General features: G+C 38.3%; 4 protein-coding genes across 7 annotated transcripts; 3 read left to right on the forward strand and 1 right to left on the reverse strand.

Moving 5' to 3' along the window:
- Positions 1-778: 778 nt before the first annotated feature.
- Positions 779-1345, forward strand: LOC147473853 (uncharacterized). The gene has a single exon (XM_086587026.1). The coding sequence runs from the start codon at positions 779-781 to the stop codon at positions 1343-1345; it is 567 nt and encodes a 188-aa protein (XP_086443152.1).
- Positions 1346-1458: 113 nt separating this feature from the next.
- Positions 1459-1950, forward strand: LOC147473854 (uncharacterized). The gene has a single exon (XM_086587027.1). It carries the CDS (start codon positions 1459-1461, stop codon positions 1948-1950), a length of 492 nt encoding a protein of 163 aa, XP_086443153.1.
- A 14879-nt stretch (positions 1951-16829) lies between these two features.
- On the forward strand, positions 16830-34453 carry EMB2730 (Ribonuclease II/R family protein). 4 transcript variants are annotated; one of them, XR_015210272.1, is made up of 13 exons: positions 16830-17090; positions 17177-17438; positions 17510-17587; positions 17675-17806; positions 18923-19144; positions 20021-20203; positions 22745-22807; positions 22924-23030; positions 23153-23302; positions 25971-26130; positions 27326-27721; positions 30101-30801; positions 33722-34453. XR_015210272.1 is itself a non-coding variant. In XM_086586978.1 (13 exons), exons 1-13 carry the CDS (start codon positions 16885-16887, stop codon positions 33839-33841), a joined length of 2304 nt encoding a protein of 767 aa, XP_086443104.1. In that variant the 5' UTR covers positions 16835-16884; the 3' UTR covers positions 33842-34453. The 4 variants fall into 4 exon arrangements, 2 of the variants coding, with proteins under 2 accessions (XP_086443104.1, XP_086443105.1); XR_015210273.1 differs by having other exon boundaries at positions 30594-30801; XM_086586978.1 differs by having other exon boundaries at positions 16835-17090; positions 30577-30801.
- A 952-nt stretch (positions 34454-35405) lies between these two features.
- On the reverse strand, positions 35406-35906 carry LOC147473856 (uncharacterized). The gene has a single exon (XM_086587028.1). It carries the CDS (start codon positions 35904-35906, stop codon positions 35406-35408), a length of 501 nt encoding a protein of 166 aa, XP_086443154.1.
- Positions 35907-72089: the final 36183 nt, after the last annotated feature.

A 72089-nucleotide genomic window follows, 5' to 3' on the forward strand; every position in this document is an offset into this window, starting at 1 on the left:
GTGGAATCAATCCCCCCTAATTCCTTATCATAGAATCAACGCAGCATTCAATAGTTAATTAGTCGTATCTTGTGGGTAGTTGCATCGTAGTTTATAATTCGTAAATCTCTTATTAGACTTTAGTTAAGATTGATTAGACTTAGAAAATATTACATGTGAAAGAACTAGGAGTGGAACGAACTTCCTACTCCACTGTATCTGTTTAATAGATAGAGAGTAGAACAATCTTTGATAAACTAGGCACGTAATCTCGTTTAGTTTTACTTACGTTTTGAGTTTTATCGTTCATTTCGTAGGTAAACTATCATTTTTACGTTTATCAAATGACATGGTGGAAAAGAGTATGTCGGAGGAAGAGCACCTGGAAGGCCTGAGGGAGACGTTTAGCATACTGCGAGCACATAATTTAAAGCTCAATCCAGAGAAGTGCGCATTCGGAGTAACCACAGGGAAGTTTCTGGGATACATAGTGAATCATCGAGGAATAGAAGCTAATCCTGAGCAAATACGAGCGCTGATAGAGATGCCATCGCCACAGAATGTTAAAGAAGTACAACAGCTAGCTGGACGAATCGCTGCACTAAACTGGTTCATTTTTAAGTCGTCAGATAAGTGTAGACCGCTTTATCGACTATTAAGGAGTACGCCGGACTTCGTCTGGACCACAGAATGCGAGGAAACGTTTCAAGAGTTGAAGGATTATTTGGGCAAGGCGCCTTTACTGTCGCGGCCAGAATAGGGAGAGAGGTTGTACCTATACTTAGGGGTTACAGAGTACATGGTAAGTTCAGTCCTGGTCCGAGTGGTGGATAAAGTTAAAAAACCGGTATATTTCCAGAGTAAAACCTTGTTGGATGCGGATACCCGATATAGTAGAGTGGAAAAGTACGTGTTGGCATTGGTATTCTCAGCATTGAAGCTGAAACCTTACTTTGAAGCGCATTTGGTAGTGGTGGTGACAAATCTGCCCCTTAAACAGGCACTGAAAACAGAGAAGTCCGGAAGAATGCTAAAATGGGTAGTGATGCTGAGTTCATATGAAGTTCAATATCAAATAAGGACTGCGGAGAAAGCACAGGCAGTGGCTGAGTTTTTGGCAGAGCTCCCAGCGGAGGATCCTATATGGGGAGAGGAGATGTTCATGGAGCTTGAGTGTGAGGGGGAGCCAGACTTGCTAGATCCCTGGGATAAGTGGAATGGATGGAAAGTATTCCCGGACGGTTCGGCCACGAACGCATGCAGTGAAATAGGCGTAGTAGTGGTCACTCCTGATAACGACAGGGTTGATTTGTCAATGAAGTTGGGGTTTGCAGCATCCAACAATGAGCAGAATACGAGGAGGTGATAGCGGGGTTAGGAATAGCAGCGGATTTGGGGGTGCACAAATTGACGGTATACTCAGATTCAAATTTGGTGGTGTGCCAGGTAAGCGGAGGTTTTGTTGCTAAATGTGTGCGAATGTTGAGATATTTGGAAATTGTACACAACAGAACAGCGAAGTTCGAAAAGATCAGGTTCATTCATTTGGATCGCGGTGAGAACAGACACACCGACGCCCTGAAGAAATCGAGTATCGAGAAGGGGGAAGATATATGCCAGACCACGGAAGGGACGGGGGGATGGATGAATCCAATCAAGCATTTTCTATCCGGAGGAGAAGTGGTTGATAAGAAAGAAAGGAGAAGATTGGAGCAGACTTCATGGAGGTACACGATGATAGAAGGGGAGATGTACCGAAAGAATTTTGATGGACCGCTATTAAGATGCTTGGGACTGGACCTGGCACAGGAGGTACTGGCGGAATTGCATGTGGGAGACTGTGGGAGTCACTCTGTAGGAAGAACTACAACACATCGGCTGCTGGCGCAAGGATATTTCTGGCCTCATATGAAAAAGGACGCAGTGGAATTTGCTAAGAAGTGTGAAAATGTCAGAGGTTTTCTCAGTTAATATTTGCACCAGCGGAGCTACTACATAATGTGTCAAGTCTGTGGCCGTTCGCTATGTGGGCCATGGACATTGTGGGACCATTGCCTATGGCCAGCGGAAAGAGAAGATTCATGCTAGCCGTTACAGACTATTTTACCAAATGGATAGAGGCAGTGGCCTTGCTGTAGGTCAAAGGAGGAGCAAGTGATCAAGTTTATATGGGAAAACATCATATGCAGGTTTGGATTACCGCACTCCATCATAATGGACAATGGAATACAGTTCACGGGGTCAAAAGTACAAGGGTTCCTGCAGGCTTATAATGTGAAACAAGAATTCTCGACTCCCTACAACTCTGAGGGAATGGACAGGCCGAGTCATCTAACAAGACCATAATGAACAATCTCAAACGAAAGTTAGAAGATAGAAAAGGGGACTGGGCCGATGAACTAAGTTATGTGCTCTAGTCTTATCGGACCACACTGCGAACCTCAACTAGAGAGACTCCATTCTCGTTAGCATACGGCATGGAGGCAGTGATCCCATCAGAGATGGTGGCATCCACGACCCGCACTAAGGCTATGGAAAAGGGATTGAACTGGGGCATACTGTCTAGAGATTTGAACTTGGTTGAGGAGAGGAGGGACACGACACATGTCAGATTAGAGGAGTATCACCGGCGCTTACAAAGGCAGTACAACAAAAAGGTTGAAGCCGCGACAATTTCAAGTGGGAGACCTGGTACTCTACAGAGTGAATCCAAGCACCAAGAAAGTAAGCGATGGAAAGATGGGACCAAATTGGGAGGGACCCTATACGGTGGTGGATGTCAGAGGGGCGGGCACCTACAAGCTGCGAACCAGGGAAGGGAAGCTGATATAGAGGCCTTGGAATATAAGAATGTTGAAAAAGTTTTATATTTAAATGTAACACCGGTCCAAGGCAAAGGACTGGGGCTATTTGCACATATATAATACAATGACACTTTTGAGAAATTAACAAGGCGAATCAAACTTAGGGGCAAAGTGTTATCCCAGCAGTCTCAAAGAGATAGCGGGGGGGGGGAGGAGCCCTTCGCAGACGGAGAGTCTGAATCAAACTTAGGGGTACAGATAATTGCCCCACAAAGAGGCTCATCGCCCTCGAGAGAGCAAATAAAGAGATTTTCACGCATTTAAGGTCCAAATCAAACATAGGGGCGAACAGAGTGTCCCCCAGCAGGCTCGTTAGCCTCCGAGGAATGGCAAGGGAGGAGAGTGCTTCGCGAACCACGAGTCTGAAACAAGCTTAGGGGCCAGATGTTGCTCCCAACCGGGTCACCAGTTTCAGAGGGACTACAGTGAAAGTTGCCACCAAACTAAGTCATGAGCCAAACGAATTGCCCTAGGAGGCTGCCTTAGGAGGAAGAGACAACGGGGAAGAAAAACAAAATACAAAGGAAATTATCTCAAACTAGAGTGTGTAGAGAAAGAGCATACAGATTCTAAAAGAGATTAATATTTGATTACATGAGAACAGGAGCAACTAAAGATGCAACAGAAGCATGTGAAAGGAAAGAAAATATCCATAGTGTAAAATACATGTGTTTGGACTAGAAATTCCCAAACACAGTTAGGGTTGTGAAGAGTGGATTGATTGACCAAAAGAAATGAGATCTTGACCTTAGAAGGTCGCCCTCGCACGCATCCAACCGGAAATAGGGATCAGCAAGTCTCAGCAGTTTTTGCTTGCGTAGTTCTGAAAGTGAAAGCATACTCTTATAAGAAAGATCCGGATTCCAAGATCCGGATCCCACTCTAACCCCCAAATCTCTGAAGATTTTGGTTTATCTTCTTTTTTCTTTCTCTGTCCCTGTTGACCAAACTGTGCCTGTTTTCTCTTTAAACCTGTGCCAGATGCACCTGTCAATATTTGGATCTGGACCTAGTCCGGAATCATGTTGGGTTGAATCAAGAATGTTGGGCCAAAGTCCGGAAAGGTGATGAGCCGGATCCGAGTCTGGAAACACACCGAAGGTGGGGCCCAAACATCACCTATGCCAGATGCACCTGTAAATATTTGGATCTGGACCAAGTCCAGAATCATGTTGGGTTGAATCCAGAATGTTGGGCCAGAGTCCGGAAAGGTGATGGGCCGGATTCGAGTCTGGGAACACACCGAAGGTGGGGCCCAAACAACATGGCATACAAAACATAGAGAATGTCATAAACTTAACAAGAGACAAAATTTCTTTCAAATCCAAAAACCATAATCACTATTTCAGAATGTGTCGGAGAGGGGCTCCGTAGAGGTCGGGTCTGCGGCAGTAATTGTTATGTCAGGGATGATGACTTCTGCAGCAGCTTCAGGGTGCTCCTCAGCTCTAGTTGATACCTTAGTACTTGCTGCATCTTCAGGATTCTCTTCCCCAGCCACCTCAACAGGGGTGGACGGCTTCTTTGATAAGCCGATCTTGTTCTTCCTAAAGTTTCCTGGCCACACGCTTGTCGGCCAGAGCTTTGAAGCGGCTTTGGAAAGTGACCATATACACTGTGTGTTGCTCTAAAAGGGCCGCCGTATTGGCCTGATGTTGTAGATCGAGTAAGAGCGTCCAGGGGCAAACTGTTGTTGCTGGAGTAGAGTGGTACGTTGGTGACTTAAGTGTTCATTGACCGTATCCATGTATGACTGGTGGTTAACTTCCGTAGTCCTCACTTCGTCCTGGGCCTGGGTTTTGGCTAGATCCAAAGCTTCTAACTCTTGCTAAAGTCGGGCATAAGTGGCTCTCAAACCATTAGGGCCACCAGATTCTTTCTCTAGAGAATCCACCTTGGCCCGAGCACTGAAGAGATCACGGATCACGTGGGAGATGTCGAGGCTCACCTGAAAGTAAGAAGGACAACAATTCATGAATGAAAGAGGAAGGAACAAGGGCGGGGGTAAGGGAGAGTACCTTCTCCCAATTAGTGTACAACAAAGTACGGTGGAGATCAAAGGTGCCGCCTTCCGCATAGGATATATCTTTCGACAAATGGGAACCATAGAAGAGAGAGGAGGCCACAGCAGGGTTGTCGAGAGCCGAGTCTGCGACATTTACTTGACGATTGCGCACCTTAAAAGTTGGGGCAAACACAGCGGGGGCAATATCTTGGTCAGTGGGGAGGGCTGTTTCCTTGCCTGGTTAACGAGCAAACTCAGTGGGGACCTCAGGTGCAGCGGTCCAGACGATGGGAGCGGGTTCCTCAAACACGTACATTGGTTCTCGGTCGCTTACTGAGTGGCCCATCGATCGGATTGCGCACCGCAGTGGGAGAAATCTCCATTACTTCATCATCGGTATCATCGCTGTCAAACAGCTTCATCTTGGTGACATCCATATTTGCAGAGGGAGAGATGGAAGGGGTATACTGGTCTTCCCAAGTGGAAATGGACTTGTAGGAGGGAGGATTTTTTGGACCACTGGGAAAAGGGGCTTCACTGGATGCGAGGGTAGTGTGGGAATGAGAGGGGCCGCAGCGTGAACGGCGATGGGAGATATGGTGTCTGGAACATTTCTGGAAAGGAGGCGAAGCTCGGGGTTTTCTTTCCTTGGGGGGAGGAGGACGGTAAAAGGGAGCGAAAAAGCCCGCAAAGTTGTGGAGGGACGGGGCCTCTAACAGAGGTGTGCCTGTGGTGGGACGGAGGTTCAAATGGTTAGCTTGAGAGCGCGGAGTCTGTCAAAAACAGGACAGATGGTCTTTGAGTATAGGTGAGATTTTGAATCGGGCCGCCAACCTGCAAGGAAAGACAACCAAGAAAATGTTAGTACTGCTCATTAAATGCAAGAGGGAAAGAGGCTGTAGTGAGACATACCGCTGGATTGAAAGACAAGGTGGTTAAGTGTCAACCCGGATGGGAGGTTCGCGGGCACGAAATCCCCAGATACATACAGCGGATAGTGATGCCATTGTTTATCAGAGGTGGTGATGTGGAGTACAAAGGATTTCTTTTTAGAGCGGACACAAAATGATTGATACCCCACACTGACGTCCTTGGTGCTTGTCTTTATGAAGTAGTGGGAGACAATATCGCGGTATGTCAATTTGGGACTACCGGATCTATTATAGTAGTTCGCGGCATATATCAACCTCCAGAAATTTCCAATACTTTGGCATGGAGGGATATTGAAGTGGTTACACACTTCAACATCTAATACGGTGAGTGGAAGCCATAGTCCGGCAACAATCTGACTTACAGAAACTACCAAATACCCCGGCCGCAGGGGAACTAGGTGCGGGTAGTAGGTGACCGATGACACGTGCTCTAAAATAATATTAGAGGGGATACCATATGTAGACCTAATCGCATCCAAATTAGGTCTACGATAGTGGGATGGGGGCGGCAAGGGAGGAATGAATCGTCCAGATGTGGACAGGGTCGCATCAGCAGCCACAAGAGGTAGAGAGGCCACCTCAGTAGATCGGGAAGATGAGGAGTTCTCGGAAGCCGTTGTCGACATCGAGAGGGGAAAATGAACAGATTTGAGGAAAGAAGAAGACACCAACAGTTACTATGCAAAGGGAAAGAAAGAGGCAAACAAAATCACTAAGATAAAGGGAAGAAATACCAAGAAAACACACCCGAATCGGAATCCAGTGTATAAAAGCCGGACCGGAGCAAATACCGACGGAACAAGCAGTTCGGAGTGAGTGGGAAAAGGAGGAGTTGCTGGTGAAAGAGGTGTGGTGTTTGAAGAAAAACGAAGTGAAGTGAGGGAAGGAAAAGGAACGAGCGGGATTTTAAAAGGGGGAAGGGTAAGAAGGTAAAATCCTTGGGGTGAGGAAACCGAAGAGTCGGCAGACAATCCAGTGGATGGGTGGCACGTGGAGGCGCAGAGTACAAAGGGTTAGTGAAAAGACGTGCATGATGATTACTCACTGTAACGCACACATATCGATGAAGGGTCAGAAAAAGGGCGGTTGGGTGCCGCGGCAAGGAAGGAACTGCTATTCTTGACCTCGGGCCCATATAGGTCCGTGGAATCGAGAAAGGGCATCTGTAGTGGTAGGATTTGCGGTATAAGAGATGAAGGGTGATGTGACATGATGCAAGCTATGGGAGTGCGAGCCGAGGAGTAGGGGATCGACATTGGGATGGCCCCGAGGTAAGATATGCAGAGAACTTAGGTGCACAGTATCAATCCGCGGTCACGCAGGTACCTGGCAGTAACCTTACACGTGGAAGAAAGGGGAGCGAGGGATGGGAGGACAGGTGGACGTCTGGGATGGGAGACTAGGGTGTATAAAAAGAACAATAGGAGAGAGAGAAAGGGAGGGCTTTTTGGCAAAACTAGGGAGGCTAGACATAAGGAGAGAAGAGAGATAGTGAGTGTGTCTTGAGAGCTCCAACAGGCATCATAAGCAAATAAGCAAAGCTCTTTTATATAAAGAAATACACAATTAACTCAATGCACTTGGCATTTGGAAACTTGATCTTGCGAATAATTAAATTTTTAGGGCTGTATAAATTTTTGTGGAAGCTTGGATCGAATAAAAATGATGGAAATAAAATACATAATTAGAAAAGTCCATGTCTTTTCTTCCTAATTAAAATGTTAAACAGCCTTGGGTACCACTTGATGACCCACTAAATTAAGAGTCCTGTTACTGACAGACCCTGATCTGTGTTGGGCAAACCCCGAGTTGGGTCGGGGTATGCCCATTGTGTTGGGCACAACTTGACTCCATACACCCCCAACCAAAATACTCCTAAACTGTGTAACCGGCAAATACCAGTTACATAAAAAACCAGCTTCGTCTCTAGCCCTTCGTCTCCATCACTATCACCCATAACAGCCCTTTGTGTCCATCACTATCGCCCATATTCATGTCCATCAAAAACAGCCCTTCATGTCCATCAATATCGCTTGATCGATTTATGCTCTCGATCAGATTTGTGCTCTAGATCAAATTTGTAAGTTTTCATTCTATTATTCTTGATTTTTAATGTTGTTTACATTTGTTAAAGGTTTGTTTTTCTTTAGTGACACCATTGTACTCGCTCCCCACTAACCTCTGTATAGCTCTTTGTTTAGTAATAGTATGAAGTTAGGCTGGGATTGTATTTAACAATGTGATGTGTTCATCTTGCAGTTAAACTGCAAAGTGTCACTAATTCGCAAATGATACTTGATTAAAATTCAATTTTTATTCAAAGTTTGTGTTATTAATTATGTTTGGTGTAGGGATTTTTTTAAACAACTAATATGTTGTAATGACAAGGTTGGAGATTCTTGGAGCAGTAATTGGGGCTTCTTTCATTTCATCACCTTTATCATATACAAACAGCAGAGAGAGATTTCCATAATTTCTTTGTGGTGGTCTGCTTAGTTTGGTCGATCTCGAACTAGTGCTTAGCTTAACATCACTTGATCAATTATATTATATATAAGGTCAGTTTATTACAAATTTCCTTCTTCCTTGTTAGTTGCTATTATACACTTGATTATTACTCTTGTTTTTTAATTGGGTCATTCGTTGTTAAAGGTTAACAACATAACCATGTTTTGCAAACTTTAACCATGCTTAGAATGTGCCTAGGATCAATGTTATAAATAAGTTTTATTGTTTGTTGTTTGCTGTGAATTTTTAATTTTATTGCAACCTTTAACCACCATAAGAGCTGAACTGTGAAAACACCATGCGTAGAGAAACTGTGTTTGCTATCACGTTCTTTTTAGATTTGTAGAGGTGGATAACATACATATATGGGGCCATGAGGCTTTTGTTTCTTGGTTTTTGGGTGTGCTTTCTTGGTACGTGTTTGTGACGCGTAAACTTGGTAAGTGTTTTTAGTCCTTTGTTTTGGGGGGGGGGTATGGTTTTCCCCTTTCCCTATTTAATTAGTTCTTCTAATTGAATACACAACAGACTCTGGGATTTATGCACTATTCTTTTTTACTTGAAATTTTACTACTTCGTCTTTTCCTTTTTAAAACCTTTGTTTTCTTTTCGAGGTGGTTCAGAAGTTGGTACCAAAATTCATTAAATGTTTTGTCATATCATGTACCTCCCCATTTTCCAGTCTTAGCTTTTTCCTTGCCCCAAATGGTTAAGTGCTATAATTTGTTGTTGTGGAATATAGGCATGTTGGCTTTTCCATATTTGCTTTGTGCAATTATGATTTTGTTGCAACTTAGAAATGGAGTGCAATTATTAATGTTTTGAGCTATAATCTTGGTGGGATGGGCTGTAGTGCTGCTCTTATATATGTAGTAGACCTTGCCAAGAATCTCCTAAAAGTAGGTTCCCTTTGAATTTTTCTTTTTGTTTAAGAATTCCTCTTAATCGTGAAGCCATCATCATGCATGCATGCATGAGAGGGATATTGTTATCACAATTGTGCTTCCATGCTTGGTGCCAGCTTACCGGCTATATGAAATTATGGAACAAATAAGTATAGTGAACGAATACTTATATTGGTTGAATTAGATTGGGTTTTTTTTCTTAGTGTGTGGAGGGGGGATTTAATAAAGGAGTATAGTTTGCCTAGATAGCATGCACACCTTAGATATAGATTGGCATGCACACTACCTTATTTCGTTCTTTGTTTTTTCACGTTGGTATTGCAACAATTTGAATTAGTTGAATGTCTTATTTTTAACTCCTATTTATTTTGTAGCAATGCCTCGAACAAAGAATGTGAATGTGAATAATGTAGCAAAAAGTGTTTTCACGGGTGCTAAGAAGTTGTTAGGTGGGGGGAGTAGTAGTTCGGGTCGCGAGGAGCCTGAGAAAAAGAGAGAAAGGGCAACAACCACCTCGGCATCAGTCTGTAGAGGGGATCGGAAAGCGGATGATCCCAGTAATGTAGTAAGTGATGTAGAGTTAGGAAATCAAAAGAGAAGAAAGCAGACAGTTCTGAGTGATGTAGATGTAGATGTAGATGTAGATGTAGATTTAGATTTAGATTTAGATTTAGATGAAGATGTAGATGTAGATGTAGATGATGTAAATATGGATCGTGGGAAGAGTGTAGCTGTAGGTGATGGTGAAGAAGATGATAGTGAAGAAGATGACGAAGAGGGTGTTGATGATGCAGAAGAGGAGGACGCGGAAGATGAGGAGGACGCGGAGGATGAGGAGGAGGAGGAGGAGGATGATGATGACGAGGAAGTCCCTGAAGTCCCTATACCTGTACCTCCAATGAATATTGTGAGAAAGTCCAACAATGACTTGGAGTTCCAGAGAGGTGTTTATGGAGGTGGCCCTCGTGTGTCACATCTGTTATATGATTATGCGGTGCACGTGGCTCACGATATTTGGGAGGGGCAGGTAATATTATTATATATTGTCTATTAGTATTTAAATTTTGTATTACGAAACTTTGTGCATACATTAATACTAAGTTTTTGTTGTTTTAGGCGGAGCGAGGGGTGTTGAAGTGTCATGGGCACCTGAACAAGTTGGTACAATGGGATATCGTCGGAGAGTGTTCAGACTGTTCTAATTTTCATGTGGAGCTTCAAAGGACCGGCTTATGTGCTCTGGTCTTAGGTGTATATAGGCATCAGGATCCTGTGTTGATCTCTGCGTTTGTGGAAAGGTGGCATCTAGAGACCAACAGGTTTCATATGCCGTGGGGTGAGATGACAATCACGTTGGACGATGTTTCCCAATTCTTAGGAGTTCCGATCAGAGGCAAAGCAATGACTGGGGACACTGATTTGACCTTGGAACAGACAAAAAGACTCCTCCACCAAGGTCTTGGCATACCCATGGACAAGATAGATGCGGAGATGAAATCCAATAAGTTCACTTCCAAAGTTATGATGGATTTCTTGATGAAGCAGTTTGCTGAGAAGGTGACGGATGAAGATTTACGGGATGAAAATGGGGTTGTTGTGAAGAAGGCGTCAACCCAAAAAGAGTCAGGTTTCTTTGTGAGAGAGCTTATTTGTTGTTTTTCTTTGGATGTACCGCCTTCACCGACATGTCTAGAACTGCAGTTCCTGTTTGTTATCTGAGGCTGCTTATGAAATTTGCCGAGATCAGAGACTACGCGTGGGGTACAACCTTACTGCTTACTTGTACAGGGGTCTTGGGACTGCCACAAGTGCCAAGGTGAAGGGTGTTTCAGGCTATTTCACTCTCCTACAAGTATTAGTTTTTTTTGTTTTTTTCTTTTCAATGTCAATTTTATCTATCTATTACAATATTAACTGGGTGTCTATATTAATCTAGGCATGGATTTATGAGTACTTCCCAAAGATTCGTGCCATTCCCAAACGATGACTATCATTGAGCATGTCGCGTACTCATAAGTACTCGCCATTCGCCTTTTATGCTAGCAATAACAATTGATTGAAGCATACCCAAGCGATGATTGATAATATGACTTGTACCGATGTAAGCATTTTTGTATATAAATAGTTTTATTTATTAATTGATATTATTAGTATGTGGTTAATGATTAATTTCCTCGATCATATGCTATTTGATAGGTTGAATGGTATCCCTATGTTTGAAGTCCGAGCTATACGGGATTGGATGAAATAACATTTTTCGAGGGATTTATATGCTTTCTTGATAATGTTGAAAGCATACAATGTTTGAAGGTTGTCGTCCGGTTGGGTCATATGCAATTTGTACCTTCAGATCCCCCAAGACCAAAGACCTCAACGCGAACTACTTCCGGACGCGGGTACGATGTGAAATTTAATGTTGTGTCTTCCTATTAGAGTAAATGGCAGAATCACTTGATACAACTTGAACATCGAGGACCCATTCCGTCTTATCCATGGGAGTGTGTTAGTAGATACATGAGTTGGTACGAAAACAATAGTCATATTCGAATGATAAACCCTGATCATCTTAATCTCTACTCCCTACAGAGTCTTCCATATCATAATCTGGTGAGTTAATACTTTACAACGTTAGTTTTTTTTGTTTTTTTTTTGTTTTGTTTTGTTTTGGTATTTTATAAATGTAAATGTATATACTAATGTAGTTTTTCGTTTTAATTTTGACAGCACCCCGTCGTTGATGAAATTTCTCGCTTGCTCAATCAAGGCCCGCAATTGGGTGGGATCATGCGATTCCAAATCGATGCAACGAACGAGTTCATGGAGGCATACAATTTGACCCGTGCAAGTTCATTGGCGGACGATATCGTTAAGGAGCATTGGATTTAGCAATGTTGAATTTGGTTAGTTTAGGGTTTACTGTGTTGAGCATTGGCAGTCTTGTTGGAAGTCTTGTTGGAAATGTGTTATAGAGCCAATCTTTTATATTCTGTAGCTTACCTCTTTTTATCTTGTGTTGGAAGATAACTTACTCTTGTGTTGGAAGAGAATAATGTAACTTACTCTTGCTAGTTATGTTAAACTAAGTTCTAATTATTTACTGGTTATTTATGTGAATGGTTTGTTTGTCAGTTCTTAATCTTATGTTTAGTTTTCTCATAGAGTTCTGAAAATTTCTTCAAGGATGGCAGTGATTTGTTCATCACTGAATTGAACCCGTTTACAGAGATTACCAGATATGACATTTCTTGTGTTGAGTCCTCCGTCTTTGTTATTGTCAAATTTTTGGAATATCTTCTTCATTTTCTCCACTCTCATTTCTCTTATGCCATGTATAAAACATTGATCAATTGCCAAAACACGAAACATCTATTTTTTTGCTAAAACACGAAACAACACGCAATATCTGTTTTTTTGCCAAAAAATGAAAACGCCCCAAACGGTGTGCCCACACCGTCCAAGAGGCAAAAAAACAGCAAAGTCATTTTTTTTTTCCAAGTTTTAGTCTCAAACGACATGGCCACACCGTTCAAATGCCAAAAAAAACAGAGAAATCTTTTTGCCAAGTTCGAATCTCAAACGACATGGCCACACCGTTTGGGGCCTAGTCCAAACGGTGTGGCCATGTCGTTTCAGACTAATTACAAATGACATGGCCACACCGTTTGGGACCTAGTTCAAACGGTGTGACCACACCGTTCAAGTGGCAAAAAAACAGCAAAGTCGTTTTTTTTCCAAGTTTTAGTCTCAAACGACATGGCCACACCGTTTGAGACTAAGTCCAAATGGTGTGGCCACACCGTTCAAGTGCCAAAAAAACAGAGAAATCTTTTTGCCAAAAGTCATTTTTTCCAAAATAAAAAAAACATACATACATCCATACAATTAATTCGACAAAAAAATACCATCAAATTTAAGAAAATTGTATCAAAAACCAAATTACAATTCCAACCACATGAACATTAATTACATAGACTTATTCCTAGTCAACATCTATTATTGGTATTTCGGACCCATCATTAGTGTGCTCGTCTTCCAATACTAAATTGGGAATGTTCAATGCCGTAAATTGGCGCTTTGTCTTGCTTGTAATGCAAGATCCCAACTATCTGCAATTAAATGTCGAGCTCTACGCCATCTTCGCGATCGGTTTTGGAACCGGACAATCAACAAGTTCAACATGGACAAAATGACATCCCCTCAGACGTAAAGCGGTACCCAACACTTTTTTACTCTCTCTCGATTTGCTTGGGTTCTCGGGCAAAATAAGATGGCAAGACATACTTCCTAAATGTACGAGGATCGACATTAAATCTCGAAGCAAATAGATATCCAAAGAAAGGGCATGCTCATCCACTTACGAGGGGTGCCCAACCGCATTCACGGAAATTGTAGGTTTCACGCATGCATCTAATCTCACCGTGAGTGTACAATGTACAATATAGGGGGAGGTTGTCATTAAGTTCTTGTAACAACTCATTTCTCATCCACGCCACTCTTCCCCGACTTCTTCCTAGTGCAATGCATATTGCTCTATACCCCAAGAATTGCCATCACCCACGTGGTCATCCACTTTAACAATATATTTGTGCAGTTCTTTTGGAATGTCCAAACCGTAATGTCTCGGCTCCCTCAGGATGCCAATGTCTAACTTTTGAGGTGATTTTTGAGAAGAGCTATTCCGTGGTGTGGTTGTTTTAGGTGGTAAAGGTGATTTTTTAGAAGAGTTATTCCGTGGTGTGGCTGTTTTAGGTGGTAAAGGTGACTTTTGAGAAGAGTTATTCCGTGGTGTGGTTTTTTTTTGTGGCAAAGGTGGTTTCAGAGAAGACTTCTCTGCAGGTGTGTTTGGAGTAGCGTATTTCGATGGTGTGGGTGTTTTATGAGAAGGCTTGGAATTTGGCGTACATTCCGATTGTTGCGACGAGACCCATTCTTCGTGCTCACGTTGGGAATGTTCAAAACCAGATGAATCTCGCTTTGAAGAGTTCTCATCCTCAGTTGGAAGCTTTCTCTTGCAGCTACCCTTAGGCCGACCTTTGGTTTTCGCCCTCCCTCGTGAGGTGGTTCTAGCCATGTAATTTCTGGCACAGCAATCTCCAAAAGTTTTCTAACCATAACCATCTGCTCTTCTTCAGAAGCCATTTCATACCTTTTCATAAACATATCCATCGAAGGTCTACAATCGGGACTAACACCCACCGACACACTTGGAAAAACAAACAGAGTTTTCCAAAAGGGATCGATAGCACTCAAAGATATGGAACGTTCTTGCTTTTGAAGTTCAATGATTTAATGAGCACATGACAATCCATGAATGGTGCGCAAATAACACCCACAAATGAACTCAGAGTCTTTAGCAGCACGGCTTACACGGGTATCTAGTTCTTCATAAAGCAAGTCCAAACATTTTCTTGAGACCAGGTTTCTAAGTTCACGAAATAAAGGAATCCGGTGGTGGTCTTTGGGTTACAATCGGACTCTTCTCGAACGCATACTCTAATCTCGGGCATTTGGATCTCTAAAATCGGGTGGATCAAGTAAAACATACTTAGAAAATCATGTCCGTTTGTGTTTCCTAGAACACGCTTCACCCGAAAGCATGAGACCGCTTCAACTCTATTGGGTCGTTGTACTCCCAAAGTGAATGTGTTGATCCGTCCAACAACATACTGAATCGATCCTTGTAAAGCAACCAAGTCTCGCAGATAACTAACAAAATTGGAGTACTCAACCCTATAGTGTTTTTCCAAAGCAAAGAATTTACGGTTGAAGATATCCTCGATCCTCGATTTCACTACGTTGTTCCATGAGAACCGGCCTTTATCTACTAGTTATGTGGTGGGAAAAAATCATTGCATTTCAAGGGACGCACATAGAGATATGCCATCTACGATATGCTTGTGCGCGTCGAAAACACAATATCAGCGAAAGACTCATCAAGGCCAAGTCCCCGGCCGACACGATCATCGGATGGCCTTTCTTCACCCAGCAAACCGTTAAACTGACGCAAAGCCCACTCATAGTCTATCGCTATTTCGGACTGGAGCAACACTTGACAGACCGTGAAAGACTTCCAGGTGTGAAGTCACCCCACAAAACGTAAAAGGCCACCAATACTTATTGGTTTTGTAGGTCGCGTCTATGATGAAAACTTTTGGAAAAGTCTGAGCCATTTTAACACCATCCGGATGGGCCCATAACAATTCCGTTATCTCATCCGTATTCATATCCTCTCTCACCTCCTTGAAATAATGGTTTTCTGCTAACAACTAACTCACGCAATCTCTGCATTTGCGAGCGACCGTTCATATCCAATGTCCTCACCTTGTGCCTGGCATTGTAGACTTGATATATGCTAGATAGGTTATCAGGAAACCTATGTCTGATGGACTTCAAAACTTCTTTAGGCTTAACTCCATTTTGAGTCATCTCTAACAAGAACTCGAATTGTGGAACAGTCAGTCGAGTAGCAAATGCATGTCCTTCAAGGGTGTTCGCTAATGGATGGTTGTGAACATTATTAAGAACGACAATTTTCCAACTATCGACAGTGCCGCGTTGGAAAATACATCTTAACTTAAATGGACATCCACGTTTCATGGTTCCCGTATTTCTCTTATTAACTTTCTCTGCTTTTTTGTGTGAACGATACACGCCCGAACTCTCGCAATCTAAATCCAAATTTGGTACTTTCGGTTCTGTTAGCATTCTCGCGACTTCCCAATTACCACAACCATATTACATTGTTTTCCCGAAAGCTTGCCCAACCAATTACGTCACTACATGTATGAAATACCTTAAGATATGAAAGAAAACAACAATCAATAAACTAATATAATTTCATTTAGAAAATAAAAACAAGTGAAAACAATGCCTACTATGTACCTCTTCCGTAGTAAATATTTCTGTTGTATCAATTGAAAGCAGTTGAACATCATCAACGTCATTCGAGTTTTCAGAGTTCTCGAAACGCACCGGAGGATCCTAAATAAAGAACAGTTGTTAATTGATGTTTGGCTTAAGTACCAAATGCCACAAACGACATGGCCACACCGTTTGGGACCTAGTCCAAACGGTGGGGGTCCAAACGGTCGCCATTTCGCTTTTAGACTAACTTCAAATGGTGTGGCCACACACGCTTCAAGTCGCAAAAAACGGACAAATCGTTTTTCCGAATTCAAATCCTAAACGACATGGCCACATCGTTTTGGACATCGAACGCACGGTGGCGACGAGACCGTTGGTGTGAAATACAAACGACCTAGCCGCGTCGTTTAATTACTACATGCATAATTATTACATGTATAATCACTGTACACATCAATAATGTCTACATGCATAATTATTACATGTATAATCACTGTACATATCAATAATTCCTACATGGTTGGGCTCTTCCATTAGTGTTTAGTGTTAGGATTTAAGGGTTTAAGGGTTTATGGTTTTTGATGGTGGAAGAGAAGATAATAGAAGAGAAAGACTGAAAAGGTTGTAACAAGTCAAATTCACTTTGGTTTGGGGTCTGCCCAACACAAAACAACTTTTGGTACAAATGACACATTTGTAATAAGTGTTTTAGTTTTTGGGGTCTGTCCTATACCCATATGGGTCCGGCAGTAACAAGTACATAAATTAAACACCCTTACACCCCTATCTTCTCAAAAAAAAGTTTTCTCTCGTCAATTCATCTTATTATGGCAGTTCGTGCAGCTAATAGTTGCTCCATCTTCCGTACTTGTCCCTTCCACCTTTTCAAACCATCAAAACTCCCCCGCCTCAACAACTCTACCATTTCTCTATTAAGGTCAAATAGGGAAATTCATAGCCTAGTCGATAGTGTTATCCAAGAACTGAATGAAATTAAACAATCAAAAAAACTCCGCTCTACTACTTCTCTCAAGTAAGCCCACGCATATTTACTCATTATTATGTATATATATATATATATTTTTAACACTAAAGTGAATGCGAATTTTACTATGGCAGAATGGGAGTAGTGACCAAGTCCGGGGAAATAGTTAAAGAGAAGCTAAAAAAAGGACGGCTACTAGAATTCAAAAAAGACTCTGAAAGAACGTTGTTAGGTGTTGCTTTAAAACCTGATGGAAAAAAAAACTGGATGGTCACTGATCAGAATGGTGTCACGTCATCTATTAAGCCACAACAAGTTACATATATTATTCCTGGTGTCCAAAGTTTTGAGCATACTGAGATATCCGAATTTGTTCGTAAAGCTGACCAGACTTTGGTATGTACGTTGTTCGTTTAACAAGTGCTGTGAATGATTTGTTGTTGATATTGGTAAAGATTTTTGTGTAGGACCCAACCTTACTTGAGTTTGCGTGGGCTGAGCTTTTAGAAAAGAATCGGTCAGTGACTACTGAAGAGTTGGCAGAGGTAAATTTGTGGGGTGGCACGAAACTATGTATTGTTTTATTGTTTTTTATTTATTAGTTGAAGATGTTTTGTTATTCTAAATGGCAGATTATTTTTGGTAGCATGGATGCAGTGGAAAGCTACTGTGCACATGTGTTGTTATCAAAAGACAATGTTTATTTCAGTGTAGTGGAGACTAAAGGGTTTCGTTCTGTTTATGGACCTCGTCCCTCCGGACAGGTATGTATTTAACATTTATATTCTTTTTTAGTGATCGGCAAATTGTATTACTACTATTATATTTGTATATGAAATATTATGAGATATCCAACAACTGAAAGAACTCGATGGCCTCCCATTATCCACAAAGTACTTAAAAGGTATTTTGAAGGTCTCCTTCTGCATTTTGGACCAAAACAGTTAAGAGGACTTGCTAGCGACTACCTCCAATGGTGCCACTACACTTTTGAATATGTTCCTTTTCTGTGAAAAACGAGTTCATTCATATGAGGTTATCATTGTTATCCATGTTGGGTATAAGCATATGAAATTTTTTTTTAGAAGGCCCATCTGTAGTTGGATTGCCTTCTTTAGACAGTGCATCCCCACAACTTGGGATTGCATGCAATATATCATCTGGTTTAAGGTACCGCCCAATTGCAAAAATATTATGGATGCTAAAGTTCAGTGAAAAGTATTATTACATGATATGCAAAAGGGACAAAGAAGAATTCCAGAGAACATTGGAGTTGATCCACACATCTATCATCAATATATCTCTTCAATCTCTACCAACCTAAGGACATCTAGTAGTGGAGCAAAATACCACAAGAACATCTCACTTGTTTGCAAAGTGATGCTCTCAAAAGAATCATTTCAATCTTGTCTCCTTTTTTTTTGAAGACTTACTCTTAGCTCTGTTTTTTCAGAATAAAAATTTTACTTTTTTTCTTCTCAATGCTTTCCAAGGTGTACAACTGACTAGCATACCTAGTCATACAACTCATACCTAATTCATTCCTATCTGTGCACTTACGCATAATATTAGGAACTTTTTCATGGTTATAGAAGGTAACTCACTATCAGTTTGGATCTCAGTTTTGGTTTTACGATATTCCCTTTTGTTTGGAAATCTGTTGTCTCCTAGTGGAAACATTGTCTTTGAAAGACATTTGAAAATGTTGTCGCTTTGAGACAGTTCCTATGATTTACATTGTGCTTTGAGATCCTAAATGCACCAATATGAAATATTCTACTGCACATGTAACTCAAGTTTTATTGTTTGGTTAGCCTCTGCATTCACTTATTATCTTTGCGCTTCCTAAAAGGTGCATGTTGACTTGCTTTATAAAATAGGTAGAAGAACTTCTGAGTTGGCGAGCTGCAAAAGAAAGCGTGGAAAAGGAACTTGAGGAGTTTGTACGGTTACTGATATCTGTTAAGTCGATGCCCCGACATTCTAAACCTCCCAAAGGGTCATGGACAGCTGAAGAGAAAACGTGGCAGAGAATGCAGTCTCTTGAAGCGTTTGCTATTGATGCATGCAAAAGTGATGAGCAAAAGAGAACTGCTGGAATGGTAAGCTTCGGTCAATTCACATGCTTGTGCTGAACACAAGTTTAATAAGTTAAATTGACGAACATGGTAGTCACGTGAGTGCATCTGGAAGGGATGCTATTGTATATTAGTATCAGTGTTCTAAAAAACGGTCTAGGCGGCCTTCTAGGCGCGAGGCGGTGCCCAACCTTCTCGCCTGGGCCTAAAATCGGTTACAAAACAGGGAGCCGATTAGGCGGTTGAGACGGACTGACTAGGCAGGCTAGGCAGACTAATCGGTCTAGACTTTTTTATTTATTTATACTGTATATATATTTTAAACTTGGTGAAAAGGACCGAGAAGGCTTAAGATTTGAATATGGGTTTAAAAGACTAAACCCCAATCAAACTTAAACGGAGAAAGCCCTTTACAAGTTAAAAGATCAAAATATATCATATTTTTCAGTTCTCAAAATATATCATATGCATCTCTTCATCACTCTCAAATTATATAATATACTTCAGTTCTCTCTTTTCTCTCTCAACTCAAGCAGTTCACTTGTCATCTTCTTCAACTCTTATGCCTTTTTTTAAGAAGTACTTTTGATTGTGTTTAATATGTGAATTATTGTAAATGTTTAAAATTTAAATGATTGTAAATATGTAGAGTTTGATAAGGAGTGGGTGTGTCACTATACATTATATATACATTATGAAAAAAAACTGCCTAGCGCTTAGTCCGTCTAGGCGCAGCCTAGAAGGCCTAGGTGCTAGGCACTTTCCTACCGTCTGACTACCGCTTAGCCTTTTTTAGAACACTGATTAGTATAGTACATTGTACTGCTATCCTGCCCTTTTAAACTTCTGATATTATTGTCCACTTATTACTTTTACTTATATGTGTTTCTGTTCTCATAGATCCTCAAGGCAATGGGACTTCCTAAGTTGTCGTCTTCTGCAGTAAATCTTCTCATTGAAGTTGGCTATTTTCCTGTCCACGTCAATCTTGATCTCTTAAAGCTCAATACACAAACTGAGTTTTCTGATCAGTTACTATCTGCTGCTGAGAACCTTCTGGCAGTTTCAGTTGATCTAGATGAGGTAAATGATCCTTACAGTTGCATTATTACAAAAAATTTAAGGTTTTTCACTCACTGCTACAATTAATTTTCTGAAGTTTCCAACCTGTTTTCAGAAATAATGTTTCACTATGATAAGATTGCGTAATTGCGAGTATAGAAAGATAAAGAGTCATTTACGTGGGAGACCCCATAGTTGCTCAAAAAATTATAGTTTCTCTCCTGAAGTAGTGAAAACTCTCAAGGGACCCAAAGTTTGTAACAGTATACAGATTCTCCCCTAGCTTTGTGATTGTTTACAAATATTCCCCTCTTGTAGTGTCTATATGCTCCAAACCTCCTGAATATACCAAATGGTTCCAGTAACTAACTCCATCGGTCTCGAAAGCAATTCCGTTGTTCAGTTGCAAAGGTAAAATTGATCAAGTACTAAGTTGATTAGGGAGTTATAATATCTAAGTATTATCAAGAATACTTTGGTGGATGTCCACACAAATGTTGTTCTGAAACACACTCCAGTGTCCACCTCCTCAAAATTTATTTTCTCAAAAAGGAAAGAAAAAATGGACAATTGACACATCTTTTTTCAGCAATGTCAACATACATTGAATTGGGACTTATTGGAGATAGAATATAAGCCTTTGGAAAGTTTGAAGCATAACCTTTCACTTGTATCAGAACATAAATGGACTTCTAAGATTTTGCCATGTGCTCTGTTAGAAAATACAAGGTTATTATAGTAATTGTTGTTAGTATTATAATTTAGTTTAGTTAGGAGTCTTAGGTGATCTCCCTGTATATGGATGTAACTCTCGTATGAGAAAAACAATGCATTATGATAGCAAAATCTTAAATCTTTTTCTTCCCATTTTCTTCTCTTGAAATGTTATGTTATATTCTTCTCCTGATTAAACTTACTCAAAGCCTGAAAGATGTGTCGGAAGATATCATCCTGTAAAGCTGGTTTTGACAAAACTTTTATGTAGATAATTACATTATTGGCGTCACTTTGATGTGATACAATTTCCAAACATAAAATTAAAACACCTGATGCCCTTAACCCACACTTTGTTTAGAAATTCGGAATTGAGGTAAAGGATTAAGGGATTGTTGGCTATTTTCATTGTTTTTTTAAAAGAAGAAAAGAAAAAACATAAGCTCAATATATATAGGCTGTTTCTTCCACCCCAAGCAACTAGGTGTTAGAAAAATGAAGCTTGAACGTTCGCTGCGCCACTTGAGTATTCTCATCGCCTACACCTCTATGAAGACTTGTTTTCTCTCTTGTCCACCTATGCTGCTACATCACTTTTCACCAGGTCTGAAGGCTATCATCACCACCCCCTGAAAGGCAATCGAACATGGAGACGTAAACAACTCGTTAGAACGTAGTCCGAAGTCTTTACCTGGCGAAAGGGATTCATAATTACACAAATGAAAACTCCCCAGACGACTCTGGTGGGGTTTGAACTTGCAACCTCCCCCGTGAGAAGGGTGCACAACCATTTAAGCTACAAGCTCATGTGCAATTCTTGGCTATCATTGACATAAAATACAACTCATGAAGAAACTTTGAAAAAGATCATACTTTCAAGTCTTTAACCTTCTTTCTGATGAACAAGAACAAGTTCGGAGAACTTTCAAATTCTAACATGCAAATTCCATTTTGTATTGGTATTGTGAAGGTTTTTTAGCATGTGGACCCTATCTCAGGGGAGAATCTGTAAAAGAACTCTAAAGGTTGGGGACAATCTATAAAGGGGAGGGATAGAGCCACTCCCGAGCCACTCCATCAACTTGTAAATTGAATTAAGACCCGATTTTTTGTGAATATGATCTTCTCACATTGGATATCATGCCCACAAAATTTCATCATATTTGGATATGCCTAATCTTGCGAAAACTAGCGTTCAATTTTGAACGTTTATTTAACGGTCCAGAATTTTCCGATTTCATAATAGCGTTCGATTAGATTAGACATATTTGAATGAGCCGAAATTTGGTTGGCATGTTATTCATGGTGGGGAGATCATATTTACAAAATATCACCCCTTAATTCAACTGGTAGGATGAGATATGATTTTGTACGTTTTGGGAGTGGCTCTATCCCTCCCTATCTGTAAATTATCACCATTTAACAACTTTAGGGTCCTCGGAATGTTGTTAGTATTTTAGTGGAGAATCTGTAATTTGTAAGCAACTTCGGGGTCTCCCATGTAAATGATTCTAAGATAAATGATAACGATATACTACTAAAATGCTTCGACAAGAAGCCAAAGCTATTGGTAATATTTTGGTATAGGGTAGGATTCAAGAAATTATCTCAACCGAGTGAGGTTCTCTTAGCAACGTGGTTTTTTTTCCCATTCCTATAGAAAAACCAACTGAATTTAACCTTGTCTTGTCGACATTTTATTTATTTATTTATTTTTTCCCGATATTTTTTGTTGCTTCTTTCCTTGCCACTTTGTTTATTTACTGAAGCTCAAGTTCGGAGCTTCACGATCGTCGAACTAAAGACCATTTAAATATCCTTGTGTTCATATTGTTCTGCTCGTGTCAGATGGACAGAAAGGACCTAACACACTTGAAAGTCTATGCAATAGATGTTGATGAAGCTGATGAGGTAAAGGTCACTCATTCTTGTAACAGTTGCAACTTGCAACTAGATGGGGGGTCGTTGTTTAAAATTCTGATTTTTGATGCATCCTAATTGTGGAAATTATAATGGGAAAAATGCAGCTTGATGATGCCTTGAGTGCAACTAGGCTGCAGGATGGGCGGATCAAAGTTTGGATTCATGTTGCTGATCCAACTAGCTTAATCCATCCCGGGGGTGAAATTGACCGGTGATTTTACTTTTTCTATGCACTGTATTTCAGCCTCCCCCCCCGCCTAATCCGTTTTTGACAGCGCTTAGTGGTAAAATGAAATCCTTGGCTATTTTAACCAATTTTTTTATGGTGTGTAGAGAGGCATTGAGAAGAGGGACCTCTATTTTCTTGCCCTCTGCTACTTATCCTATGTTTCCAGAGAGACTTGCCATGGAGGGCATGAGCTTGAAACAAGGAAAGCTTTCCCGTGCAGTCACAGTATCTGTTATACTGCACCCTGATGGCAGGTTGGTTCTAAATGTCAAGTTGATTATTTATTTTGGAACAGTCTCCTCGATTATAAGATCTTCAGCTTGAGGTTTATGATCTTTTGTTGTTTATAGACTATAATATGCAGTAGATGTTTACAGAAATTGGTTGATGGAGCCATTCACATTGGTCAAATAGAGTGAAAAAGGCCAAGACATAAGTTGACTATGTCATCCGGCCTCAGATGGCTTAATGATTTTTTACGATTATGTTGAAAACTGGAAAATGTTCAAAAAGTTACAAAATAAGATTGGTGATTCAAGCCAGCTGAGTTGGTTGACTCATCAGAAGACTTTCACATCATGTACTTTGAGTCGCCCGTCTTTTGAAAAATTGCAACCAGCAAGAATGCCAACATAAACTAGCTGGGCAAACTGTTGGTTTTCGTCAATGGTTTTTGATCAGTAAAATTAAATATTAGTAATGTTGAAGCACACTACATCCTGAAGAGGAATTATTGAGCATGTGCATGGATATAAACACATCCGAACCTAGGTTGGCACCTATGATGCCTGGATACAGACACACTTACTGACATGACGACGCAGTTGTGTGGATAACGAGAAATATGAGGATATGGATATGGGTTTGGGTATCTATTTTATTATCAGATTTTGTCATAAAACAGGTGTATAATATATTTATTTTGTCCAATGGCCCCTTTATAAGCTATAACATTCAACAAAATTTAAACCTTTCACAATGGGCCTAAAATCTCCAATGAGTGTAGTTTATCACAGTAAACTCTTTTCTCCTGATTTTTCTTCTTCTTTCAATTTATTTTTTCCTGGTGAGAGAGAACTGAGGGCTGTCATTTTGAGTTTTGGGGGGCCAAGGCAGGCTTGAAAAACGGGGCCCTGTATAATGAAAAGTTAGAAAGTTCAATACACATCTGTGCAGTTTTGTAGTTCTGTAACTGAGTGGATAAGGTCTTAGGGGTAAATACAGAAGTGATGACCAAGAGTAGTGTTCTGGCTTTGGGAAGGTGAAACGCCGAAACCACAGGCAGAGCTGAAAGAGGAAAGAAAGAATTAATTAGGAAAGAAGTACCTCCTGTCCTTGTTCTGACCTGGAATATTTATAGACATTTTCAGCTGTTCAGGTGACTAGGCACATGATAGTAGGTCGGTTAAGGAAACAGCTACCATGCTCCTTGGCCTACTTACTATCAGGTGGTCCCTGCTATCTCTGTGTTTCATTTGTGGACACGTGTTATAGCAAGGCGCCTTCTTGTGAACGATGGTGCGCCTTGCTGGTGTCCGGACGCATGGTTTAGCATTTCGTGATCCTCCATACCACTTTTTTTAGTCAATACCACCCAATTTGCCAGTTTAAGAAGGCGCGCTTAGAGCCGGCTCTGAGATTGTGGGGGCCCTAGGCCAGCTATGAAATTGGGCCCTTGTAAAAGCCCAAATATACTTACGAAAAATATCATATGCAGAATTAAAGGGTAAGAATATGTTATGTAGACTTTTGTAGCATCAGAATGTGTGTGGTCCAGCGGTAATGGCCTTGGTTTTCTTAGAATTACCCCAAGTTCGACTCCTGCAATGCTAGTTTTGCATACAAAAAAATTGAAAGGTACCTGAATGGAGGCCCTTTTACTGGGTTATACTGTGGGGACCCTAGGTGCCTGCCTAGGTAGACTACCCATCAGAGCCGGCCCTGCACACTTTATCAAGGTGCGGATTATTTTCCCATATCTACAAGTTCTAAGTAATGGATTTTATGATCGAGTTCTGACTGTTGTAAAGAATTAACTCAGGCTTACTTGGAGGTACATGAGTTGTAAGTGTTCAGTGTCTGTTTGGGGGCCTTTTATCTGGACCTAAACTTGGGGACCTAAGCGGTAGCCTATGGAGACTGCCCCCCAGAGCTGGCCCTGAGAGATGTATGCTACCAGTATCCAATGGGTGTTGATTTCGTGTTCCGCATACGACGACCAAGGAGACGTATCTGGGCGCCATAGGTTGGCACCCATTCTCCAATCATCCTTTGCCATCCCAGCTCCTGGCCCATTAGCAACGCAGTAAGATAGCATAACATTAAATTTGGACTTCGAATTCAAAACTAATAGGTGAAGAGTGGAGAGCCTAGGAAGTTAAATACTTTTACGTAAGGCTTATCCGTGTAGGGGACTAAATATCTCAACACGCCACCTCACTTATGGCGTCACTTGGGCCTAACACATGGACAATAACATCTTGGCCTCTTGGGTGACGTGCGGTAAACAACAGGCCCAAAGGGCCAAACACAATAGCCCGCTTTGATACCATATTAAATTTTGACATCTACCTTGAAACCAATTGGTGATGAGTGATGAGTGATGAGGCCCAGGAGTTATATATTTCTATGCAAGGCTTTAGATATCCCATGTGGGAGACTAAACATCAACATCCCAAAATTAAACAAGAGGGTCCCCATACAATAAAAGAGTTAAAACCAATATTACATCACTATGTAGTCCACGAAAGCGCCACCTATTTTGCTCTATCCAAAAGCACCTCTCTTTTTTTTTTGTCGCAAGGAGAGTTGCAGTTCCGTGATGGCTCCAATTTTCATTTGAATGGTTGTTTGTACAAATGTGATTGAAGCGTCTGAAATGTGAAGACATTGTTCTCTGACTTGAGTATGTGACAATAACAGTATTGCGGAGTATGAGGTAGTTAACTCAATCATCAGACCTACCTACATGTTAACTTACGAGAGTGCAAATGAGTTGCTGCATATGAACCTGGTAGAGGAAGCTGAGCTTAGACTTCTGTCTGAGGCTGCTGCGCTCCGGTTACAATGGCGTCGCCAACAGGTCAAGTTGAAGTATTACATTCCCATGTTTATATTTCTTTTTATGTTTTTGCAAAACATTTGAGCATATATGAATAATTTGTGGTAATGTTATTTAGTGTTACGAGAGGGATTTGTTACAATTACTCCTTAAAGCATGATACTCAGTCCTACAAGTAGTGTAGGAGTTAATCTAATCAAGCCATTATGCCCTGTACATATATTCTATGACTGTTACAGACTGAGGCCTAGTAGTACTCCAAACTGAAACTCCCATTGCCAACCCAGAACCCTTCTTTGTTGCTGCATTGGCTGCAAAGTTGGTTTCTCTCCCTGTGTGAGTGATTTTCCAGCACGTTGTGCCATCTTGCTCAACACTTCTTTGGAATTGTCTGCATGTTTAAAGCTTGTACAATTTCCTTTGAATCTATTGCTATCCAGACCCTCAGCCAGTTCATCTCACATGCTACTTCCATTTCCAATGTGACTTCCTCGCAATCTGCATTGAGGTTTGTTACTATCCCCAGTCCTTGTGCTAGAACATCTAAGACAGTTGACTTATGATCTCTAAAGATAAAGTACCAGGGTTTCCCATGCTAGAACTGTCACAGTTTACTTTCACCACATTGATCTCAGGTGGTAATGGTTCCCAAGAGATCTCCCTAATTTCAATGATGCATTTGCTATTTCCTGTTCTTGTACTGAGTTTTATATTTATTCAGTCATCAACTGGGTTGTGATCTTCGTGTCTTGTAAAAATGCAAAGCCTGACCTTCTCTTGGGTGTAAGCTTTGTCCTCAAAGACTATCTTGTTCCTAGAATTCCATATTTAGACATGTGCATAATTGCTGCAGACCATGCCTATTTATTGAGTTTAATTTGTTGACCTTCTTCAAACGAAGTCAGATTCGGCCTTTGATTATACATCATGATTACTAAAGTAATACAATGTTTGATTATGTGACATTTCTTCCCTTTTTTTTCCTTAAAAAGAATGGGAATATGTGACTCTTTTATGTTATTTGAGTCTATACTTACTACAAGTCTTAAAATTGTGTTTCTCATCAACCAAATAAGACTGGAGTGACCAAATTTAATTCTTTATCAAGTAATAGGTATGCAAATAATGGTTATTTCTTTCTTCTCTTGAATGTAATATTTGAATGCATGCACATTATTGCTAACAGATATGTGCTAACTAGTTTCAAATCGTGCAGGGTGCGATAGATACAGCGACCATAGAAGCACGCATCAAAGTTGCTAATCCTGATGATCCAGAGCCTTCCATCAATTTGTATGTTGAAAATCAAGCAGAACCTTCAATGCGGCTTGTCTCGGAGATGATGATACTATGTGGGGAAACCATAGCTACTTTTGGTTCCTTTAATAGCATTCCTTTACCCTACAGAGGGCAGCCCCAATCAAGCATTGATCCAATGACATTTGCCCATCTTCCTGAAGGACCAGTCAGGAGCTCTGCATTAGTCAAAATAATGCGTGCAGCGGTAATGGATTTCAGGAAACCCATACGTCATGGAGTCATGGGCATTCCTGGTTATGTACAGTTTACTTCTCCCATCCGTAGATATGTTGATCTTCTTGCTCATTACCAGGTACTTTGTTTCTTCAGTTTATTCTATTAGAAGTTAGTGTCACTTTAAATAGATTACTCTCAGTAATAGTAAGAAACCAACAGATTTGTGACATGTCATCAATCCTTAACATAGGTAACTAAATGTGTGGGCATGATGTTAGAAGTCCTTTTCAAGTATTGCATGTAACAGGAAAGGTTTCCATTTCTCAAACAGATTTAGTTTCTTTTAAGGAACTGTTTCTTTTGGTGCATGTTCGAGGCTACGCAGTTAAAATTGGTCTTTAGAAGTAATCGGTCTAGGAGCGATATGCGATTAATCGGTGATTAACCGGCGATTTAATTGGTCAATCAGTTTTATATTATTATATAATTATACAATTATTTTTAGCTTCAAAATATAGAAATATAGAATAGCTGCTTACCCATAATCATCATAACTTAACTATTGAAACAAATTAAAAAATTGAGACCCTACGTACCCACCCAATTGTCCCTTACTTTTCTTACAACAAATTAAATAAAACATAAACAGATCCATAAAAACAAACGCCCAAATCACAAAACGTGAAAAATAAACAAAGTTATCAGGATGAAGATAGACTTTTTATCTCTAAACAAAAGAATAACACCAGCTTCATCATGAGATTTAGTAACACCATTGATTCACAAGCTTTAAGAAGCTCAGAACATCCAATCACTTCATCTCCTTCAATAATCAATACCGAGTTTCTTCTTCAATGCTTCTACATTCACCAACCTCTTTCAGAAAACGATATCTCTTCTCGATCCCCCATTACCTTTCACTTCTTCTTCTTGTGAAGTAGAGAAGAAAGAAGGTGGGCGGAAACGGAAAGTGTTGTGCAATAATCTAGCTGTTGGTTATTTCAATTTCCAGTCTTTCCGTTTTGTTTTTTGGATTTATTCAGGATTGAAGATGGTACAGGTACAACAAATGGGTTTTTCTTCGTAAGTGGTTGGTAAGGGTTGGGTTCCGATAATATCGGTGAATTTTTTTGCCGATTTATCCGAGAAATCGGTGTTCTCAGTCGATATCACCGATAAAATCGCTCACTGAGTCATTACTGAGAAATCGGAAAAATTCATATCGCTCCACCCCCGATATGCGATTTCTCACCGATTAAATCCGATTTTAACTGCTTAGTGTTCGACATAGGTAGTTTTGATGGTTACTTATTATTATTAAAACCCACCTTACCAGCAGACAGGATATTGAACCGCCATGTTTAAGAGAAATAGAGAATATATTTCTATTCGATTATAACGTACTTCATTGTCTTTGGATTAAGAGTAGCCAAAAGAGAAAATAAAAAGAAAAAAACCTACAGAAGACAAAAGAAAGAAGCCTGTGCTTTAGAACTAGAACATCTTCATGGTTACATGAAGTCAAGAATCTAAGATAAGTGGAGGCTTGATTCTCTATTTCTAACAATAGCAGCTTTGGTTTCCCAGGATCGCTTGATTTGATATCCCATGGTAGATTGATTCCTTTAGGAAAAGCATCATCCAAAGCAGTTATGAGAATCCAGTTAGGCTTGTGCTTTCTCTCCAAAGCAGCTCTTAACTTTCTGGCGAACTTCTGTTGTTGCAGAAGATTTCACAGCTGCCTCTATGTCCGCCTCAACACATAAATTTTCCCAACCTAGTCCAGTGCTTTTGCATGTGAATCAGCAATGTAGCTGGTAATTGTGGCCAACCTCCTTTTTTGGTGCCTATCACTGTGCCTGCATATGCCCTGAGTGAGGTTCCCCATCAAACAATACCTGGATTCCCTCAAGATGATCCATCGGTGTTAATCTTGATAATACCTGGAGGGGGGGCTGCCCCATAGCATATGACGTTTGGAGGTGCTTCTCTGAGCTGCTTTTGCAGTCCCAACTCTTGATGAGCGGTGTTTATTTTTAGTTCTAGATGCATCAGTTTTATACTTATTAGATTGTGATGAAAGAAATAAAATAAATCAGCAAAAAAGAGAAAATAGAAGAAAGTAAAAGAAGAGATTATAGAAACAGAATGTGTAGGAGAAGACTGGGTTTAGTCAATTACCCAACCTTGTATGATTTGATAAAATGTACATTGTTATAATCTGTACATTGTTACCATACTACATTGTCGTGAGAAATGAAATATTCATGGCATTGATTCCTCATCTAAAACACATACAAATTTGAAGCATATGTCTAATACACTTTTGATTGTTTGTGGAATTTTCATTTTCTACCCTGGTCAATGCATTCCTCTTTACAAATAATGGGAAAAAATCTTAGAAATATGTTCTAAATTAAATAAAACAACTATTTAAATTCTTGCACTCTTCAGAATTAGAGCCTCTTATCTGTTTTCCTGAGAAAAAGGACACAAAAAATATTTTTTTTGATAGGATTGGCATAGGAACTCATTCCAAAAAATGCAGTGAAGTGTCCACACGAGCAAACAGTCTGGTCAACCCAAATACACAGATATGTTCTTCTTTTTTTGCCCCTATATTTTTATTATTTTTTGTTTATTTTAACGAGCTTTACCCTACTGCGCTTGTCCTTATTGTCTCTGTTATTTAACTTTTTGTCCTTTTTGGGTGATTAGCACCTTATTGTATAGTGATAGCTTTGTTATTTGTAGTCCTCATAGTATCAGTCCCTACTGTGTGAAGTGCTTAATTTGTATATCCTATCTATTGATGGCTTAGAAACCAAATTTCATCTGTTGAATCAATTATCTGAGTAATGTTATTCTTGGATGAAAATTTATACGAAGGCAATTGGCTGTTCCTGGAGTTTAGCTATATCTTTTCAACATCTTGATCTCTTGATCATGCATATTTTTCTTGGTTTCAAGTGCTTAATCCTATACTTACAGGTGAAATCTTTTCTTAGAGGTGATTCTCTTCCGTTCTCAGCTGGTCAGTTGGAAGGTATGGCATCATTACTAAACATGCATATGAGATTATCAAAAAGCCTTTCCAATAGCAGTCAGCGATATTGGTTATTGGAGTTCCTGAGAAGACAGCCCAAGGAAAAGAAATTTCGGGCACTGATCCTCCGATTTATCAAAGATCGGGTGGCGGCTTTACTTTTGGTAGAGGTAAGGACATTGCATTCCTTTTGGCGTATGCATTTGACCATGATTGATCTATCTCCATTATATTTATTTCATGTTTGCAAATTGTATCACAAAATGGGATCTGTTTCTAGTTATATCCATACCGTCAACGGGCTAATATCTTCAACAAATTCAAAGTCCTGTCAATACATAAGACATCCTTACGAAACATAAGCACTGATTGGTAACAGGATGTGAGCTTTATTTTAATTGGTAACAGAATGTGAACCTTTTTCCTCTTTGTCATCTGTAACAAAAATGTACAAAGTTGAATAATCAGTACAAATAAATTGATCAAAACTGTAGAATACTGTTTTTTTTCATTCTCTCTTTATCACAACACTATGGATGGATTTACATTGAATTGTTGGTTCCAATTAGTGGCAGTGAAAGGTTGTGTTGGTTGGCGCAAGTCTTGATCCAATGAGTGGAGAAAGGATTTGGGTTGCTGGCCTATGTGATTAGGATGTTTAACATTCTTGACAAAGTGTTATGATGCTCAAAAGAGAAACCAAATATAATTACTCCACAATTTCCAAATTCCAGACAAACCTCGTTGTCTGGTTTAAGGCTTCTTCCGTAAAGATCCTGCTTGAAATATTTTTTTTAGACTCCACTTTGGCTAAAATGTTCCTGTCTTTTAATGTGATGCTTACTCGGAGTTCAGAATTTTTGGCCATCAACCCCTAGGAACGGGTATTAGAGGCTTTATGGTTTGGAGATCGAGGGTTGGATCCTTATGTTTGTTCACAATTCTCGGATTTCACACTTTAGGTTGTTAGGTATAGTGTGTGATTGTATTAATTTTTTTTCTTTGGTTATGCTCACTAATCAACACATAACAAGAAAAAGGCAAGTGCATCTATTAAGAAAAGAGACCCTAGACCTTATATAAACTATAAAACCAACTTTTTTGCCACCACTGTGTGTATTGGTAATAGGGTTTTTTTTGTCTAGAAGATGTGAACTGCACGTACGAACAGGTGAATTTTGTCTATGAACACTTTTGAGTATTTTGCTTTCCATCCTTCCCTTTGACACTGAAAATCAAGGTAATACTAGCAATTGCACTCTCCAAAACGGTTTTCACATTATTTTATCTTGTTTCGGAAAATATTAGGATTGCATCCTATGTACTTTAAAGGATACAAAGATACATGAGAAAAACAAATCCAAACCATAATCAAAATGAGAAGACGATACATATCAAAAGTAACAAAACCAAAAGGGTATCAAAGCCAGAGCCTGTTACAGCTATCAAATGACCAGAGCCACTAGGGATGGTATACAAATATCAATATCAAATAACAATGACTAGAGCTCCTAAAATATGGTGAGAGCTACAATGGGATGGGACCATAAATCAAATATCAAATGTCAAAGGTCACCAATGACCGATCCCCCAAGTTGATGTTGGAAGCAATCTGAGGCAAGAGAGAAAGAAGCAGCTAGTAGGAACAAGAAGCGTTAGCTGACGAGGGAGATAGTGACACTAAACGGTTCTTATCAAAAAAAAAAAAAGACACTAAATGGTTCTTCAGGGGACCTGCAATGGTTTGCGAGAGAGAGTAAGATAGGAAACAATGTGGTGGAAGATGTGGAGTTTGAAAAGGATATGGTCCATGATAGTTTGCGTGATATGGAGAAACCAATTCCAAGGTAGTAGTTGGAGCAGAAAAGGTGGGAAGGGTGGTATCATCTTCCAGAGTTAGGTCAATGGAGGATGAGGAACAGTTCTTGGAGTTTGGAACAATGTGGAACGCAAACGTGACTAGCAGCAGGGGTAAGCTACTGAGTTTGATGGGTGAGAGAGATGCAAGAAATGAGGAGGTAGTAAAAGAAGGGTCGAGTGATGATAGTTCATATCACGAAGACCTCAAAGATGAGGAAGACGTCAACGAAGATGTGACGGTTGATCTGGAATATTCCCGCGGGGCGGGGGGAGTAATGGAGAATCCCAAGCAATGGAGGGGGGAGGTTGGAAAGGGGCCGGTGCTGGTAGTTTGGCAGTGTAGGGGTGTCAGCACCACCACTGGCCTATTTTTTGTTTTTGCATTTTTTTTAGTTTTTCCTGGTTCAGATGTTATGCATTTTGCTTCTGCTCTGTTATCCATCTTTTTTGGGACTTTTGGCTGGAGCTAGGTGGGGTAAAACATTGGTGGATGAAGGGAATTTTGTTGGTCCTTGAACAGTAGGTTGTTATTGTGCTTGGTGTTGCTTTATGGTCACATTATATCAGTATACACTATCTCTTACTTATAAAAAAAACTATCCTTTGTACTTCACACAGAGTCATAGACAACCACATACCTACAAACATTGGCTTAAGGTGTGGAGTCCATGGTTAAAATAAAGTTGATCATCCGGTTGTCTCCCTCTACCCACTTAAAGCACTTATGGTAACACAGACTGCAAGTCACATCCCTAACATTGGGTTTGTGTGAGATTTGATTTTTGTGAGATCCATGACCTCACCAATGAACCTACTATTAATTTTGGCTGATTTTGTGAAGATGATATCTCAATCATGGTGATCATCTTACCAGAAATCAGCTTGTTGATCATTACTTTGATAGACGAGTTTGTAGAGTTGTAACGCTATTGGTGTAAATTTATGCTGTGAACTCTAATACAAAATTTGACATGGTTAGAGTCCTGGAGATGTTCACGAATTGATATTAAGGGTGTTCTCCACGATGGATAACCATCTTCACCAAAAATCAGCTCTTAATTCCTTGTCTAAGGTTTACCAATGGAGCCATGGATTGTCACACATCTTATTTTATTAATACATGATCTTTAATTCGCAATAGTTTGGTTATTGAAAATGCTTAGCTTGCAGTGTTGTCTCTTTGTCAATTGAGTGGTTGATCTGTCTTGATCTCTTTATTTTTTTGTGTAGGTGGGTATGCAAGCCTCAGCTTGGGTGTCTGTTGGGAGACAGATCGGCGATGAAGTGGACGTCAAGGTGGAAGAAGCTCATCCACGTGACGATGTTCTTTCTATTAAAGAAGTTAGTTGAGGGATTTACGTGACATCTTCCTGGTACTCCGGCATCAAGTGGGAGCCAGATCGTCCTCCAATGAGCTTACCGAATCGGTAACCTGGAACTCTTCACATCCGATCCATGTTTTACTGACATTATAGGTCCTATGGTTTTTGTGGGTGGGAGATGGTCGGAGGCGGGGTTATACTCCTGTGGGAACTCAGAAACGACAGTGGACATTTTATGCAGTTCTGCAGATTTAGTTTGTCACCAAAGCTCCTGAGCTGAAAGATAAACCGTTCAAAGAGAGAATTTCAATGTATTCTATCAGAATCTGAGTCGGGCTACCGAGGCTAATTACTTTGTACATGCACATTTTTTGGAGCATCGCTGTTATATATCAATAGTGCTGGGCATGAGGCTTATACACGATTAACTTGGCTGACGTTGGAGTTTGTGACTGCTCCTTCCCTAATATTGGTCGGGTGTTGCTTTTGCCAAGATGGGATGCAAGTAGCCCTGCCGTTGGAGTATGTTTATTACTTATTTAGAAGAATATAATGAAGTTTTTGTTTCCAGATAACAGGACACTGTAAAACTTTTATTTTTCACCAGGAAGCAAGAAAATAATAATCGTTGAAAACTAAACACGGTATCGCCAATTCACCATATATTTTTCACTGAATTCATGTCTTCATTCACAAATTTTACAGAGAATCCTCCTCAGTAAAACACCATATTTCTGCATACAAGAATAAAGTCAATCCTGTTCTGTTGTGTGCACTTGCTTCCACATCTCAATCAGCTTCCAATGTGAGCTTACCATACTTTCTTCTGCCAACTCACAGATTTCTCTCTGCAATTCTAAACTTGGCAAACTGTACGCCAGGTTTTCAAATTAAATTGCGACTTTCTTTTTATCTTTTATATCTTTTTTTATTAAAATCTGCAGTTCATTACTCTAATAAAAGAACAGCGGAGAGGAACTCCCCGTCATACACAGTTAGTTCAGATAGACTTATTTTGCGGTTCGACTTTTTCCCCACTTGAGTTGAGAGGTTATCTGCAAACAATGCTCTTCTTTACAAAAAAAGCACTAGCATGAACCCTTGTTTTCCTTGCAAGTCATATCATTTAGCTATCACTATGATTTTCTCCTAGGTCCCTATTTTGACTCAAAACACTAAAGTGGTGACGAAAGAGAAGAGTAGAAAAGTAGTGAGAAAAAATAATGGTGATCGAGAGAATGATGATATTAGAGTACCCAAATTATCAATGGGATCAAGTTTCAAAAATACAGTTCTTTATAAATATTAGATTTTTTATTTATATATAAAGGGTAGAGATTTCTTGTAGCTCAAGTTATTGTATTTTTTTTTTCGCTTAAGAGTAATTGATTAATAAAAAAGAGAATAAAGTTACTATGTGAAAATGAATTGTGTACTTTTCCTAATCAAGAGTTTAGTAGACAAATCTAAAGTAGGTGTTATAGTGGTTCTCCAAATTTCTCATGATTGGATGTCTGTTGTCCCACCATATGCTTTCTCTGTGTATTATTGTAGCTCCATGTCTTGCACAACTGTCGGCACATAGATTTGTCTCACTCCAAATGGGAGTTACATTGATCCATGTTGTTTTCTCCTTTGGGTAGATTTGTCTCACTCCAAATGGGAGTTACATTGATCCATGTTGCTTTCTCCTTTGGGTTTTGCCAAGTAGACCTTACTCGCCAATGCATTTTATTTGATTGAAAAGCTTCGACTACAAATTTGGAATGACATTCCATCCCATTGCTATATCTCCAGCCAAGTTCCAAAGCATTTTTAATGCCTTCTACTATTGCTATCGTTTTTGCCATGTAATTGGTGGTGATGCCAAGCCTTCCAGTAGCTGCACCCATGAATTCTCCATTGTAGTTTCTGAGCACTAGACGCCATCCTAATCTCCCTGGGTTGCCCCTTGAGCAACCATCAATATTAATCTTTAAAATGCTAGGAGGAGGAAGAAGCCAGAAACATTCAAATACTTTTGCAGACTTTCTAAGCTTATGCTGAAGATTGAAGACTTTGAGAACCTTTAGATCATGTACAGAGTTATCCATGTGACTTGAGGACTCGTGATGTGCCCTTATAGCTCTTCGTAGCAGAAAACATATTTGAGTGTAGCTTAATACTTTGTTATCATAAATCACCTTGTTTATGTTTTTCCATAAACTTACCATGCTCGTGAGTGTGCAAGCCTTCCACGTGTCCAAAATGAGAGAGCTAAAGTGTTTACTCTGTTGCTAAATATCATTGAAGGATTCAACATCATGTTGTGTGTTGAATATCTCTCTTACATGTTTCCACACTTTCTTTGCCAGAGTACAATAGAATAATACATGCTCCGGCCAATATTTCTTCCTGATTATGACAGATGTAACATCTAGAAGCTAGGTGAGTTTTTCTCTTCTGAAGCTGATCATCAGTTCTCCATGTGCCAACTTCCTTGCTATACCTTGTGTCCTTGGTAAAACCTTGGAGCTCCATATGAATTTGCACCATGTCGGTTTTACTTCTTTAACTCTGATGTCTTCATGTGCTGTTGAAACAGTAAAATAGCCATTAGTAGTGGAGATCTAGATCCTTGTATACTCTTTGGAGCTATCGGGTTGCTAAAGTGTTGTGGTGTCAATGCCTACTTGATTGAGCACCTAAACCATGTTAGTGGAGAAACTCCATCTATCATCCTGAATATAATCATTGAGTCTAGCTTGCATCTTAACTATTTCTTGTCTTTCATCTTGAAAAAAGTCGCAAATATGCTTATGTATCAACCGGTTATCCTTCCATAGGTTTATAGATGTTCCATTACAAACATACCAACCAAGCAAAGGAGCAATTTCTTTAAGAGCCCACTTAATACCCATACATATAGTTAAGGTTTTGTAATTAGACGAACATCCAGTTCTGTTGATGTATTTACCTTTCATGAAAGATGACCAATCACATCCCTCTGTTAGTAAAGTTCTAGCTTGTTTCATTAGCATTGAGAGATTAATGTTTTTAAGTTTCCTTATCCCGATGCCTCCTTCCTCCAATGGCTTACATGATTTCTCTATGATACAGTGATAGCCTTCCTTTCAGGTGGGTTGCCACTCACTCCATATGAAATTTCTGATTAGAGCATCACATTATTTTATCACCCATTTTGGCCATTTATATATAGCCATGTTATGCACTAGAATACTATTATATTGAGCACTTGTCTTGCCATAACTACTCTTCCTTGAAATGATAGCATCTTACCAACCCATCCTGAAGTTTTTCTTCTAATCTTGTCTATTAGAAGAGCTAGTGCAGCTTTAGTCACTCTTCCCATAACTTAAGGTACTCCAAGATACTTTTCTAGAAGGGTGCCTTTTCTGATGTTTAGGGTCACCTAGATTAAGTCTCTCCTTCTGTTGTTCATTGGGCTAAGAAAAACCTTGAATTTGTCATTGATTATGAGTTGCCCTTAAGAGTCTTGATATATGTTAAGTAGCTTCACAAGTTGCTTGATTCATCTCATGTTAGCATTACAGAATAAAAATACATCATCCGCAAACATTAAATGTGAATGGCTACAATATTTAGCATTGACAACCATATGTAGAATTTTCCTATCTTGGACCATTTTACTTATGTTCATGCTTAAACAATCTTCAACCAAAGTAAAGAACTTGGGAGAGAAAGCGTCTCCCTGTTTAAGACCTCTCTCTGCAAAGAAATGACATATAGGATCTTCATTGAGCATGATAGACATAGAGTTGCTTGCAAAAGTTCCTTTAAGCCATTGAATCCATTTATCACAGAAACCTACATGATGTAGAACAACCCACAAGAAGTTCCAATCCATGGTGTCAAAGGCTTGAGAAATGTCAATCTTGATAGCAGTACTTCCTCCATATCTAGGAGTTTGTAGTTCATTGATTAACACAGAAGCTAGTCCAATGGCCTGTTGAGAATTCAGATTAGGAATGAAGCCATGCATATTATTGCTCTTTACTGATGATCTTTTCTACAATCGGACTCAACCTTGTGGCAAGAATCTTTGTGATGACTTTAAAACAAAGTTAGAGAGACAGATAGGTCTAAACGTGTTTACATGATTGGCATTCTCTTCTTTTGGAATTAATTTAAAATAATGAAACTATAATTGAAACCATATGGGAGCCGAGATTTAATGAAAAAAAAATGATGGCTCTTACAAGATCATGTTCCAATACGTCCCAGCAATGTTGAAAGAAAGAACCACTGAATCCCTCTGGTCCAGGTGAGCTATCACCATTAAGATGAAAAACAACTTACCTTCATTTCTTGCTGTGATGATAGAAGAGTGGAAATTAAAGATTGACATTGTCAGCTTCATTAGTATCTTGAGGCATATTATGAATGAGATCCCAGTTAATCTCCTGCTCGACTTTACAAAAATTTTCTGAGTAGTAGTGCTTGACTGTGAAGGCTCCAATGTCATCTTAAGTGTCTAGTGTTATCCCTTCATCGTTATTCATTTCTATGATCAAAGACTTGCTTTTATTTATGTTGGTGGTGATAAGTGCTCAAAAAATGTATTTTAACCATCAATTATATCCCTGGTTAGTCCTACTTAGTGGACTAATTATGCTTGTAAGTTAGGACTTGTGACTTTATAGGTAAAAAAGATAGAATTGCAAAAATATTGGAGTTAAAGGGGCAAAAATAAGCTATTCGAGTGTTAAAAGATCATATGGAACTCATAGACTATTATGGAGAAGGCCCAAGGTTTATAAACTTATGAAAAAAATGGACTTGGGTTTGTTTTAAAACTTATTTGGGAGTGATAGGAGTGATAGGGAATATATGGGCAAACGCCTATGGTTTGGTCTCTAAGAATGGGCGCATGCCTATGGGCTATTTTATGTCGAATTTATTATTTCCATGGGGATTTAATCGGTGAACTTTATGGTTACTTTAGTCTTTATTTGCTTATGTTTTGGACGCCTATTTAAGGCTTATTTAGGGTTTGTAAAAGACACTTATTGTTTATTCAATTTATTTGATCGACTCTTGGTTAAAGATCAACTTTTATTGATTCTCAGTTAGAGATCGATTATTCAAATTGTTTGAGAGCTAACATTTTGCTACTCCTATATTAGTTGGTAATAGAATCAACTACAGGACTGGATATGTATGATAAAGAGCACATGGCCGAACTTTCTAGGTAGGTAGCATCACTAACCCGCCATGTCGCCGCCTTTACTCGGCAGCTTGACTAGTCTTATGAGCATCAGACACCAGTAGTGGAAAACGCGTTGAAGGTAAAAAGTTTTAAAATTTCGAACTTTGTTGATGTGGTTGAAAAAAATTCAATTTTTATTTTTGAAGTTGACAAAAAATTGAATTTTGTTGATTGGGATTTAATCCCTATGCTTGATGAGGAGTCTATTGACGAGGGGATGTATTATCAAGTTGGTGATAAAAAAGAGTTTAGCGATTGGGATTTACCACCAGTTTATGATGTCTATCCATCCTGATAATGAACAATTATTTGTTTTGTGTTTTGTGGATATGAGTTTGTCTGACTTAGAGGAAATATCTAGTTGTGATGGTTTGGTGCGTTTGTTTGAAAGTTTTGCAGATCCGTTCCTCAAAGACTTTGAAGATTTATTAATGGCAAAGAATCCTTGCTTTCTTATCAGAAGATATTTGTCTGTGCACGTTGTGACCATGAGTTACTTTCGTCAAGCTATGCTAGTTAGTCAATATTGTGGAAACGTTCAAGGACGACTTCAGTCTATTTTGCTGCTCTTCTTCTGTATTCGTGCCAGTAACATTTGAGGATGAATGTCTTCCAAGATGGGGAGAATGATAGGGAATAGATGGGCGCACACCTATGGTTTGGTCTCCAAGAATGGGCGCATACCTATGGGTTATTTTATATCGAGTTTATTATTTTCGGGGTTTTAATTAGTGAACTTTAGGGTTACGTTAGTCTTTATTTGCTTATGTTTTGGATGCCTATTTAAGGCTTATTTAGGGTTTGTAAAAGACACTTCTTGTTTATTCAATGTATTTGATCGACTCTTGGTTAAAGATCAACTAGTTATCGATTCTCGTACATCGGAGTATCTTAAAGATTTTGATGTGGCTCACCATAGATTGTTTAGAGTTTGAATGTTTGGGAGTTGAAGAAAGGAAGGTAGAATCTTAGTTTAGGACTTGTATTGGTTTTGCTAGTATGAAGAACATTGAAAGCTTAAGTTGCAATTGATTGAAATTACAAAAATATTGAAAGGAATGATTGAAATGAAAGATTGGAATAAAGAACAACAAAAAGAAGATTGATTGATTGAAAGATAAAAAAAAATAACAAGATTGAAATAAAGAATAATAAAGTAAAATGACTTGAATGTAAAAAGACTAGAAATTAAATCCTACATGACACTAGAATGGTGCATTCTACTCCTACAAACCAAATGGTTTGGACCCTAAATACAATGGATACCTAATTCTCTACATATCTTTGGCTTATATATGATGTAAAGGTTCTATTTCGTTTAACTTTACTAGTACTGGAGTAGGCAATTTGGGGGAGATGGATTGGTTGATTGGGTTTGACCGAGTTCGTTTGGACGAACTGCCTACTGATATACTACAAATTTATCTTTTACCCTACTTAGCTAATTATACTAGGAAGAAGTAAATGATACGTTAAATTATTTTATATCAAAGTTTTACTCTCAATTATCATGCAATAAAATTAGAGTAAGAATTCGTTCCACTCCTAGCTGCTTAGAATATAGTAATTCAATTCGTGATTAACAATTAAACAATACGAGAGTAATGATTCTAAATATAACTAATATGGTGAAAACTATGATTTAATATATTCTAAATTGAACTATGACAATTAAATAATAAGATGTGAATATGAAGAAGGAATTAGAGAGATTTGAAATCCGCCTTGATTAATCCCTAATTAACATGCTAGTATAGAGTTTGTTGTAACCCTAATCTTTATATTTTCACACAAGGTTCAACATAAAGGTTAGGTCTTTTTATCCTTAATTATTTATGACTGTAGAATCCTGATAACCGTAAAATAGTAGAATCATAAATATTAATGTTAACAATACTAATACGTAATCCTACCGTTCTTACGTTTAAATCAATTATTCTTACTCTCAAAACATAATCATGCAATATAATGAGTAAGGATTCGTTCCACTCTTAACTGTCTAGACTTAAATTGAATTCAACTAATGAAACCCAAAATGAACAATGGTGAGAGTAATGATTTGATGTGAAATTTCTATACTACCATTCCCAACACAAGAACAATAATAAGAACATGTCATTATGGAATAAGTAATTAACTTTATAAATCTAATAGAACAATAGGAACAAGATATGATTGAATGAATAACAACTACTTATTAATCTAATGAACAATAAAAACAATGATTCAATACTCAAAAAATAAACTAATTAATTAATGTAAAACTAAATAATGTAAAACTAGATCTGGATCTAAAAACTAATCTCTAATGACTACTTTCTACCTAACCTAATTTAACTACCTAACCTCCCTTTCTTAACAAAGAGTCAAACTTTTGTTTTTATACTTTCAGATCCAAAAATCGTGCATGGGCTTGGAGCCATGTTTTGGGCCGAAAAATCGGGCCCAAAACCCAATTCCTTTAGTCCAAAATGGGCTCTTCAGCTGTAGTTGGCTTCGACAGATATTTCGTCCACTTTTGCTCCTCTGATTGGGTCAAGGCTTGAACCATTGGAAAGCTCTTTCTGAGCCGGTCGTTTTGACATAAGATACTCCCAATGCCGAGGTTTGAGTCCAAAGATACGGCCTTCGGAAGTTCTGCTGACTTGTGCACTATTTCTGCCCGTGTTGACTTTTCAGCTTTTGACCGGGCTTTACAAAGGCTTTGTCTCCTTGAATCTTGGCCTTTATTCACAGAACTCCTTAGCAACCGACCTTTGCTCCTTTATCTCGCTAAAGTGGCACATTTCTGCACATAATGGACTTTGAAGCCTGAAATGCATAAAAACACGTAATCAGTATTAACTCTTAATTATTACTCACATAATTGGTCTAAAAGTATGATGGTTAAGGGGTTAAAACTACAGTTTTGGGCTCTTATCAGATCCGTTATGGTAGCAGTTTACAAACTGCGAAAACCCATGCGCAGCGGAATAAAGGGTTCTCATGATTTTGGTTAGAAATTCATACCTTTAGATCAACTGTGATATCTCTGAGAATCCAAGATCTACAAAATCAGCAACCTCTTGATCTTTTGTTGTATTCCTATCCTTAAAATGGACATTGTGTGGGCGATGATCTACCACCCTTTCTTTCTCTCTTTGCCTCTCTTTTTCCAATCAAGTGAATAGTAAAATCGGCCAAGAAGAAAATGTTTCTTTATATAGGCTACAACAAGGACCATGACGAGAAATTAGGGTTGGGCCTCCTGACGGGCTTGGGCTTCCCATGTTCGGCCAGAACACACGGCCAAAGTCCATCAACAAATAGCTTATTCCACTAAAGGCCATTGTTGCACTATCGCCCTAATCCCAAATAACGTTTATGGGCTCCATATTATATGCTCGTTGATCTCCTCGTATTTAAGATATCGAATGCCCGTTGATTAAGTCAAGTTACTGACAACTACATTAATCAACTTCTTATGTCCTTGAGTAGTACCACTCAACCTCATTGTCCTGTCGGATCAAATCCACCTGCAGGGTTTACATGACAATCCTTATGAGCACCTCAAGAGGACATCATCAACCCGACTTCCTGCGGGTCACGAATTCCTTCTATAATCAACAACACACCTTACATACAATGTCATTACCCAATCCATCAAGTTTGTTGATTCACAAATGAATCTCACTCATTGATGATTTAAAGCAATGTACAATGCATGTAAGTGCCCGTTGTTATATCCGGATTAAGAGGACAAACATTCATAATAACAGAGGTGTTTGTTCTCTTATATAGTCAGTATAAAGAGAAACAACCTCACTTGGTCCTGTTCAATACACACAAAGTGTACTAGTATAATCCTGTAGTCAAGATAGACTAAAACCAGATTATACTACAACTGTACCAATGGTTTGTCCAAATTAATCTAGGTTGTGAACGTTTACTTATACTTTATAAGGTACCGATGATATGATCTTCTGTGTGTCACCACACACCATATTATCTACAACATAAAATATTAGACGCATGCATATAACTAATAACATATATAATATGCATAACATTTGCCCATATGATTATCATTCAAAATATAAAGAATTAGAGTTAATACAAAAGTAATGCTTTTAGTATATAACCCTATCAATGACATCTCTAACCAACTAATAATTAGTATGAGAGAAAGTTGAAACCCATTCTCATAGGGAATGAACTACCCTCTAGACGTGAAGCTCTTAAATACTACTATTCTATACTAACACATCAAGTCTTCATCAAAGCTTCAAACAAACCCATCTAATGGAGGTTTAGCTATGGTTCATTAGACTATCATGGAATAAATCATAAGAAGAAGAATACATAATTAAAATACTACTTGATTAAAAATAACTTGAATTGTATTAATGATGGCTAGGCTAATAAAACATAAAACTAGGTTTTAACTTAAGAGAAGAGGTAAGATATGAGAGATAGGAGATCTATATTATTCTAACTAATGAGTGAGAGAAAGTTAGAGTTTTGCCTTAGTACTCTTTATATAGGAGAGGGCTATGTTTACAATTTCGTGCATGGGCTTTGGAGCTATGTTTTGGGCCACTAAATCAAGCCCAAAACCTAATTACTCAAGTCCAAAAAGGGTTTCCTTATTAGAATTAAAATGATTGTAATAGCCTTTTCGTCTACTTTTACTCCTTTGATTAGATCAAGGTTTGAACCATTAGAAATCTCATTCCGAGCTAGTCGTTTTGACATATAATAGGCCCAATTCCAAGGTATGAGTCCAAAGATACGACCTACGGAAGTTCTGTTGACTTTTATGCTCTATTTCTGCCTGTATTGACTTTAACTTTTCAGCTTTGATTGGGCTTTAAAAATGCTTTTTCTCCTTGAAACTTGGGCTTTAACCATAGAACTTCTTAGCAACTAACCTTTGTTCTTTTCTCTTGCAAAAGTAATATATTTCTTCACATAGTTGACTCAAAGACCTGAAATACACAAAAGTACGTAAACAATACTAACTCTTATTTATTATAAACATAATTAGTCTATATGTAATATTATTAAGGGGTTAAAACTATAATTTTGGGCTCTTATCAAACCACCCCCAAACAACATTTTGTTTGTCCTCAAGCAAAGATGAGAAATTAAAATAAGTGACCAAAAATGGAGTTCTAACTAATCTCGTTTCGCCGAGTGCGATTGCATTGACCATATTCAATAAGGCCTTAAACTACTAGGAATTCCCTAGTGGATGAGTTATAGCCTCGTGAGAGTTTTACAGAGAAGTTACTCACAAACTTTATTTATACTACAACGACTTAAGAAATAAAATTAATGTTTCTTTATTTATTCTCAGATATCTATACATCTCACTAGCAATGAATAAAGAATAATCAATTCGAAACCTAAGCTAATACGTGCATAATAATCAATCATCTACGGATAAATATATATATATATATATATAATGAGCTATGCTATGAAATGCAATAACAAATCCGTTTCTGAAACTTTGGAATAGTGTCCTTAAGTAGCTCCTCACAAATATGTCAAGACAAAAATACTCTAATTTTTCCACTCAAGTTTCCCTCACTCCAGTGTGCAGTGGAAACACTTTTCCTCACAATCTCAATGACGTACAAGGGAGCTGAGGTCGATCAAACACATCTGCCACTTACTATCATACCAACCTATTTCTAATTGAGCTAGATGTCTTTATTAGGTGTTGCGGGGATTAGGTAATGGGTTAAGAAGGAAGGAAATGGATATTCAAAAGGACAAGTCTGAGAAAATAAGGTCTTCATATTATGTAACTTTAGAAAACCTTGTTCTTACTTTGCTTTTACACTTTGTTTCCATCCTTAGCCATTTTTTTCTTTTTTCTTTTGGCTTTTGACTCCTTTGATTATGTTTTTGGAGTTCTAACTTTTTATTTTATTTTATTTTTTCTTTGGATGGAAACTTTCTTTTCTTTTCTTATTTGAAGTAACTAACAAATTCTTGGTTTTCTACATGTCTTTCTCTTTTCTTTATTCCATTTCATCCTACTTCTCAGACTTATTAAAAAATGAGTAGGCTGATTTTATTTTTATTTTGTTTTTATAAAAGGGTAAAGGATTTGTGGTTTATGAAAAGGCTAAAGAAAGTATCACACCCCAAATTTCTAGAAAATTTAAAATAGGGAATTATCCAAGATATAATTATCTCAATCGTCACCGTATTCAATCATCTGAAAACCCAGGATGAAATGAAACCCTAATAACATATTATCAACCACGATATTACAATATGAGATTAAATTTACAACCAAAAGGGACAATCCTTCAATCATATTATTAAACTACAAAGAAACTAACCAACTCTATTACATCTGTCTCAAAACAAAACCGTACACTTTAGAAAAACTTAAACCAGAAGACTCCAAGAGCAACTCCAAATCACGTGTCCTCATCCACTGCACTCCACCATCTACGTTTCCAAGAACACACCCACGTTGCAAAACAAAGCAAACATGGGTTAGCAAATTGAATTTGCTTATATGAGTAAGGCTAAAAATATAAAATAGTATAACAGTATGTTCAATCTTTCAAATCAAGAAATATACTATTACAATCATTTTAACTTGGAAGACAATTTAGTTCTGTATTCTCAAAACGGCATGCAGTTTCTTCCCAAGTAAGATTTCAACTCCCAATATAAATTTCCAAGAAATCTCATATAATAGTATTCATCATTCTCACTTTCCAAGATAACTCACAATATAATTACCACTTATATTCCACTTATTACATACACATATGATAACTTATTTAAATATGAGTTTGATACACTTTACCTTTAAGCCAGGACGTCTTCTTAGGGTAGTACAACGTCTCTACATAAAAAGTTAATAAGTCTTACCCTCTTGCAAAACAAAGTTAGATTTCCCAAACATAATCATTTATAGTATACATCTATTTCACTCTCATTGCAACCATCATGGGTATATATAATCTGACATAATATATCGCCAATATTAATTAACATTCATATCACACCACCATATCCATCATATCATAATATATCACCAATATTAACTAACATTCATATCACACCATCATATCCATCATATCACGCTAACCATACTCACATTCCTTCGTAAGAAATTATATGCATCATATCCAACAACTCGGTCATACTTAAAGCCAATATTTTTCTTAAAAACCACTCGTCTACTTATGAGAACGAGGAAAAATATCACAATTATGGAGTACATTCATCCCTCGTGAGTATCAACTCACACAAACCACGTATACATTTCTTGTAAGAAATCATATACATCATATGCAATAACTCCATCACATGTAAAATCAATATTTTACTTTGCTTATTAATTATCTCATTGACTCATTTATTAAAAGACACAGCCCAACTTTTAGTTCCTACTCCACGATTTGCATTTCACATATTTGCCAAATCACATATATCGTTGTGCCTCACACATATCCGAGTACCACTACAAGACATATGTCCCAAGCGGGGATATCGCCTCCAAGAAACATATTTTCATCTTGTAAACTCATAACTTGTGAGTCACAACCATCTCTGGGCTTTCCATACACACACACACAAAGCCTCTTTTGGGCATAAGAAAATATCAGGTCATTCATGGCACATTCAATGAATACCTTGGGTCATTCCAGCCACATTCAAGAAATACCCATCATAACACTAACAGGTCATTCATGGCACATTCAATGAATACCTTAGGTCATTCTCGCCACATTCAAGGAATTCAGACCTACATTCCCGTACACTCAAGAAATACAGCCCACCTACAAGGCGAATGCCTTAGTTCCTCTCTAAGGTGGCTTTTTGATAATGGTTAACTTGAATAGTCTACCTACGAAATGAACGTTGAATTCAAAACGTAAGTAAACTAAAACTAATCTTATGATGCTTTATACTTATCAAAGATTCTACTCTCAATCCTATGAGATATAGTGGAGTAGAGTGATTCGTTCCACTCCTAGTCCTTCCGCATGCTTGTTATCGCGTGTAATTACTCTACTTAAGGTCTAATGAGAGATTTACGAAAAGGCAACTAGACTACGATGCAACTACCCACAAGATGCACTAGTTAACTATTAGGACAACTAAGGGAATGCTACATTGATTCTATGATAAGGAGTTAGAAGGGGATTGATTCCACCTTAACTCGACTTAATCCTATTAACGACGAATCGTCGTAATCCGAATTGAACTGTTTCGCAGAACAATTGGTTCTTCCTAATCCCTAATTACACATGGCATTCCTACCAATTCATAACTAGCATGTGAACGATTAAACCCATTCTCATGGTGAACTAATCATTTCTAGAGTGGAAAGGGAATTACGATGATTCTACGATAGTCGGAATCAAGCTTTCATCAAGGCTTCTCAACCCCCTCTAATGGAGGTTTAGCCGAGAATCATTACGCAATCATTTCCGATTAAATTTGAACTAAACATGATATAAAGAATTGAAATTTACTGATCTAAATTAAACAATAATTAAAATCTAATTAATAACTAAGAATTGAGTAACAAGTAATAAATGAATCAGATCTAACACAAATGTAAATGACAAGAATCAAAATTGACAACTAGCTATTTTATTTATCAAACTAATTAAGAACAATAATTCTAAGAATTTAATCTAAAACAAGAGTTGGATTTGAAATTAAACTTAGTTAAAAACAATTAAATAAAAACTAGATCTAGAAGCTACTTTAATGGCTACTTTTTACTGCAACCTATCTACCATTAACTATCTACCATTAACAAAGAGCTAAGCTTTTGTTTTTATACTTTCAGATCCAAAAATCGTGCATGGGCTTTGAGCCATGTTTTGGGCCAGAGAATCAGGCCCAAAACCCAATTCTTTCAGTCCAAAAAGGCCTCTTCAGCTGCAGTTGGCTTCAACAGACTTTTCATCCACTTTTACTCCTCTGATTGGATTACGGCTTAGACCATTGGAAAACTCTTTCCGAGCCGGTCGTTTTGACATAAGGTAGGCCCCATTCTGAGGTCTGAGTCCAAAGATATGGCCTTCGGAAATTCTGCTGACTTTGTGTGCTGTTTCTACCCGCGTCGACTTTTCAGCTTTTGACCGGGCTTTAGAAAGGCTTTGTCTTCTTGAATCTTGGCCTTTAATCACGGAACTCCTTAGTAACCGACCTTTGCTCCTTTATCTCGCTAAAGTGGCACATTTTTGCATATAATGGACTTTGAAGCCTGAAATGCATAAAAACACGTAATCAGTGTTAACTCTTAATTATTACTCACATAATAATTGGGTCTAAAAGTATGTCCATTCTGGGTTAAAACTACAGTTTTGGGCTCTTATCAAACTACCCCCAAATAGCATTTTGCTTGTCCTCAAGCAAAGATGAGAAATTAGAATAAGTGACCAAAAATGGAGTTCTAACTACTCTTCGTTTCCTGAAAGCATCATTGCATTGACCATATGCAACAAGGCCTTAAACCACTAGGAATTCCCTAGTGGACGAGTTATAGCCTCGTGAGAGTTTTCCAGTGAAGGTACTCACAAACTTCATCTATACTACAACGACTAAGAAATAAAACTATTGTTTCCTTATTCATGCTCTAAATTATCTATACCTCTCATTAGCAATGCATATAGAGTAATCAAGTCGAAACCTAAGCTAATATATGCATAATAATCAATCATCTACAATAAACATATATACAATGAGTAATACTATGAAATGCCTAGCAGGTTCGTTTCTGAAACTCGGAATAGCGTCCTTAAGTAGGTTCTCACAATAATAGTCAAGATACAACACTCTGATTTTTCCACTCAAGTTTCGCTACTCTAGTGCGCAGTGGGCACACTTTACCTTACAATCTCAATGACAACAAGGAAGCCGGAGTCGATCAAACACATCTGCCACTTACTATCACACTAACCTATTCCTAATTGAGCTAGAGGTCTTTATTAGGTGTTGCGGGGATTAGGAGATGGTTTAAGAAGGAAGGAAATGGATATTCAAAAAGGACAAGTCTGAGATAATAGAGTTTTCATATTATGTAACTTAGAGAAAACCTTGTTATTTTCTTTTGCTTCTATACTTTGTTTCCATCCCTAGCCATATTTTTCTTTTCTTTTCTTTGGCTTTTGACTCCCTTTTCTTCTATTTTTGGAGTTTTTATTTATTTCTATTTTTTTTTTCTTTTCCTTGGATGGAAACTTCTTTTCTTTATTTTCTCAAGAAATTAACTAACTTTTTGTTTACACAAGTTTTTCTCTTCTTCTTTCTTCCTCATTCTATTCTCGGACTTATTCTAAATTGGGTAGGTTGATTTATTTTTTTATTTTGTTTTTGTTTTGTAACAGGTAAAGGGATTGTGGTTTATGAAAGGCTAAAGAAAGGCTCAGAGGGGCTTAATTAGCGGGAAATAATTCATAGGTTTGAATTTTTGGCTATATCGATCCAAAAAGGCCTAAATTCTCGCTTAGGATATGGCATAGTGATCAAGCAAGTGGACGACGTGATTTCTCTATCCGGATTTTACTTCTCCCTTGTGTCATTTCTCAAATGTTTCGCTCATATAAGGCTTTAGGGCTATATTCTCACAGGATTTGTAGAATAAGTACTCTAGCCTAGATTTCAAAACTTCATCGCTAACAATCATAGATACTCATGTAATATATTTATAGATAGATGCAAAGATTATTACCTACATATTAACCTAAGTTTCTAACAATTATTCTAATGCAAAAGCTAATTGGAGACTTCTAGATTGTTAAGAGCATAGAGAAGGAAAACAATACCACTATTCCTAAGTGTATAACATGAACTTATTTATTTATATTTTTGAATTTTTAAAATTTTAACTAGAAAACAAATGTATATTAACTCTATCTATATCCTAACAGATGCCTTAATTACACGTGTTTCTATGCCCCCCCCCCCCCAAACAAGAAGCATGCTTTGTCCTCAAAGCATTGTAAATAAAGAGGGTAAGAAAAATACCATTGAAACGCGTGTGAAATTCAGAACATCCGAAAAACAAAGTTAGAACGTACTAATAAAGGAAATAAAAATTGACGCAACTCTATACGAGTTCTACCCATTATGGGGTTAATAAGAATGAAATTGCTTGGGACATAAGCAGACACTAACTAGAATGAAACTTACCTTATCTCCCGCATTACTCATCATCTTCCTCATCCTCTTCTTCCATAAAGAAGGAGGTTCCTTTTAAGGCCCCGCCATGCCATGATAATTTGCCAGGCTTCCCGCCATTTATCATCTATTATTGCTAACCTATTAAGAGCCACTTGGTCTGACGGGGTGTAGGGTGCAACCTGATGAGGTTGTATCCTCCACCCTTGCCAAGTCATTGCACGGAAATATCGAATAATACTATTGGTGGGTCGTATAGTGTCGACCGTAATCCAATCCGTGAAACGTGTACAAAAAACAGGAAAGAAACATAGCATAATACGGGAAACTAGAACAGGCATAAGAAGGAACTTATGCCTCATGCTATGGGATCGAGCTAAACTAGACATCAAGGTTCGGGGAAGGTCATGACACATACGTCCCGTGGCTAAAGCAAGGAAAACGCTGCAAGTGGCATCATTCACAGAAGAAAAACGCCATTCCCCTAAAATGTTTAGCATGATCCAAAACATAACAGTTCCTATGTTCATGGAAAGGCTACCAAAAGCGACATTATAGTCCCCTTGGTCCTCGATACGGAAAATGCCCGCCCCATACGACTCATGCAAAAACTCATAAGTGTAGACATACATATTATCTACCCAATAGCACCATGGGTCTTGTATTTCAGCGGGCATAGCAAGTCCAAGAACAAATGCTAGCAAGAACCTGGTAATTTCCATTGGTTCATTATCAATGTTGATGGAGAACACTTGTTCTCCATCTGGTCTTTCAAAGAAAATGTAGTTATCGTAAAAATAAGATGCTAGTGTTGGAGAATAAAGTGCATCCGGTCTTACCATAAGCGCTCCCAGCCAACGATGTGATCGCCACGTGAAACCAAGCACCATAAGTAGTGCTTTGGAACAAATCTTCGAAGACTGTTCCGTATCGGTGTTGGAGATGTCATCTCAAAATTACGCCTGAATAGCCGCGGAATGATCCGGATACTACCCGCAAAAATTGGAAATTTTCTGGTCCACGGAAGTCGGTAGCGAAAAGTGCTCGAGTATTTGAAATTTCCAGTGTTTGAGCGGGTCCGCCAGCTTAGCATGAAAGGCCTCGACAAAAATGTGAAAAATATATCTGAGGCCTTGAAAGCTTTTCGAGTTGCTGAAACTCGGAAAATGAGCCGACACGTGGGAATCGTGGGAGTGAAAGGTGAGTGATGGAGTTTAGGTGTAGTGTGAGTTGTGAGTGTAGAATGTATGAAGCTTATATAGGTTTTAAGTTGCTAAAACGGATCGGGAAGTTGCCAAAAGTATTTACGGCAGTTTCCGGAAATTCTAAAATTTCCAAACCCGAAAACGGAAACAACTCATTATCTTGATTCTAATTCAAACCTAGTATCTTTTAGGTTGAATTTATGATAGAATCTACCTATTTAATCTAGATTTCATCCTACCCTTATACTTATTCCTGGATATGCCTAAACGGCCATATTTTCACCTTGACTCCGTAATAAATTCTAACACGAGGGTTATCTAAAAATCATGCTGGAATAGATAAAACCACCCCCAAACAAGTTGGGAAGGTGGGATCAATATTAAACAACCACGCATACTGAAAATAACCCATTATATTAAAATTTTCATTTGAAGTACATTTCATTACAAAAAAAAAAATCAAATTACAGACATAAAACTTACATTAAAATAAATAACAATAATGAAACTACAATTAAATATAAAAACATCAACCGATGCTATCCCTAACTACTCCGGTACTGGTAGCGGAGGGCACACGGTCCGGAGATCGCTCACCTGGCTCCTCGATGGGCCAAAGACCATTCGGCCCTTCGGGCGACGACGCCAGGCCTCGATGGTGTGTCCTCGAAGGAGAGTCCCCGTGAGGTGGGAATCGTGTAAGCATCTCTTCCTTCCTGGCGCTCCGAGCTTCTAGCTCGCCCTCATCTATTCCCACCTCTCGCCCTCTCTCGGTACGGACCTCGAAGTTATGATGCATCGTTGCCAGCCGAGTCCGGAGGTCTTCGCAGATAGTGTTGAAGCTTAACGCTTGCCACGATGAATCACAGCCATGCGTTACGCATCCGACCAAAGACCTCTCCAAGGCATCCGCATAAAAACACGTCAAATCCTCCTCATCCTCCGAGGCATTCTGATTTCCCCCAGCCTCCTCAGCATTCTCCTCTCCACCAGCCTCTTCTTCTTCTTCTCTATCCTCAGCCAACCTCCACACTCGTTGGACACACTCCCTATAGATGCGCGGGTTATGGTGTAGGGTGATCTAAGTCCTATCAGTCTCCTGAGCTGCTCCTTCCCCAGGACGTTCCGACCAATCCACTGAGCTGCAGCCAGCTGGTTGGTCCTAAGGGAAGCCTGTCGAACACAATGCGATCTCGCATTGTAGTCCCCTCCAATAACTGTCTCGTTCATCAATGGCTCTACCCCATTATGTTGGGACTCCTGCAGGTGACATCAGATGGATTCTAGGCGAATGCCTAGAATCTCGACCAACAACCGATCGTCACTTCCTTCTTCCTCTTCGCCACCACAACAAAAATCCTAGTCCCTTCCAACTCCCTCGTATTGTAGAACCGTCTGACTAAGTCCTCGTGGTAATAAGCTTCAGTCAAGTACCACAAGCTATTCCAGTCTCGACTGATCATTTCGTCACCGTAGAACGGCGTGAAGTGGTCGCCGGTAAAAGCTTGCTCCGGCAAAATTCGGCGTTGTTGAGCCATTGGAAGTTTGGAATGTAGTGGGGGTTTAAATGGGATGTGGTGGTGGGATTTAAATCGACCAACTGAAGCAACAGTGGTGGTGGTGGAGTGGTGGTGTGGCAGCACCAAAATTTGGAGTTTTCGGTGGTTTTTGGTGATGTAAATCGGTGGGGGTTGTGGTAGGAAGCTTTTAGAGTCGATTTGGGTTGGGTATTGATTGTGGGCGTGGGTTAATTTAGGTTTTCTTTTTATTTTTATTTTATTTTTTTTTTTTTTAGTTTGTTTGAGCTTTTGGGCGTTAATGGCGGATGGAGAAGAAGATCGCGACTGTTGGCTAAGGTAAGGGCGCGGTCGCGCTGTCGGTGGGCGCGGGTTGGGCCCAAGCCCAAATCGAAATTTGTGATTTTTTTTTTATTTTTCGCGAAACTTCAAATCAAAATTGCCGCTTCGTTACCGGTCCGATTTTTTCGAATGAGTTATGGAAATGATCAGGAGAGAATTTCCAATCCAATGATCCATAAAACACTCTATTCCGACCGTGGATGACATATAAGATAGTGGAAAATGCCTCAAAGTGCGTGCATGACGTACGTTATGCGAACAATTGGACTCTAAAATCATGGATTATGTCAACCCGAATTGTTATACAATTAAACGGCCTAAACAACTCTAATGGGACATAAACATTCTAGGATGGAAACATTTAACACCCCACCCCAAACAAATTTTTACAATGGAGCTTAGAAAATTTGTTTTAGCGAATGGGTCTTTTTTGAAGTCGATTCTCGAGACTTCCTATATTACTATGTTTATTCTTTAATATATATATATATATATATATATATATATATATATATATATATATATATTTAATTTTTTTAAAAGAAAACAATAAACAAGAAAGACATAATTCACCCCATAGAGAAACATGACTCAAAAAATCCGAAAACATGTAAGAGTGGAAAACGTGAATTATGTCAAACGTGGACTTAGGATCCGGTACTTACAGCCACACACTCCATAGGGAGGGCCCGGTTACCTTAATGGTGCACTCACCAATATATGGAAATGAAAGGAAATGCACCAAACACAAAGTTGAGTCATTTATAGTCAGATACTCGAGACTTTATCTAAACGTATGTATGAACATGCAGTTTACCATATATCAACAACCGAAATAGTTGTGGATCATTCCATAAATAAATATCACAGAAAACATATCCAAACACAATCAAGCACCAAGATTTCCTATGACGCAACCTAGTAAAATGAAAGCGAAGTCGGATAACCCTATTACTTAACCTAGCATGCACCTTTTTTTTCATTTTTGAACGAGAGGGTGTCCTAGTGAATAAGTGTGGAAGAGTGAATGGTTGTGGAGAATATGGTGGATATGGGTAAGTTGTAGAAAGACAACCTGTAAACAATGAGGATGTGATTTTAGTACAAAACTCATTCATTGTGTGTGTAGGGACTATCTCAAGTCTGAAAATGAAGGTGTCAAATGGGTTGTCCTTCTGAAGTATTTGTTTACTAGGTGGATTTAAAAAATTATGGAGCACAGGAGAAACAAAAGGATCGAGTGCAAATTCAAGATTCCTTTCAAAGGGTGGAAGGAGGGGGTCGAGGTGGTTGTTGTGCAAAGTAGTTCTTGATAGGGTGAATCATCACCAGCTCTAAGAAACTCATCGAATTGCTCATCTAGATTGGTCATATCCACGTTACTATGATAGTCCTCTATATCTCTGAGAAAGTCATCTATCTCTTCCTCATCCGTAATATGTGTATCGACTAGTGTAGGGATGGAAATGTTGGAGTCTGATCTTCCAAAGGAAAGAAATTTGGGCATACGATTATCAGGGAACGTGTTGTTGAAATAATCTCGAGCAAAGCTCTCGATCATGCTAACCTCTCCATCCATAGACGAATCGGGTAACTATGTCTTTGTTTTAAAACATTGACTTCAATGTTAAAGATGGCCAAAAGACATGGACATTGAACCATCACGCAATTAATGAGCGCATTGGCGGTTTGCCGTAAAAAGGACCCCTAAGATATCGGGACAGAGTCGTTAGCGACTTTCGTGTCAAGGATGACAAAATCAGCGGATAGTAAAAATCCTGAATTTTACCGTAACATTTTCGGCGACACCCTTAGGATACTTAATAGACCGATCAGCTAATTGCAACGCCATTTTAGTGGGTTGCATCTCGTTTAGACCTATTTGTCTATACAAATAAAACGGGAGTAAGTTAACACTAGCCCCCGTGTCTAATAACGCCGTCGTCAGATAAGAATCTCCTAAGGTGCATTGTACAGTAGGATGACCAGGGTCCTTGTACTTAACAATTCCATTATGTTCAGATAAAGTTGGGAATTGTTCTGTTAAAAAGGCTTCTTTTGGTATATTGGTCTTACGCCTAGTAGTACACAATTCCTTAAGAAACTTAGCATGGTGTGGTAGCTTTTTTATAGCTTCGAGGAAGGGAAGGTTTATAGTTAGATTCTTGAAAACATCCCTAATCTCCTCATAATTTGTATCCCTAGTTAACATGGCTAATTTTTGTGGAAATGGTGGTTTCTGTCTATATTTAGCAATGGTATTACCTGGATGTTTAACCGTGGCTTCCTGTTTCTTAGGTTGTGTTGTAACTGGTACCTCTACAGTGGTAGGCTCTTCAGTTTCTATTTGGGTATCTAGTAATATAGCAGGTGTAGGGGCTACTGGTGGGGTAACTATAGGCATAGTTACTTTGTTATCAACCACTCTGCCGAATCCGAGTGGTGATGGCCTTTAGCTCACCTACATTTTCATGTTCCTTACTAGTATTATCGGTTACCTCAAAGGCTGTATTTGTTGTTTTAGGATTAGGTATTTTGTGACTTGGAAACACACCTTTGGGTTGGGCTTTATTTTGAGCCAACTGTTAGGTTAAATTATTAACGGATTGTAGAAGCCGCCGGTTAGATTGAGCCATGGTTTGGAAAAGTTTTTGGCTCACTTGTATGAAGGTGTCAAGACGATCCGTTGTGTGGGTGTAGTAGTCACGGGTGGTGGATCGAACTATTTCACGTGAATTATTTATGGGTGGATTTTGATAGTTATTATTTACCTAACGATACCTCTATTAGCATTATAATTATTATAATTACCTTGACTTTGTGCTTGACCTTGTCGAGGTCAAGGCTTTGGTTGTTATAATTATTAAAATTACCCCGACTCGCCCTTGTCGTAGTGGGGCTTGGTTAAAGCTGTGCGTAGGCCTAACATGTCCTTGTTGTAGTGGGGCTTGGTTAAAGCTGTGCGTAGGCCTAACATATTGATTATTGTACCCTTGAGGTGTGACGTTTTGGTTATTTCTCCAACCGAAGTTGGGATTTTGTCTCCAAGGGGCGTTTGGTTCACTATTAATGGAACAAGCCTGTTCATAGGCAATAGGACAGTGTGAGTCGGGATGCTCGGGGCTCCAGCAGAAACTACATGGATTTGAATTTACATTCATGACGGGGGATTGACTTTTGTGTTGTAAAAATGGCCTCTACCTTTTTGTGAGGGATTCAATTAGAGTTTTAAGCTCGGGATCTGATTTAACCTCAAACATACCGGTAGCCTTAATCATTGAAGAAGAACTAGCGGAGCGGAGTAATCGCCACTACCCCCAATTATTATTACGCTTTAGTTTGATCTTCCAAAAATTTATATGCCTCGAGGCTCCTTTACTTAAGAAACTACCCCCATTCATTATGTCTAGGACTTCTTTATGGTGGTGTAGAAGTCCTTTGAAAAGGCAATTAACTAACGTGTCTTTCGCTAAATTATGATGTGGACACTCTATAAGGAGATCGGTGAAACGATTCCAAGCCTCGAAAATGATTCATGAGGATTTTGTCGAAAGAAATGAATCTTGGAAAGCATCTCATCCGTCTTTAGGGGGGGTAAAATGTTCCATAAACAAACAACAAGTTTAGCCCACGAGTCCACGAATTAGGCGTTTGGGCGCTTAACCAAAGACGCCTTTATCGGCTAAGGTGAAAGGGAATACCCCGAAGTTTAATTTGTTCCGCACCAACCGTAGGATGGTGGAATGTTGTTAGGACTTGCTCAATCCCACGCGATGTAATGATAAGGTTTTTCATGGTCTAATCCATGAAAAAGCGGGTAACAAATTAAAAATATTTGGGGATTCGAAATCCCCAATCGGTCCGCTAGAACGATGCAAGATTTGGGGCTATCGCTCAAGACTTTGTAGAAGTCAAAGAGAGGAGTCTCTTCTTCGTCGGGCATTGTGTCAGGTGATGTGTGTGAAATAGTAGCTAGAGGTGTAGTGGGTGGTATACTAGATAGACTTGTTTGTTGACGTTGTTGTGTAATTACGTTATGTGTTTTTGTTCGGCCAGACCTTAATCTCATACAAGGCTAAAACCAAACTTAGCTAAACACATCAACACTCCAAACAATTCTGATATACTAGTATAAACCTCTAACAGGAGATGCGAGGTGTGGAAAAAAGGAATACCTGATTGCGTCCTTGCTTCGCTTATGAATAGCGTCTTGTTTACGCGTGTTCAGTGTATATAACAAGTTAGAACACTGAAAAAATTGAAAAAAACAACGTTCGAATCAAAACTGTCGAAATCCGAAAAAATTAACAAAGGGCGCGAGTGCGCTAGCATAGGGCGTGGTCGCGCTCAGTGTAATTTTTCCTGGAATTTTCCAACGTTGAAACAGATAACCACAGTATAAATCAAACACGGGTGGGTGGGTGAAATGGGACTTTAAGAAAAGTACTAACACTACGAAACAATGCGAAAGTGAAACTAAGATGGCAGTGGCGCCATTTGATAATGGTTAACTTGAATAGTCTACCTACGAAATGAACGTTGAACTCAAAACGTAAGTAAACTAAAACTAATCTTATGATGCTTTATACTTATCAAAGATTCTACTCTCAATCCCATGAGATATAGTGGAGTAGAGTGATTCGTTCCACTCCTAGTCCTTCCGCATGCTTGTTATCGCGTGTAATTACTCTACTTAAGGTCTAATGAGAGATTTACGAAAAGACAACTAGACTACGATGCAACTACCCACAAGATGCACTAGTCAACTATTAGGACAACTAAGGGAATGCTACGTTGATTCTATGATAAGGAGTTAGAAGAGGATTGATTCCACCTTAACTCGACTTAATCCTATTAATGACGAATTGTCGTAATCCGAATTGAACTGTTTCGCAGAACAATTGGTTCTTCCTAATCCCTAATTACACATGGCATTCCTACCAATTCATAACTAGCATGTGAATGATTAAACCCATTCTCATGGTGAACTAATCGTTTCTAGAGTGGAAAGGGAATTATGACGATTCTACGATAGTCGGAATCAAGCTTTCATCAAGGCTTCTCAACCCCCTCTAATGGAGGTTTAGCCGAGAATCATTACGCAATCATTTCCGATTAAATTTGAACTAAACATGATATAAAGAATTGAAATTTATTGATCTAAATTAAACAATAATTAAAATCTAATTAATAACTAAGAATTGAATAACAAGTAATAAATGAATCAGATCTAACACAAATGTAAATGACAATAATCGAAATTGACAACTAGCTATTTTATTTATCAAACTAATTAAGAACAATGATTCTAAGAATTTAATCTAAAACAAGAGTTGGATTTGAAATTAAACTTAGTTAAAAACAATTAAATAAAAACTAGATTTAGAAGCTACTTTAATGGCTACTTTTTACTCCAACCTATCTACCATTAACTATCTACCATTAATAAAGAGCTAAGCTTTTGTTTTTATACTTTCAGATCCAAAAATCGTGCATGGGCTTGGAGCCATGTTTTGGGCCAGAGAATCAGGCCCAAAACCCAATTCTTTCAGTCCAAAAAGGCCTCTTCAGCTGCAGTTGGCTTCAACAGACTTTTCGTCCATTTCTGCTCCTCTGATTGGATCACGGCTTAGAGCATTGGAAAGCTCTTTCCGAGCTGGTCATTTTGACATAAGGTAGGCCCCATTCCGAGGTCTGAGTCCAAAGATATGGCCTTCGGAAATTCTGGACGACTTTGTGTCTTTGTTTTACGCCAGCGTCGACTTTTCAGCTTTTGACCGGGCTTTAGAAAGGCTTTGTCTTCTTGAATCTTGGCCTTTAATCACGGAACTCCTTATTAACCGACCTTTGCTCCTTTATCTCGCTAAAGTGGCACATTTCTGCACATAATGGACTTTGAAGCCTGAAATGCATAAAAACACGTAATCAGTGTTAACTCTTAATTATTACTCACATAATTGGTCTAAAAGTATGTCTGTTACAGGGTTAAAAACTACAATTTTGGGCTCTTATCACTTTTCACATGACATCATTAGTCATAAACATTTCATTTCATTTCTTTTCATCAAAGAGGCGTGGAGAGATCCAAAGATGTGGGCGACACATTAAATTTTCACCGAACACTTTTACACCGGATTTTAACACTCAAGAGTTCTCATTTATTATAATATTTTCATTACAAAACAAACATCATCTCAAACAATAAATTCATTACTAACGATTCCAAACACAATAACTAATCAACTCACCTTATTATCAATTATATAAATTATAGATATCAAAAGGTTCAATCAGGAATAGAAATGTCTCGTGCATATATTTTAAACAACCACAATCACGTATACAATTAAGTACTAACATTGTACATATATAGTTATTACAATAACTAATAACTAATAACTAATATATATAGTGGCTGCACTTTTTCTCAAAGCTGCCTACATATCTAAATTTTTCAAGATTGGAATCAAGACTTCGTAGTTCTTATCAGCCACATAGTCAAAGTCAAAGAACAATAAAAATTCATGCTTTAAGGTTGCACACTTCATTTCCCTTTCATTCCTCAATTATATATATATTAAACACAAACTTTAATGTAACATGTCACATGATATAACATAAATCTGTACTAACCTTTAGTGTATATGCAACAATTGTACTTGGAATATAATACAAATGTGAAATTAAACAATCAAGATTCAAGACACTCGTATGTTTAAGTAAAATCATTTATCTCATTACAATAAGAAAAGTTAACTAGAGCTCCCCTAAAAAGAAAACATGGTAGATTATCTAGGTAACTTGCCAAAACAATAACATTTCCTATAGCCATCCAAATGATATACCACTTGATTATTTGAAAATTAGGATAGGTATACTTACTTTTTCATGTAGAACTTGAAGTCCTAATGTCATTCTATTTCGGAGTAAAAATAGTTCAAACTTGGTAAAAATCCTAATTTCAGCAAACTAGATTTCTGAGGGACTATCTTCTGAATGGCACAAATCTTTCCACAGGTGTCCAAATGCATCGAGGCATTTTGCGTTGAAAAGATAACATATAGAACTTACTTTATTATGTTTTACAAAAAAACTCAATCTCATTTTAAATGTGCCAAAACTAGGCTCGAACATAATGCGCAGAAACTGATTTCTGACACACTGTTTTCTGCCAGTCAAACTTCCAGATGCCATAATTAATTCCACGGGCCTTTGAATATGATGAGGCAAATTGGAATAGAAAGCAGACTTCCATATCTTACTCTTTTATGTTTTATAAAAATTCTAACTCTCACCCTAACTATTTTAAAACTGGACTTGAACACAGTGTGCAGAAACTGATTTCTGACGCACTATTTTCTGTCAACCAAACTTCCAGACCTTATATCTATCTTCACAGAACTCGGAATGTGACGAGGCCAATTGAGTTAGAAAGAAGACTTAGAAAACTAAATTTTTTATATTTTGGAAAGAGTTTGAATCTGAGCCAAACTATGTGAAAACATGGCTCTAAAACTGACGCAGATCCTGATTTTCAGAAGACAGATTTCTCACAGTGTCTTTATCGACTGCCTAACTTTTCACACTCACGATTAAATGAAGAAAGACTTCTTGTTTAAAAAAAAAAACAAGGAACATACTTTTTAATGTTTTAACAAGGTCCAAAATAAAACTCGAGCAACACGCAAGATTAGCTCAAAGTCAGGGAAAAATCAGGCATGAACATAAGCGATAGCCATGCATATCACCAATAAATATAACCGAACCCTTAATAAAAATAACTAACTGTTTACCCACGTCCATAGATCTATTTCCATGAAGACACATCTATCAATAGAGAAACTTGGCGGTAGAATGCTATCTATCTCATGTTTAACCACCTAAGCACTTCAGAAGTGAACCTTAGCTGTAATTCTAACAATCTAAAACACTTCAAAAGTTAACTTTAGCTATAACCAAACCTGTAACAGTAGGTAACAGTACCAACTTCTGAGACAATTCCAAACTTCACACGTATAATACCACTTATATATTATAATATATCATTACTTAAAACAGTAACCCTTATAGCTATAACCAAAACGTTAAAAATGAGAAGTTCAAACTTTTAACTTCTGAGTTCTGACACATCTAAAGCAATTCTAAGTCAACAATAACCAACTGCTACTGACTATCATAAACATACCCATCGAAATATATATATAAAGAAAACATGGCGACATAAGCTAATTAACACTATGCCATCAAATTCGATCAAATTAACATTCTTTTGTTTCATCTCAAGGTTCCATTAAATCAAAGAACTAAAATTACTAGTAGAAAACATATATAAATAAATCAAATAGTTTTCTTAAAAGAAATAAAGTTTAGCCTACTCACCGAAATTAATCGAAAACGAAAACTTTAGTGAAAGTAAAATAACCAGCGAATTCAAAAACCAACGGTAAGGTGTTGCCTTCCTACGCCCATTTCTCTTTCAACCACTCTCAAGCAATAGCTATCTCTCTCTCTGTCTTTCTTTTGTACGTCTCTCTGTTTTTCTCTTGTAGTTCAAAAACCCAAAAAAATCTAACAAAGATGGAGAGTTCAGTTGTAACCAAACCCCTCTAACTCTCCCACATTTTTTTTTTTTTCTTATCTTATTTTATCTTTATCATTTTCTTTTCTTTTTAATATTATTATTATTTTTAAATCCTAATAAATAGGAAAAAATAAAGAAAATAAACGGGGTGTTATAGAAAGGCTTAGAGGGGCGACTAGCGAAAAATAATTTCATATAGGTTTGAATTTCTGGCTATATCTATCCAAAAAGGGTCTAAATTTTCGCTTAGGATATGGTATAGTGATCAAGCAAGTGGACGTGTGATTTCTCTATTCGGAATTTACTTCTCCCTTGTGTCATTACTCATATAAGGCTTTTAGGCTATATTCTCACAGGATTTGTAGAATAAGAATTCTAGCTTAGGTTTTAGAAACTTACTGCCAATACAAACATAGATGCTCATGCAATATATTTATGATTATTACCAACATATTAACCTAAGTTTCTAAAAACTATTCTAATTTAAGAGCTAACAGGAAACTTCTAGACTACTATCATCATAGAAAAAGAAACAATACCAATATTCCTAAGTGCATAGTATAGATACTTTTTATTTATATATTTTTACTAGAAAGCAAGTGCATATTATACATATATATATATCCTAATAGGTGCCTTAAATTATGCGTGTTTCTATGCCACCCCCAAACTTTCATGCTTTGTCCTCAAAGTATAGAAATAAGAAGGATAGAAAATACCATGGAAATGCGTGAAAATTTTAGAGCACTTGCAAAACAAATTTAGAACATACTAATATAGGTCAAGAAAAACAGACGCAACTTCTATATGAGTTCCACCCGTTATGGGAATAACAAGAATTAAATTGCTTGGGGCATAAGCAGACACTAACTGAAAGTAAAACTTACCTTATATCCAGCACTACGCATTGTCCTTCCCTCCTATGAATAAGTGAGGTTCATTTGCATCATGCCAAGCCATGATAATCTGCCAGGCCTCACTCCATTTATCATCTACCTTTTCTAACCTATTAAGTGCCACTTGGTCGGATGGGGTGTAAGGGGCAACCCAATTAGGTTGTAGCCGCCACCTTGGTCAAATCATAACACGAAAAAAGTGTACAATGCAATTGGTGGGTTACATAATGTCAACCCTAACCCGATCCGTGAAATGGGTACAGAACTTAGGAAAGAAACATAGCATTATCTGACAAACCAAGACAGTCATAAGAAAGTACTTATGCTTCATACTATGGGCTCGTGCTAAACTAGACACTAAGGTCTGGGGAAGGTCATATAGCATACGTCCCTCATCTAGAGCAAGGAAGACGTCACAAGTGTCGTTATTCATAGAAGAAAAAAGTCATTCCCCTAAAATATTAAGCATAATAAAGAACATAATAGTGCCTATGTTAAGGGACAGGCTACCAAGGGCCACGTTATATTGCCCTTGGTCTTCTACACGAAAAATCCTTGCCCCATAGGTCTCATGGAAATACTCATAGTTGTAGATGTACATATTATCAGCCATATAACCCCATGAGTTTTGGGCAGCAGGCATAGATAGTCCAATAACATAAGCTAACAAAAACTTGCTTAAATCCATTGTTACATCATCAATAGTGACAGAGAACACTTGTTCCCCATCTAGTCGATAAAAGAACCTACAATTATCATAGAAATAAGCAGTAAGTGCACGAGAATAAGTTTCATTAGAACTTACCATTAGAGGCTGCCATCCTTATTGCACAATCAATTTGTGGAACCAGAACCCATAGGTGTCACTCTCGAGCAATTCTTTAAAAGACTGCTTTAGTATGATTTGAGGAGATTTTATAGCAAACAAACACACTACTGAACTCCTGGAAGTGACTGCAGAAAACCCCAAAATAAAGAACTAGAGGTATGTTGAAGTAAGTCGTGCCACGAATGGCCTATGTCGGTCGGGCGGTCTTCTCTTCGACAAAAAGGAAAATCTGCGATCTTTGGAATTACAGATGGGGGCTCGTGTTAATGAAAAATAAGGGCATGTGCGCTCTAAGCAAGGTCTATGATATGAATTTGAGAGGTGCAGAGTGAAGTACATGGCGTGCCATGTATTTATAGAGCACTAGTTTCTTAAACAAGGGTCCCCACGGTTCCCTAATTGATAAGGAAAGAGATGGAATAAGAAAAAGGCTTCTAAAACCAAAATAGAAACAGCTTGGAGCAGACTTAGGAGCAATTCTATATGGTTTTTAACATGGAATCAGAATAGCAAACTTAATGCTTCTAACCCTTGAGGTTGCACCAAACAACAGTAGCTAATTCTAGCTATACCACATTAGCAGGATGCTTATATAAACTATATTCCTTAAACATTGCAACATTAATTCCAAAAATATGTGGATATGGTAAAATACAATGCTAAACAAATAATGTCACCCCTAAACAAGTCGGAAGGGGGTGACATTATTGGACAAAAATTAAACCAACTTAAAATTCAAATAACAACCAACTTACATAATCCAATATCAACTACTTAACTAACAACTGGGAATAAAAATTCTACTAAAACAGGGAACTATTCTTAAAAATAATACAAAAGAACTAGCCACGAGATGAGGAAGGGCCAGAGCCATCCGTCCTACGTCGACGACGCTCACGCCTTTCGGAGTCAGCAGAGGAAGAACCATCACGAGATGGCAGGTGTCGTAAAACTTCGTCTTGAAACGTGTGTTGTTGTTCCATTAAAATATCCATGGCTTCCCAATGCTCAATATTAGTATGAGCGAGAGTCTCCATGTTATCCTGGAGATCCTGGTGACTATCATCGATCAAATAAGAGAACATTGGCCTGTATGAATCGTCTCATGCTGGTTATGGAGAGTTTGTAGGCCATGATGAAGCAATGAGAAACATGCTATCTCTGTAGTAGCCCTTTCCAAAGCTCCTACATCAAAATAGGCTGCATCTTCCTCCTCTTCCTCCGATTCCATCTCAGAAGCCAAAACTTTAGGCAAATTCCACTCCTTTTAAATACACTCTCGATAAATACGTGCATTCTCATGCAACTTCAACTTAATCTCACTAGACTTCGTAACACATCCCTAAAACAACATAATTTTCATGATCAATGTAGGGACAACTGCGGTAATAAGTTGACCAACTGCTATAATCTCATTCAATAAAAATTTGAGGATGCAAAATCCATACCTTCTGTTTTGAAGGGTCCAGAGAATGTGCAGACAACTCAAATTGATGTCACTGGTTTTTGTGGTGGCAATAACATTCCTGTCAACCCACTGAGCCACTGCCAGTTGGTTTCTTCTCAGAGACGTCTGACGAACACAATGCGACCCATAATTGTAACGTCCTTCCAACACGGTCTCCGTCATCAGCGAACCTATACCCCCGAGCTGAGATTCCTGCATGGTGATTACGATGTCTCGTTCCTCTATGCTAGTATAACCTCAGCCAATACTGCTGTAGTTAACACCTTACGACTACCATTCACATCCAGAAAAATCCTACGACCACTAATCTCCCTCTTTTTGTAAAATGCAAGCACAAAATCAGTGTGATAAAAATCCTCAGTAGTATACCACAACCCTTCCCACTTCCTAATATGCATCTCGATATCAAAGAAGGGTGCAAACTTGTTTGGGAAGAATTTTTAGGGTTTAGGAGCCATTGAGATTTGGAATAAGAAATTGTGGTGATGGGTAAGGTGTGGGAGAAGAATAAATAACTCGGTTGAAATTTGGGGGGTAGCTGTGTGGAGGTAAGGGCGCGGGCGCACTCAAAAGGTCTGAACTCTAGGGCATTCACGCTCTATGTTTTTCAAGGGTCAGGCGGTGTTCTGTAATGAAGGCGAGGAAGAAAAGAGGAAAAAATGCATGGGTTTTTAAAATAGGGAGTCACGTGCGTGGCACGTGACCTAGTAGGGTTTTAAATTTTTGGGCCCAAGCCCAAAACAAATCCGTAATACCCATCCTGTCCTATGCCTCGTATAACTTAAAACTAAAATTTCCGATTCGTTAACGGTCCGATTTTGGCGAATGAGCTATGAAAATGATCAGCAGAGAAAATGTAATCCAATGATTTATAAAAAAAAAAAAAAAAAAAAAAAAATCTAACTGTGGTTAACACATAAGGAGATGGAAAACGTCTCAAAATGCGTGAATGACATAAGTTATGTGATCTAAAGAAATCTAAATTCATAGATAGTGTCAACCTGAATCAAAGCACGACTAAATGACATAAATAACAAGAATAGGAAGTTGAGCGCTCAAGAATGGAAAGACCAAACACCCCACCCCCAAACAAATTTTTGAAAACAAGGTTTAGAAATTTTGTTTTAAAACGTGGGTCTTTTAAAGTCAGATTCCCGAGATTTACTAGACTACTGTTTATTAGGTTTTAATATTTTTTTTTTTTAACTTTTATGAATAAGGTTTAATTATAAAAGAGAACAATAAAGCAATAAGGTCGTAAATCACTCCATAGAGAAACATGACTAAAAAACGAGAAAACATCAAAGAGTGGAAAACATGAATTACGTTACATGTGGACTTAGGATCTAGTACTTATAGCCACACACTCCAAAGGGAGGGCCCAGTTACCTTAATGGTGCACTTACCAATATATATGGAAATAAAAGGAAGTATACCAAACATCAAAGGTCAATCCTCATAGACAGGGTCCTGTAAAAGGACATTCTCCACATCTGGGGACCTTAACTTGTGAAAATGTTTTAAATATTGGCCATTGACTTAAAATGCACTGTTGTTCTTGGGATTTACCAAGGTGATTGCCTCGTGAGGGGTGACTTCAGTAACCAGAAAAGGACTAGACCAACGGATTTTTAATTTTCTTGGGAAAATATGCAAACGTGAGTTGTAAAGCAGAACTTTTTGACCAACTACAAACTTTTTACGCAAAATTTGTTTATCATGAATACGTTTCATGTTAGCTTTATAATCCTTCGAGAGATCATAAAAATCGCTACGGATTTCTTCAAGCTCATTTAATTACAATTTGCGCTCGACACCTGCCTCATCAATATTGAAGTTCAGGCTTTTTATAGCCCACATAGCATGGTGCTCCAATTCAACGGGCAAGTGACAAGGTTTTCCAAAAACAAGTCTAAAGGGAGACATTCCTATAGGAGTTTTAAAAGTTGTCCAATACGCCCATAAGGCATATGTTAGACGCTTAGACCAATCTTTCTGATTTGGATTGACTGTCATTTCTAATATTTTTTTAATTTTCCTATTAGAGACTTCTACTTGGCCACTAGTTTGTAGATGATAAGGAGTTGCCACCTTATGGGTAACTCCGTATTTCTTAACTAAAGAAGCAACAACTCTATTGCAAAAATGCATTCCGCCATCATTAATGATGGCTCTAGGGATGCCAAAATGAGAGAAAATGTATTCTTTAACAAAAAACACAACTGTTATATGGTCATTACTACGGCAAGCCATGACCTCTATACATTTGGAAACGTAGTCAATGACAACAAGAATATAAATAAAACCGTGGGAAACAGGAAAATGACCCATAAAATCAATGCCCCATACATAAAAAAAATTCACTACCATAATGGGATTTAAATGCATCATATTATGTTTAGTGATACGCCCAAGTTGTTGGCAACGAACACATGTTCTGTAGTGTACTTGGGAATCTTTAAAAAGGGTATGCCAATAAAAACCACATTGAAGAACTTTAGCTGTTTTTTTCATACCACTAAAATGGCCACCACACTCTGTCCTGGAAAAAGGATAAAACCTCATTATATTCCCACTGGGGAATACAACGATGAATAATCTGATCCGCACAATACTTAAAAAGGTAGGGCTCATCCCAGTAGTATAGCTTAACTCTGGCCAAAATTTTTTTACGTTCCTTTTTTGACCAAACATCAGGAATAATATCAGAAGCTTAAAAGTTCACAATGTCGGCATACCAAGGTGCAGAAAAAATAGAATAAATGTGCTCATCAGGAAAAGAATCAGGTATGGACTCAGAGTCATTGTCACTGCCATTGGTTAGTCTAGATAAGTGATCGGCAACTACATTTTTGACCCCCTGTTTATCCTTAATTTCTAAGGTAAACTCTTGTAGGAGAAGGATAGGGTTATATACTAAAAGCATTACTTTTTTAGTAACTCTAATTTTTTATATTTTGAATGAGAATCATATGGGCAAATGTTATGCATATTATATATGTTATTAGTTATATGCATGTGTCTAATATTTTATGTTGTAGATGATATGGTGTGTAGTGACACACAGAAGATCATATCATCAGTACCTTATAAAGTATAAGTAAACGTTCACAACCTAGATGGATTTGGACAAACCATTGGTACAGTTGTAGTATATTATGGTATTAGTCTATCTTGACTATAAGATTACATTAGTACACTTTGTGTGTATTGAACAGGACCAAGTGAGGTTGTTTATCTTTATACTGACTATATAATTATTAAGTCGTCATTTCTTAAAGCCTTTCTTTCTATTTATTAATTAATTAATTTATTTGAATTGAGTTGTTAATCCTCTACTAGGTACCTATACTTATGGCTTTGCTTATGCCTATGTTCCTGCCTTTGTTCTTGGTGTTACCGATAGATACCTTTGCTATTGGTAGATAAGCTAGAACTACTGGATCTTATACTAGGTATACTTCTATCTTAGCTACAGATGCTGTTGATACTATTGGTGGTGCGTATGATACTTCTATCTTATACTGGATTTGGGTATGAATAAGCAAGAACTTGAAAATCAAAGTTCTACAACCCTAGTTTATGCCGCCTATGCTACTGTCTCTGCCTTTGCTTATAGGTATTATTATAGGCACTTAATATGCTACAGTACTTGTTATGCTTCACTTAAAAAGTACCCGTTTTAGCTACTAATGCTACTGGTCTTTCGACTGGATCTACCCTATAAGAGAACAAACGCCTCTGTTATTATGGATGCTTGTCCTCTTAATCCGGATATAATAATGGGCACTTACGTGCATTGTATATTGCTTTAAATTATCAATGAGTGAGATTCATTTGTAAATAAACAAACTCGATGGATTGGGTAATGACATTGTATGTAAGGTGTGCTGTTGATTATAGAAGGAATCCGTGTCCCGCAAGAAGTCGGGCTGATAATGTCCATTTAAAGAGCTCATAAGGATTGTCATATAAACCGTGTAGGTGGATTTGATCCAACATGACAATGAGGTTGAGTGGTACTATTCAAGGACATAAGAAGTTGATTAATGTAGTTGTTAGTAACTTGACTTAATCAACATGCATTCGATATCTTAAACACGGGGAGATCAATTAGCATATAATATGGAGCCCATAAACGCTGACACGTAATTTGGGATTAGGGCAGTAGTGCAACAATGACCTTTAGTAGAATAAGCCATTTGTTGACAGACTTGGGCTGTGTGTTCTGGGCGAACATGGGAAGCCCAAGCCCGTCAGGAGGCCCAACCCTAATTTCTCCTCATGGTCCCTGTTGTAGCCTATAAAAAGAAACCTCTTTCTCTGGCCATTTTTTTTTCTCAGATATCACTCAAGCAAAAATAGATCCAATTCGGTTCTAAGGTTGTGAGAGAGAGAGAGGCCAAGTGAGAAAGAAGAGGTTGGAAGATCGTTGCCTACACAATGTCCACTCTGTGCATAGGAATATAATAGAAGATCAAGAGGTTGCTGATTCTGCATTCTCAGGGTTATCACAGCTGATCTACAAGTATGTTTTCCAATCAAAATCGTGGACACCATTAATTCCGCTGCGCATGTTTTTCACGGTTTGTAGAAATTTACATTATGAAATAATGGTTCCTACAAAGGATCCACTAGATCAATCTTTGTTTGGCATCCTTTTTGGCGAGAAGGTACCTAAGAGCTACATGGTCTGTATACACTAAGGTCTTTGTACCAACCAAATAAGGATGGAACTTATCTAAAGCATAAACCACAGTAGTATAATTTCTTTGAGCATCATTTAAAGTCTTACTAGCATAATAAATAACGGTGGACTTATCATCTAGTTTCTGGCCTAACACAGGACTAACAGCATAATCGCTAGCGTCACACATAAGTTTAAAAGGTTTAAATTAATCGGGAGGTTGTATAATCGGTGTAGATGTTAAAGCGGCTTTTAATGTTTTAAAAAGCTGTTTGCAGTCATAATTGAAATCAAATATGGCATCTTTTAAAAGCATATTAGTTAAGGGCCTAGCTAATTTTGAAAAATCCTTGATAAAATGCCTATAGAAACCTACATGGCCTAAAAAGGCTCTAATGTCACAGATAGTCCGTTGTATAGGTAGAGACGCTATTTTATCTAATTTGGCCTTATCTACTTCTATGCCGTCACTGAATACAATATGACCTAGAACTATTCCTCTTTTAACCATAAAATGACATTTCTCCCAATTTAAAACCAGATTCTTTTCCTCATACCTTGTCAATGCCTTAGAAAGGTTAGACAGGCAGTCACTGAAAGAGTTTCCATAAATAGAAAAATCATCCATGAAAACTTCCATAAAGCGTTCCACCATGTCACTAAAGATATGAATCATACACCGCTAGAAGGTACCAGGAGCATTACAAAGGCCAAAATGCATTCGTTTATAGGCATATTTTCCAAAAAGATATGTGAAAGTAGTCTTGTCTTGGTCGTCAGGATCGATAATGATCTGAAAATAGCCAGAGTAGCCATCTAAAAAACAGTAATAAGCATGACCAGCTAGACGTTCAAGCATCTGATCTATAAAAGATTAATGAAAGTTATCCTTTCATGTCATGGCGTTTAAGGGTCTGTAGTCAATACAAATCCTCCATTTCATATGAACTCGTGTGGAAACATATTCACTAGTAGCATTATGCACAATGGTAACACCCAATTTCTTAGGAACTACGTGAATGAGGCTTACCTATTTGCTATCGGAGATGGGATATATGATACCCGCATCGAGTAACCGTAAAACTTCTTCCATGACCACCTTTTTCATGGCAGGGTTCAAGCGACGCTGAGGTTCGCGTGAAGTCTTCACATTATCTTCCAAATATATGCGATGTGTGCATACACTAGGGTCAATCCCCTTAATGTCGTCTAGGGACTAACCGATCGCAGAACGATGTTCCCTAATCACCCTAATCAAACATGCCTCTTCATCAATAGACAACTTAGAAGATATGATCACCGAATGACTACCATCTGGATCAAGCTGGAAATATTTTAACTCAGCAGGAAGAGGTTTAAGCACAGGGGTGGGAGGAATGGGTAGAAAGGTTTCCGGAGGGTCTTCGTTTTGAGTAGTAAAGACTTGTTTAGGTAAGAGGTCTTCAAACTCGAAAGATGGTGCTATAGAAGGATCTAAGATAGGAGTAGACTCAAAAAGGGCGTTGACTTCCTCTACGTAGGAGTCATCGTTGAAATCAGAACTTTCGAAGGAAAGGAATTGATGCATATGATTTTCTGGAAATGTGTTGTTGAAATAATCTTGAGCTAAGCTCTTGATCATGCTAACTTCTCCATTGATAGTCGTATTGGGTAACTGTTGCATCATTTTGAAAACATTCACCTTAACAGAAAGGTGTCCAAAGGACATGGAGATCGAACCATCGTGATAGTTTATGAGTGCATTGGCAGTTCCCAAGAAGGGACGCCCTAAGATGATAGGAACAGAGTCGTTAGCAACTTCTGTGTTGAGGATAACGAAGTCGGCTGGGTAGTAAAAATCTTGAACTTTAACCAGCACATTTTCAATAACACCCTTAAGATACTTAATAGAATGGTCAGCCAATTAATTGCAATGTCATTTTAGTTGGTTGCATCTCTTGTAGACCTATTTGTTTATATAGATAATAAGAGAGTAAGTTAACACTCGCCCCCAGGTCTAATAGAGCAGTTGTCGTGTGGGTATATCTTAAGGTGCATTGTACAGTAGAATGACCAGGGTCCTTGTACTTAACGATTCCATTATGTTCAGATAGAGTGGGAAACTATTCAGTTAAAAAGGATCTTTTGGAATGTTTGTTTTCCGTCTAGTAGTGCACAACTCTTTTAAAAACTTAGCATGTTGTGGTAAATATTTAATAGCTTCAAGAAAAGGTAGGTTTATCGTTAGAATTTTAAAAACTTCCCAAATCTCATCAAAATTTGTATCCTTGTTTAACATGGCTAGTCTCTAGGGAAACAGTGGTTTCTCTCTATATTTAGCATATGGGTCAATTGGATTTTTAACCTTGGCCATTTTTTTTCTTGGGT

Source organism: Coptis chinensis, unplaced genomic scaffold (genome assembly GCF_015680905.1).
Source record: "Coptis chinensis isolate HL-2020 unplaced genomic scaffold, ASM1568090v1 utg1761_pilon_pilon, whole genome shotgun sequence".
NCBI lineage: Eukaryota > Viridiplantae > Streptophyta > Magnoliopsida > Ranunculales > Ranunculaceae > Coptis > Coptis chinensis.

Coding starts and splice junctions, on each gene's coding strand:
- LOC147473856 (XM_086587028.1), bottom strand. CDS start 35,906: ATGGATAACTCTGTACATGATCTAAAGGTTCTCAAAGTCTTCAATCTT.
- LOC147473853 (XM_086587026.1), top strand. CDS start 779: ATGGTAAGTTCAGTCCTGGTCCGAGTGGTGGATAAAGTTAAAAAACCG.
- LOC147473854 (XM_086587027.1), top strand. CDS start 1,459: ATGTTGAGATATTTGGAAATTGTACACAACAGAACAGCGAAGTTCGAA.
- EMB2730 (XM_086586978.1), top strand. CDS start 16,885: ATGGCAGTTCGTGCAGCTAATAGTTGCTCCATCTTCCGTACTTGTCCC. Junction 17,588..17,674: donor CTACTGAAGAGTTGGCAGAG/GTAAATTTGTGG, acceptor TCTAAATGGCAG/ATTATTTTTGGTAGCATGGA. Junction 19,145..20,020: donor AAAAGAGAACTGCTGGAATG/GTAAGCTTCGGT, acceptor CTGTTCTCATAG/ATCCTCAAGGCAATGGGACT.